Source organism: Balaenoptera musculus, chromosome 2 (genome assembly GCF_009873245.2).
Source record: "Balaenoptera musculus isolate JJ_BM4_2016_0621 chromosome 2, mBalMus1.pri.v3, whole genome shotgun sequence".
Taxonomy (NCBI): domain Eukaryota; kingdom Metazoa; phylum Chordata; class Mammalia; order Artiodactyla; family Balaenopteridae; genus Balaenoptera; species Balaenoptera musculus.
The window spans coordinates 100,518,475-100,590,563 of NC_045786.1; the positions used below are offsets into that span (position 1 = coordinate 100,518,475).

At 38.5% G+C, this 72,089-nt stretch overlaps 2 protein-coding genes and 1 pseudogene across 2 annotated transcripts; 1 reads left to right on the plus strand and 2 right to left on the minus strand.

Annotated features, from left to right (window-relative positions):
- Positions 1–6,893: 6,893 nt before the first annotated feature.
- On the minus strand, positions 6,894–9,102 carry LOC118889868 (annotated as a pseudogene).
- A 26,768-nt stretch (positions 9,103–35,870) lies between these two features.
- Positions 35,871–37,865, plus strand: LOC118891279 (olfactory receptor 1509). Its single transcript, XM_036845067.1, has one exon. It carries the CDS (start codon positions 36,850–36,852, stop codon positions 37,774–37,776), a length of 927 nt encoding a protein of 308 aa, XP_036700962.1. The 5' UTR covers positions 35,871–36,849; the 3' UTR covers positions 37,777–37,865.
- A 6,232-nt stretch (positions 37,866–44,097) lies between these two features.
- Positions 44,098–48,275, minus strand: LOC118891278 (olfactory receptor 4E1). Its single transcript, XM_036845066.1, is given in 3 exon segments — positions 44,098–44,897; positions 44,900–45,644; positions 48,143–48,275. Coding segments are annotated over 2 exon segments (933 nt in total). The 5' UTR covers positions 45,633–45,644; positions 48,143–48,275; the 3' UTR covers positions 44,098–44,697.
- Between the last annotated feature and the right edge of the window lie 23,814 nt (positions 48,276–72,089).

Genomic DNA, 72,089 nt, shown 5'->3' on the forward strand with positions numbered 1-72,089 from the left:
AAGATACCCTACCTCCCTTTTAGCAAAGCTCTGGTCCTTACCTTGCATTGAGGATTATATGATTCTTTCTTACTCCTCTGGGAGGGCCTGGTGACATGATAGAAACACTTCATACTTTTTTTTTTTTTTTTTGGCCGTGCCATGTGGCTTGCAGGATCTTAGTTCCCAGACCAGGAATCAAACTTGGGCCCCCTGCAGTGGAAGCGCAGAGTCCTAACCACTGGTCTGCCAGGGAATTCCTGAGTTTCAGTTTTATCTGGGGACTTATTAAGGACTATAGCCCAGGAGACGGCCTCTCAGGTAGCTGTGAGGAACTGCTCTGAAGAGGCAGGGGGGGAGGTCAGTAAGTCTGATTTTGGAGAAGGGGGCGGGTATGTGCAATCAAGCACACGTCCTGGTGGAGGGCTCCTGCTAGTCATGAGGCACAGATATCTCAGTTAATGATTTTGGTGCTTTTCCAAGTATGGGAAGATACAAGCAATTGGGTTCACAAAATTTTCTCCTGAAAATATCTAATTATCTGAGGGTGTTCTGCCAGTTTTCCCAGAGCACAGACTGCCTCATTCCTGAGCTCCACCCTGAAATCCTTTTGAGTTGTGTTGAAGGTCAGGGACTGCAGTGGCTAATGACTCAATCCTTGTAGAGCTGGATGGCAAGCAAGAATTTTTATTTGGCACTTTTAATATCTGATTCTCAGTCATAATGGATGCCAGCCTCGACAAAATTCTTTTGACTCAGAGTCTCTCTGATAGGAGGGGGTGAGAGATTGGGGGAGGAGAGTGATTCACTATTCCCTCCCATCTATATCAGCATACCTAAACCACAACTAATTATCTTGTCCCTTAAAGCAGCTTTGCCTCCCAACTTTACCTTCCCTGTAGAAGGCACTTTGTTCTATTAATTAGTCGGTCTTTACTTCCATTTTCCTTTTTCCTTAAAAACAAAACCAAAAATAGAGACCTGGAAAAAAACCTAAACAACCACAACAGATCGATCCTTTTATTAAAATACTTCTCATAACCTTGTCTCAAAAAATACTGTGGAGGGACTTACCCGGCGGTCCAGTGGTTAAGACTCCGTGCTCCCAAGGCAGGGGGCACGGGTTCAATCCCTGGTCAGGGAACTAAGATCCCACATGCCACAAGGCGCGGCCAAAAAATAAATAAATAAATAAATAAAATATAAATTAGTTAAAAAAATACTTCTCATAGTCTTGTCTCATAAAATACTGCGGAAATATTCTCCTTCTATTTCCACAGGTACTTCCTAATCCAGATCTTCAGCACTTCCCTCTGAAGAATTACCTCCTCTAACCCTCCTACCCCCATTTTCTCACTTCCAGGCTACCCCTTCACCACCATCTTTATGTTCTATTCCATCCTACAAACTATTTGTTAAATATCACTTGCATCAGGTCCCTTGTCTATCCCAAATCTTTCATTGGCTCTCAGATTGCTAGTACATGCAGTAATATTTCCCCTAATGCCTGAGGACTCATCCTTACCAAATAGACTTACTCTCCCTGTCTGCTGCAGGCTTTTTTTTTTTTTTTCCTGCTGCAGTTTGGCCAGGCTACCTCCTGGCCCCATAATCACTTCCATCACTGTACTTCCTCATGTCCTAGAGCCCTCCTTTCCTCCCTGACTGCTCCAGCTTCTATGGGTCTTCATCTTCGCTGGAAGGCTGCAATACTTTTAGTATTCTGCCCACAGTCTAACATGGAACATTGTTTGCTGCTTTTTAGTAATGTGTATTAGCTTTGTCACTCCAACTAAATAGTCAGAGAGGAGGTCAGGGCTTTTATGCACCTTCTATAACGCCACAGCTCTGGGCACAGCCTGAGCATACTGTAGGTTCTCATTAAACTTTCTACTTGCATGTGAGTCACCTGTGACCTTTCCTTTCTCCATAATAGCACAGCACATTGTTCATACCTTGATTATACCACTTATCAGAGTTCACCTTTTATCAAATGTAGAGCCCATACCTGTTTCTTTGGCTGCACTGGGAGTTCCTCAGGCATAGAGACCATATTGTATTCATTTTGCACTGTTCACAGCATTTAGTAGAGTGCTATAGTATGAAGAAGCTCAAAACTTTTTTCCCCAGCCTAAATACTTTTATAGAACTGAGGGAAACAATTCATATATTTGGAAGACAGATCCATTGACAAGATAATGGTAAATTTAAAAAAAAGAGATTTCTATAACAAATTAACTCTTCCATTTATAATAAAACATTTATAATTGAAGTTTTAAAAATTTATTTATTTTAAAATTTTAGGTACAAAGAACTAGTGTTTCTCTCAGCAGATAGATATTTTGGATAATCCATTCAAGGAAAATCATTTAGTCCAACTTGATGAGTCTTGTATCTGTCTTTTTTTTTTTTTTTTTAAATAAATTTATTTATTTATTTATTTATTTTTGGCTGTGTTGGGTCTTCGTTTCTGTGTGAGGGCTTTCTCCAGTTGCGGCAAGTGGGGACCACTCTTCGTCACGGTGCGCGGGCCTCTCACTATCGCGGCCTCTCTTGTTGTGGAGCACAGGCTCCAGACGCGCAGGCTCAGTAGTTGTGGCTCACGGGCCCAGCTGCTCCACGGCATGTGGGATCTTCCCAGACCAGGGCTCAAACCCTTGTGCCCTGCATTGGCAGGCAGACTCTCAACCACTGTGCCACCAGGGAAGCCCCTGTATCCTTCTTTTAGTGTTGTAAAGACTGGCTGCATTTATTGAGGCCATATTTACAGATCAGACCATTCTGGTTTGAGCAGATTTGGAAAAAGTGGGAAACACAGCTGAATTTCTGAAGGTGGTTCCGATAGAGCTGCTGGTGATCCATCTTGCTTTCAGGGGAGCAGTGAGTCAAAAACAATTGGTTTTTTGGTTTGTTTGTTTAATTTAATCAAATTCTTTAAGATCCTGCTCTGGATCTTTCTCCAGGATATAACAACAACAACAACAACAATAATAATAGCAGCTAATGCCTACCTAACATTTATGTATCCCTTACTCTATGCCATGCACTGTTCTAAGTGTTTTTGCTCATTTAATGTTTACAACAACCTTATGAGCAGGACTGGGACTAGGGGTGGGGCAAGAGAGGCATCTGGGGAACAAAATTTAAGAGACACTGACTCAGGGACACACAAGTGCACTTCCGCACCCTAGGTGCTTCTCTTGCTTCACCCTGGTCCTGGCCATGCTTATCAAGAAGGTACTAGTATATACCCCTTTTTCAGACGAGTAAACTGAGGCACCGAGAGATTAAGTAACTTGACTAAGGTCACACAAGTAGTGGCAGAACTGGGATTTGAATCCTAGAAGTCAGGCCTCAGAATTTGCTCTTAACCAGTCCCCTACACTATCTTTTTTTTTTTTTTTTTTTGAAGTATAGTTGAATTACAATGTTGTGTTAATTACTGCTGTACAGCAAAGTGACTCAGTTATAAATATATATACATTCTTTTTCATATCCTTTTCCATTATGGTTTATCATAGGATATTGAATATAGTTCCCTGTGCTATACAGTAGGACCTTGTTGCTTATCCATTCTATATTTACCAGTTTGCATCTGCTAATCCCAAACTCACAATTCAACCCCCTCCCACCCCTCTCCCCCTTGGCAACCACAAGTCTATTCTCTATGTCCCTGATTCTGTTTCTGCTTCATAGATAGGTTCATTTGTGCCATATTTTAGATTCCACATATAAGTGATATCATATGGTATTTGTCTTTCTCTTTCTGACTTCACTTAGTATGATAATCTCTAGTTGCATCCATGTTGCTGCAAATGGCATTATTTTGTTCTTTTTTATGGCTGAGTAGTATTCTGTTGTATATATGTACCACATCTTCTTTATCCATTCATCTGTTGATGGACATTTAGGTTGTTTCCATGTCTTGGCTATTGTGAATAGCTGCTATGAACATAGGAGTGCATGTATCTTTTTGAATTATAGTTTTGTCTGGATATATGTCCAGGAGTGGGATTGCTGGATCATATGGTAATTCTACTATTAGTTTTCCGAGGAACCCCTATACTGTTTTCCACAGTGGCTGCACCCACTTACATTTCCACCAATAGTGTAAGAGGGTTCCCTTTCTCCACACCCTCTCCAGCATTTGTTATTTGTAGACTTTTAATGCTGGCCATTCTGACCAGTGTTAGGTGGTACCTCACTGTAGTTTTGATTTGCATTTCTCTAATAAGTAGTGATGTTGAGCATCTTTTCATGTGCTTCTTGGCCATCTGTATGTCTTCTTTGGAGAAATGTCTATTTAGATCTTCTGCCCATTTTTTTGACTGGGTTGTTTTTTTGATATGGAGCTGCATGAGCAGTTTGTAAATTTTGGAAATTAATCCCTTGTTGGTTGCTTCATTTGCAAATATTTTCTCCCATTCTGAGGGTTGTCTTTTCATTTTGTTTATGGTTTCCTTTGCTGGAACACAGTATATTGTTTTAAAAATGAAATTTATTGAGGTATAATTTACAAACAATAAAATGCAGCCATTTTCTTTTTTTATTGAGGTATAAGTGACATACAATATTATGGTAGTTTTAGGTGTACAACATAATGATCTGACATTTGTGTACATTGCAAAATGTTCACCACAATAAGTCTAGTTAACACCTGTCACCATACAGAGTTACAGATTTTTTTCCTGTGATAAGAATTTTTAAGATTTACTCTTTTAGCAACTTTCAAATATGGAAACAGTATTATTAAGTATAGTCACCATGCTGTACATTACATCCCATGACTTATTTATTTTATAACTGGAAGTTGTACTTTTGACCCCCTTCATGCATTTTGCCCACCCTCCACCTCTGGCAGCCACCAATGTGTTCTCCATCCTCATGAAATGATCTTTTTTTCCCCTGGTAATATGCTTGCCCTGAAATATAGTTTTCTGATATTGATTAACCACATCAGCTTTTAAAACTTTTAATTATTTGGGACCCCTTCAAACAGGTACTTGCAGTTTGTTGATGAAGATTCTGATACCAGTTCTGATGTGTGTGTGTGTTTTTCCCACATCACCAAGCAATTCTAGGATGCCAGCTGGGTGTCCTATAGTTCAACTCAATTCTGACACTCTCTACCAGGTATAGCATCAGATTCCACAGGTTGAGGTCTCAGTCCCATAAGACTGCCTCCACTTCAGATGCCAATTGCAAGTCCAGGTTGTTACCTATACTTCTGACTGACTGGCTATAAATCAGGTTCCCAGATGCCCTCCTTGGGTTTGATTAGTTTGCTAGAGTGGCTCACAGGACTCAGGAAACCAGTTTACTCACTAGATTATAGGTTTACTATAAAAAGATATTACTTAGGAGCAGCCAGTTGGAAGAGATGCATACAGTGAGGTATGGGGAAAGGGTGCGGAGCTTTCATGCCCTCTCCAGGGCTCCACTCTCCCCAAATCTCCATGTGTTTACCAACTTGGAAGCTCTCTGAACCCTGTCCTTTTGGGTTTTTATGGAGGTTTCATTACATAGGCATGTTTCATTGGCCATTGGCAGTGATTCAACCTTCGGCTGCTCTCCCCTCCCTGGAGGTCAGGGGGGTGGCACTGAAAGTTCCAATCCTTTAATCACATGGTTGGCTCCCCTGGCAACCAGACCCCATCTTTAGGTACTTTCCAAAGGTCATCTCATTAATATGATGAAAGACATCTTTATGACTCTCATCACTTAGGATATTCCAAGGGTTTTAGGAGCTATGAGCCAGAAAAGGGGATGAAGACCAAATATGAATTTACTATAAATCACAGTATCACAATTGACTTTAAAAAATCAAGTTACAAAATTTTATTACAAATTAAAAATGACGTTCTTAAAAATCTCAGCTTGACCAGATATGAAACAATTAAAAAACCCTTAAAAGTGTATTGAGAAAACTGGGTTTAAAAAAAACCACATTTGTCAGTACGCAAAATATATGTCTTGTTGACCTGAAACAAATAGACTACCAGATATTTCTCCAGAAAAGATGGGTTTATTTGAGATAAGCAGAAAATTGCAATTTGGGGTCTGTAATAATGGCATCCATGTGCAAGTCTCCACAAGGTAATGGAAGGAGGTTCTTTTTTTGGCCACAGTGCACAGTTTGTGGGATCTTAGTTTCCCAACCAGGGGTCACACCTGGGACCCCAGAAGTGGAAGCGAGGAGTCCTAACCACTGGACCACAAGGGAATTCCCAGGAAAATGTTTTTTAGAGAGGAAAAGGAAGTTGGGAGGGTCCTAGGAAAGAAGAGTTTTTCTTCTTCCTATTGGGTTCTGTTAATGTCGCAGGGCCTGAGAGCTCCCCCTTCTGGTATCCCAACTCTATTTAATTGAAGTTTCCATTTACTAATATTACAGTCTTTAGGTAAAAATATTAAAAACCCCAAGCTGCATAGATAATGCAGATAGTTCTAATTATCTTGTCAATGGGCAAAAAACAAGCACTTAAGGTCTTCAGCTCCAACCTTTTTTACTGCTGGAATTCCATATTCATTCCTTCTTAAAATTATTTATTTATTTAATTTATTTTTGGCTGTGTTGGGTCTTTGTTGCTGCGCACTGGCTTTCTCTAAGTTGTGGCGAGTGGGGGCTACTCTTCGCTGCAGTGAGCAGGCTTCTCATTGTGGTGGCTTCTCTTGTTACAGAGCATGGGCTCTTAGGCTTCAGTAGTTGTGGCACGTGGGCTCAGTACTTGTGGCGCACGAGCTAAGTTGCTCTGCGGCATGTGGGATCTTCCCAGACCAGGGCTCGAACCCATGTCCCCTGCATTGGCAGGTGGATTCTTAACCCCTACACCACCAGGGAAGTCCCATATTCATTTCTTCTTGTTGGATGGCTAAACAGGATGATGATCGAGGTGGTAAACCAACCTCTACTCAGGTTAGCCCTGCTCAGCTTTAGGAACAGATGAATTTTCAGCTGCTGGAGCACCTGCTTTTGGCTCTGTGCCATGTTGTGGTTTAGGGTTTTCTGGGAATCTTCAGAGGTGACTGAAGTTGTGGTAGTACCAACCTTGAGGTGGCTGCTGACCTTGATCTCATCTCCTTGATTTTCCTTCTCCTTTTTGTTGCTGTCTTCTCTATGCTGTCTTTGGTGAGGAAGGCCCTTAAGGAATCATGATCTACAACCCCAATATATATTCTGTCTCACTGGTGTTAAAAAACAAAATTTAACTGAGTAAATTTAAAGATCAAATTGGCTTTATTCATTGATTCATGAATTGGGCAGCATCCCATCTAGCAAACAGAAAGTAGCTTCAAAGAGCTACTGAAAAGGAAAAGATTTTTATAGACAGAAGGGGGCAGGGACAAGGAAAAAAAGTGGATTACCTAATCTTTCTATGGAAGGGGTCTGTCAGGCAGATTGCCTCATTACTGCTGACCAGGAAATTCCAGACTGACCAGTTAAGATCACATTCCTGGGGGAGATTGAAACTGCAGTTTGGTTTGGTATTAAGTTTCAGTTTGGTGAGGCGGGCTTAGCACAAGTGACTCCATTTTGGATCTGATGTCTCTTTTTTAACGCTAGTCTACCTTGATCTCCTATCCCCTGGTTATCAGCACACTCCACTACTTTTTCCTGCACCAGAGGAATACTGTGGTCAATGCTCATAGGTCTCTGTGTGTAGTAGGATGAGAACTGTGGCCTGAGGTTGGGTTGGCCCTATTGGAACTGGCCTTCTGGACCACTCTCCCATCCCTCATTCTTTTCCTTATTCTTACTGTTTTGGTAATTCTGGTAATTGGTAGAAAACCCCTACCATGTGGGTAGCATCTATAATGGTTACAGTCTGCTGCATATTTACTGCTTGCACTAGAACTCCAGTAGGGCCTGTAACATTTGCTAATTCCATACCCTTTTCTCCTCAAAACATCAAACTCCACAGTGTCTCCATCTCCTACATTGCAAAATTGGATACATGTTGTATCACGTATTAGTACCTCATTCTTTTTTATTACTGAATAATATTCAATTTTACAGCTATTCTACACTTTGTTTATCTATTTGTCATTTGGTAGACATTTTGGTTGTTTCCACTTTGGGGCTTTTATGAATAACACTGCAATTAATATGCATATACAACTTTTTATGTGAATATACATTTTCAATTTTCTTGGGTATAGGAGTAGATTTGCTGGGTTATGATAGCTCTGTGCTCAGCATTTTGAGAAACTGCCAAATTGTTTTGCAAAGTACCTTACCATTTTACATTCCTGCAAGTAATGTAAGTTTCTCTAATTCCAGTTTCTCCACACCCTTTCTGACACTTGTCACTGTCTGTCTTTTTGATTTTAGTCATCCTAGTGAATGTGAAGTGGTATCTCATTGTGATTTTCATTTCCCTGAAAGCTTAATTATGTTGAAATTTTTTTTTCATGTGCTTATTGGACATATGTCAATCTTCTTTGGAGAAATGTCTAGTCAAATCCTTTGTCCATTTTTAAGCTGGGTTGTCTTTTTATTGTTGAATTGTAAGAGTTCTTTATATATTCTGGATACAAGTTATACCATTTATATTTAATATGATTATCGATGGGGTTTGGTTGAAATCTACCATTTTGCTATTTATTTCCTATTCTCATTTTTCCTATTTTCTTTTTCTTTTTTTGAGGGGATTAATTGAGTTTTTAAAAAATATTTTATTCCATCTCCACTGTTACCTAATTAGCTATACCTCTTTATTTGTAGCTGTTTCTCTAGCATTTATAGTATACATCTTTAATGTAGCACACCATCAAATAAAATACCACTGACTACATAATATAAGAATCTTTCAAACTTACATTTTCCTCCTCCCAGCCTTTTTGTTATTATTTTCATATATTTTACTCCTGCATGTTACAAACTCCACAGTGCATCATTATTATTTTTGCTCTGAGTAGTCAAAATTCTTTTAAGGAGATTTAAAAGCTAGCTGGTTACAAAACATCTTGATACTCTTTGCCTTGAGATAGGCAATCTGTGAAATGCTCTGGACATTTTTTTGGCTCTGAACTTTTACTCAAGCAGTAGAAAAAATGAAGAGGTGTTGAGTCAGATACTTCTGGAAACTAAGTTCCAGGCTGCTTACTGGGCTTTTGGGAGCCCATGGATTGATACCAATTACTTAGTATTCATGCGTGAGCTTTCACCTGTCAGTGAACTTTTTGAATCCCTGTTGTGTATTGCAAATTACCAAAGGTTTGGAGCTCTTCCATACCTGGAGTCTCCTGGCTTTATTGTCCACTTATTAAATTGCTAAGTGAATGGGACTAATAACAGGAAATTCACTGGAATGGAAAACTTTTAATAATACCCCTGAGTATTCATTGATGGCAAGTTCAGTTATAGTCATGCAATGATCACTTCAAAATCCTATGTCAGGTAGATAAAAATCACAAAGCTTTCAAGCCTAAAGCCCATCTTGTGCAGAATTCTGTGCTCTGTGATTTTACATCCTAGGCTTCTGTAACAGGGTATAAGAGGAGAAATGAATCATTAGAGGAGGTACAGGAATAGATGGTAAGTGTTTGATGTCAGTGGAAAATCTATATTAAACAAGCAAGATAGGTCTATAAACAAATGTTACTGATTATGCATTGAAGAATATTGCTTTGGCCTTTATAAGACAGTCAGAGTTTAATAGCGCTCCTGGGTTGATTGATTTGATATAATGACACAGAGTTTTCCTATCCTCTTTCTGCCTCATCTTTATAAGGTGATAATGGTTATTATTACTTATTTAAGGTGGATGTTGAGGGAAGGAGAGAGGAGATAATAAGATCTTCAAGAGAAGTTTATCTCCTGAGAGTAATAAATGAACAGTGGTCTTCGTGTGTATCTAAACTTTCCTAAACTTAAACCACATTTTCACCTCTAAAACCATTGCAAGGAAGGTAATTGTATTAGTTAGGATTCTCCAAAGAAACATAACCAATAGGACCTCTCTCTCTGTATATCTATTTATCATCTATCTTTCGATTGAAATAAATTTTATATATCTATCTATCTCTATCTCTATATATGGAGAGAGAGAGAGAGAGAGAGAGAGAGAGAGAGAAAGAGGGAGAGATTTATTTATTTTTAAGGAATTGGCTCATGAGATTGCGGGCCTGACAAATTTGAAGTCTGCAGGACAGGTCAGGCAGGCTGGAAATTCTGGCAGGAGTAAGCCTTTCAGTCTTGAGTCTAAAGACAGTCTGGAGGCCAAATTCCTTCTTCTGGGGATCTTAATCTTTTCTTTTAAGACTTTGACTGATTGTATTAGTCCTACTCACATTATAAAGGGTAATCTGCTTTACTCAAAGACTACTGATTTAAATGTTAATCACATCTAAAAACACCATCACAGCAACAGCTAGATTGTATTTGAAGGCACAACTGGGTATTATGGCCTAGCCAAGTTGACACAAAAAATTAACCATCACAATAATTAAAGGGGAAGGGACTTCCCTGGTGGCACAGTGGTTAAGAATCTGCCTGCCAATGCAGGGGACACGGGTTCGAGCCCTGGTCCAGGAAGATCCCACATGCCATGGAGCAACTAAGCCTGTGTGCCACAACTACTGAGCCCGTGTGCCTAGAACCCGTGCTCCACAACAGGAGAAGCCACTGCAGTGAGAGGCCCTCCCACTGCAACGAAGAGTAGCCCCTGCTCTCTGCAACTAGAGAAAGCCCACGCACAGCAACGAAGACCCAACGCAGCCAAAAATAAACAAATAAATAAATAATTTTAAAAAAATGATCAAAGGGGTAAAATTATTACCTACTTTCCAGATAACGAATATAAAAGTCAAGTGACTTGCCCAAGTGTACCAGAGATATGATAGATGAGTTGGTTAAAGGAGTAAAAAGAAGCAGAATCCAAATTTTTGGATATATTAACTCACAAAATAAGTCTTCACTTAATAATATTTTTAATTCAGCAGGACAATAACAGAACCTAAGACTAACTGGATTTGATTTGACACAACTCCTTAAAAACTTTTATATTTTTTCTCCAGCTTTATTGAAGTATAATTGACAGACAAAAATTATATATATTTAAGGTGACAACGTGATGATTTGCTACACATATACATTGTGACATGATTACCAAAATCAAAACACTTTTATATTTTCTTGACACAAAATTTTAAGCTTAAAGTTAGTATCAGGTCATATCTCATAAAGTATTCAATTTATTTATATTAGCTAAAGATAAATACTTTCTTTCTATAATAAATGTTTGTTGAATGAATGAATGGCCTTTGAGTAACAGATTTTGGAATGTGTTCAAATATAGTTCTAATGGTGCCCATGGTAGTTAATGATTAAAATGGAATGGCAAGTAGGCTTAGTTTTACCTTACTTGGCAGAAGAAGGCAAAAGTACTGAAAAGGACAAATGCAAAATTTACAGCGAAGGAAAGGGATTAACAAATTCAGAGACCAATATTAAAAGGGTGAAATGATTTAAATAGAAAACCAGTTACTAATGTCCAAATCAGAATGTTTTTTATTTTGTGTTTTTTAATATTTTGCTTTCTCTCTGTTTCATTTCAGAAGAAATTATGAAAGAAGTAAATGAAAGAACATTATAACAATCAGCTAAGCTCCCCTTGCATTGTTGGAGAAAACTGGTAAGTTTTACCACCTCTTTATTTTCATTGCTTGTCATGTTTTTTTTGGGTATGCACATATACAATGGTACTGAGTAAGACTCAATCACTTGTTTGATATGGTGCATAAGTGTGTGGTGTTTAGAAGTTTAATAGAAGGCCTTTTAAGTTATAAGAATTATTTAACCTCTCTTCTGTCTCAGAACTCAGTATACTTTTTCAATGCGTTTGTTGCTTCCTACTAAGGCACCTACACTCCTCCCCTCCCCACCGCCCCCTAATACACACACCCTCCAAGATTCTTCAAAATGCCTCGGATTATGACTTGTCACATTTTAGAGTTTGCCACAGTACCTGTTTCTTTTTTCTAGTTATCAAAAAAAGTCATATGATTATGGATTTGGGGATGGGGGAGGGATCAAGACAATCATTTCTCTCTGTCTTTTTGTATTTGAATCCCTAGCACAGTGCCTGCCTAGGCACTACAAGTTTATAGAATGAAAGTTGAATATGTTACAACCTTCCAAAGAAAGAATGAGTCTCTTCTACTGGCAGATGGTCATTCAGTCTTTGCTTGTTTGCCTAAGCAAGGGAGTCCTTATTACCACCAGAGAAAGCTTGTCCTTTCTGTGCACTTACAAGTTAGTGCACAGAAGTCAGCATACAAGTTAGATGTGGGCTGTTCTGGAGAAGATATGGAAGACTACAGCTGAGGCATGATAGTTCTGTTCTCCTGGGCTTCCCTACCCAGTTTCACCCTCTGGAACAGAACTCACCATGACTATATCCCTGTAATGTGTGAGGGAGTGTTGTTGAGTGCTTCCTTGGTATGCAGAGGAGGACACCACTGGTTCTTCCCTTAAACAATCCTTACCTCTAAAACCTCTGAGCAGCTTCTTTCTCAGAGGTTTCTTTTCCTGTTTTGATTGGGAACCAGATAAATCATATCATGATATACTATGAAGAATCAAATCGTTAAAAAAAACAATGCTCATTTTCTGGATTGTAGAAACTGCGTTGATATTTGCAGTTTATATATATAGTGACTTTGGGTGCCACAGCCATTGTACTTCTCCACTACCAAAGCTGGTATATCTTTAAATACACATTTATTTTAAAAGAACAAATTAGATATAAGGATTAACCAAGATGGCGGAGTAGAGGACGTGCTCTCACTCCCTCTTGCGAGAGCACCAGAATCACAACTGGCCGCTGGACAATCATTGACAGGAAGACCCTGGACTTCACCAAGGAGGATACCCCACGTCCAAGGACAGAGGAGAAGCCACAGTGAGACGGTAGGAGGGGCTCAATCAGAGTAAAATCAAATCCCATAACTGCTGGGTGGGTGACTCACAGACTGGCGAACACTTATACCACAGAAGTCCACCCACTGGAGTGAAGGTTCTGAGCCCCACGTCAGGCTTCCCAACCTGGGGGTCTGGCAACGGGAGGAGGAATTCCTAGAGAATCAGACTTTGAAGCCTAGTGGGAATTGATTGCAGGACTTTGACAGGACTGGGGGAAACAGAGACCCCACTCTTGGAGGGCACACACAAAGTAATGTGTGCATCGGGACCCAGGGGAAGGAGCAGTGACCCTGGGGGAGACTGAACCAGACCTACCTGCTGGTGTTGGGGGGTCTCCTGCAGAGGCGGGTGGTGGCTCTGTTTCACCCTGGGGATAAGGACACTGGCAGCAGAGGTTCTGGGAAGTCCTCCTTGGCGTGAGCCCTCCCAGAGTCTGCCATTAACCCCACCAAAGAGCACAGGTAGGCTCCAGTGTTGGGTTGCCTCAGGCAAAACAACCAACAGGGAGGGAACACAGCCCCACCCATCAACAGTCAAGTGGATTAAGGTTTTACTGAGCTCTGACCACCACAGCAACAGGGAGGGAACCCAGCCCCACCCATCAACAGTCAAGTGGATTAAGGTTTTACTGAGCTCTGACCGCCACAGCAACAGTCAGCTCTACCCACCACCAGAGCCTCCCATCAAGCCTCTTAGATAGCCTCAACCACCAGAGGGCAGACAGCAGAAGCAACAAAAACTACAATCCTGCAGCCTGTGGACCAAAAGCCACAGTTACAGAAAGATAGAGAAGATGAAAAGGCAGAGGGCTATGTACCAGATGAAGGAACAAGAAAAAACCCCAGAAAAACAACTAAATGAAGTGGAGATAGGCAACCTTCCAGAAAAAGAATTCAGAATAATGATAGTGAAGATGATCCAGGACCTCGGAATAAGAATGGAGGCAAAGATTGAGAAGATGCAAGAAATGATTAACAAAGACCTAGAAGAATTAAAGAACAAACAAGCAGAGATGACCAATACAATAACTGAAATGAAAACTACACTAGAAGGAATCAATAGCAGAATAACTGAGGCAGAAGAACGGATACGTGACCTGGAAGACAGAATGGTGGAATTCACTGCTGCGGAACAGACTAAAGAAAAAAGAATGAAAAGAAATGAAGACAGCCTAAGAGACCTCTGGGACAACATTAAACGCAACAACATTCGCATTATAGGGGTCCCAGAAGGAGAAGAGAGAGAGAAAGGACCAGAGAAAATATTTGAAGAGATTACAGTCGAAAACTTCCCTAACATGGGAAAGGAAATAGCGACCCAAGTCCAGGAAGCGCAGAGAGTCCCACACAGAATAAACCCAAGGAGAAACACGCCGAGACACATAGCAATCAAAGTGGCAAAAATTAAAGACAAAGAAAAATTATTGAAAGCAGCAAGGGAAAAACCACAAATAACATACAAGGGAACTTCCATAAGGTTAACAGCTGATTTCTCAGCAGAAACTCTGCAAGCCAGAAAGGAGTGGCATGATATACTTAAAGTGATGAAAGGGAAGAACCTACAACCAAGATTACTCTACCCAGCAAGGATCTCATTTAGATTTGATGGAGAAATCAAAAGCTTTACAGATAAGCAAAAGCTAAGAGAATTCAGCACCACCAAACCAGCTCTACAACAAATGCTAAAGGAACTTCTCTAAGTGGGAAACACAAGAGAAGAAAAGGACCTACAAAAACAAACCCAAAACAATTAACAAAATGGTCATAGGAACATACATATCAATAATTACCTTAAACGTGAATGGATTAAATGCCCCAACCAAAAGACATAGACTGGCTGAATGGATACAAAAACAAGACCCATATATATGCTGTCTACAAGAGACCCACTTTAGACCTAGGGACACATACAGACTGAAAGTGAGGGGATGGAAAAAGATATTCCATGCAAATGGAAATCAAAAGAAAGCTGGAGTAGCTATACTCATATCAGATAAAATAGACTTTAAAATAAAGAATGTTACAAGAGACAAGGAAGGACACTACATAATGATCCAGGGATCAATCCAAGAAGAAGATATAACAATTATAAATATATATGCACCCAAAATAGGAGCACCTCAATACATAAGGCAACTGCTAACAGCTATAAAAGACGAAATCGACAGTAACACAATAATAGTGGGGGACTTTAACACCTCACTTACACCAATGGACAGATCATCCAAAATGAAAATAAATAAGGAAACAGAAGCTTTAAATGACACAATAGACCAGATAGATTTAATTGATATATATAGGACATTCCATCCAAAAACAGCAGATTACACGTTCTTCTCAAGTGCGCACGGAACATTCTCCAGGATAGATCACATCTTGGGTCACAAATCAAGCCTCAGTAAATTTAAGAAAATTGAAATCATATCAAGCATCTTTTCTGACCACAACGCTATGAGATTAGAAATGAATTACAGGGGAAAAAACGTAAAAAAGACAAACACATGGAGGCTAAACAATACGTTACTAAATAACCAAGAGATCACTGAAGAAATCAGAGGAAATAAAAAAATACCTAGAGACAAATGACAATGAAAACACGACGACCCAAAACCTATGGGATGCAGCAAAAGCAGTTCTAAGAGGGAAGTTTATAGCTATACAAGCCTACCTAAAGAAACAAGAAAAATCTCAAGTAAACAATCTAACCTTACACCTAAAGAAACTAGAGAAAGAAGAACAAACAAAACCCAAAGTTAGCAGAAGGAAAGAAATCATAAAGATCAGAGCAGAAATAAATGAAATAGAAACAAAGAAAACAATAGCAAAGATCAATAAAACTAAAAGTTGGTTCTTTGAGAAGATAAACAAAATTGATAAGCCATTAGCCAGACTCATCAAGAAAAAGAGGGAGAGGACTCAAATCAATAAAATCAGAAATGAAAAAGGAGAAGTTACAACAGACACCGCAGAAATACAAAGCATCCTAAGAGACTACTACAAGCAACTTTATGCCAATAAAATGGACAACCTGGAAGAAATGGACAAATTCTTAGAAAGGTATAACCTTCCAAGACTGAACCAGGAAGAAACAGAAAATATGAACAGACCAATCACAAGTAATGAAATTGAAACTGTGATTAAAAATCTTCCAACAAACAAAAGTCCAGGACCAGATGGCTTCACAGGTGAATTCTATCAAACATTTAGAGAAGAGCTAACACCCATCCTTCTCAAACTCTTCCAAAAAATTGCAGAGGAAGGAACACTCCCAAACTCGTTCTATGAGGCCACCATCACCCTGATACCAAAACCAGACAAAGACACTACAAAAAAAGAAAATTACAGGCCAGTATCACTGATGAATATAGATGCAAAAATCCTCAACAAAATACTAGCAAACAGAATCCAACAACACATTAAAAGGATCATACACCACGATCAAGTGGGATTTATCCCAGGGATGCAAGGATTCTTCAATATACGCAAATCAATCAATGTGATACACCATATTAACAAAATGAAGAAGAAAAACCATATGATCATCTCAATTGATGCAGAAAAAGCTTTTGACAAAATTCAACACCCATTTATGATAAAAACTCTCCAGAAAGTGGGCATAGAGGGAACCTACCTCAACATAATAAAGGCCATATATGACAAACCCACAGCAAACATCATTCTCAATGGTGAAAAACTGAAAGCATTTCCTCTAAGATCAGGAACGAGACAAGGATGTCCACTCTCACCACTATTATTCAACATAGTTCTGGAAGTCCTAGCCACGGCAATCAGAGAAGAAAAAGAAATAAAAGGAATACAAATTGGAAAAGAAGAAGTAAAACTGTCACTGTTTGCGGATGACATGATACCATACATAGAGAATCCTAAAACTGCCACCAGAAAACTGCTAGAGCTAATTAATGAATATGGTAAAGTTGCAGGATACAAAATTAATGCACAGAAATCTCTTGCATTCCTATACACTAGTGATGAAAAATCTGAAAGAGAAATTATGGAAACACTCCCATTTACCATTGCAACAAAAAGAATAAAATACCTAGGAATAAACCTACCTAGGGAGACAAAAGACCTGTATGTAGAAAACTATAAGACACTGATGAAAGAAATTAAAGATGATACCAACAGATGGAGAGATATACCATGTTCTTGGATTGGAAGATTCAACATTGTGAAAATGAGTATACTACCCAAAGCAATCTACAGATTCAATGCAATCCCTATCAAATTACCAATGGCATTTTTTACGGAGCTAGAACAAATCATCTTAAAATTTGTATGGAGACACAAAAGACCCCGAATAGGCAAAGCAGTCTTGAGGGAAAAAAATGGAGCTGGAGGAATCAGACTCCCTGACTTCAGACTATACTACAAAGCTACAGTAATCAAGACAATATGGTACTGGCACAAAAACAGAAACATAGATCAATGGAACAAGATAGAAAGCCCAGAGATTAACCCACGCACCCATGGTCAACTAATCTATGACAAAGGAGGCAAAGATATACAATGGAGAAAAGACAGTCTCTTCAATAAGTGGTGCTGGGAAAACTGGACAGCTACATGTAAAAGAATGAAATTAGAATACTCCCTAACACCATACACAAAAATAAACTCAAAATGGATTAGAGACCTAAATATAAGACTGGACACTATAAAACTCTTAGAGGAAAACATAGGAAGAACACTCTTTGACATAAATCACAGCAAGATCTTTTTTGATCCACCTCCTAGAGTAATGGAAATAAAAACAAAAATAACAAGTGGGACCTAATGAAACTTCAAAGCTTTTGCACAGCAAAGGAAACCATAAACAAGACGAAAAGACAACCCTCAGAATGGGAGAAAATATTTGCAAATGAATCACGGACAAAGGATTAATCTCCAAAATATATAAACAGCTCATTCAGCTCAATATTAAAGAAACAAACACCCCAATCCAAAAATGGGCAGAAGACCTAAATAGACATTTCTCCAAAGAAGACATACAGACGGCCACGAAGCACATGAAAAGATGCTCAACATCACTAATTATTAGAGAAATGCAAATCAAAACTACAATGAGGTATCACCTCACTCCTGTTAGAATGGGCATCATCAGAAATCTACAAACAACAAATGCTGGAGAGGGTGTGGAGAAAAGGGAAACCTCTTGCACTGTTGGTGGGAATGTAAATTGATACAGCCACTATGGAGAACAATATGGAGGTTCCTTAAAAAACTAAAAATAGAATTACCATATGACCCAGCAATCCCACTACTGGGCATATACCCAGAGAAAACCGTAATTCAAAAAGACACATGCACCCGAATGTTCATTGCAGCACTATTTACAATAGCCAGGTCATGGAAGCAACCTAAATGCCCATCAACAGACGAATGGATAAAGAAGTTGTGGTACATATATACAATGGAATATTACTCAGCCATAAAAAGGAACGAAATTGAGTCATTTGTTGAGACGTGGATGGATCTAGAGACTGTCATACAGAGTGAAGTAAGTCAGAAAGAGAAAAACAAATATCGTATATTAATGCATGTATGTGGAACCTAGAAAAATGGTACAGATGAGCCAGTTTTCAGGGCAGAAGTTGAGACACAGATGTAGAGAATGGACATATGGACACCAAGGGGGGAAAACTGCGGTGGGGTGGGGATGGTGGTGTGCTGAATTGGGCGATTGGGATTGACATGTATACACTGATGTGTATAAAATTGATGCCTAATAAGAACCTGCAGTATAAAAAAACAAACAAACAAAACCACTAATACTAAACTTTCATTGGGTTATTTGTATGGAAATATGTTAATATAAATGTTTCAGACATTACATGAAATTTCTAAAAATCTTATATTTGTATTTGTATGGAAATATGTATGGAAATATGTTAATATAAATGTTTCAGACATTACATGAAATTTCTAAAAATCTTATATGTTCTGGTATAATGTTATAAGTAATAATCCTAGTTATTACTTTAAAATGTATATCTCAGAAATAACTAATTTTCTTGTCAACTGCATTATTATGAACTTTCATCAAATCTTTAACTGTGGTCATTTTTAAGTCTTTTGTCATTTACAGACAGTTCTGGGTGTACTCTGATGATTTTGCAAATATGTTCCTATAAAAGGGTTTCATCGTCAAGAAATTCATGGAAAAGACTCTGACAAGTACAGGTTTCTGGTAACTAACTGTACTGCTGAACTGAATGAATAAGCATTTTCAGAACTCTAATGAAAAACTGATGAACTCATAAAAGTGCTAACAAAAGATCAAGATGAAAAAAAAAATTAATTACATGGGACTGAGTGAACTGATGAGGATGAGTATAATTTTTGTGACTTTCTGTCTGAATTTAAAAAAAAAAAATCCCACAAGGACTCAGAGGCAAAGAATATACAAATCAATTTTCACTGCAAAGTAAAGGAGCTGTTACAGTGGAGGATCACTGGACTGAATGTCAATATTATGACATAGTATGAGTGTGTTTCATGTTTGGTAATTGCAATCATTGTTGCTTTTGTTGTGGTCATCCATGTACAATGCTTGGTGTCAGTCTATTTATCTCTTGTAAAAATAAAATACAGTGTGCGTGTGTGAAAAAAAAAAAAAAAAGAACAAATTAAAGGGGCACCTTTCTTTTTTAGCGCAGGAGCTGACCGTATATGTTCTATCCACACCTACAACTGGCATGTGCCCCTCTCTGTATCTACACATATATATTCATTAACATACTCATATAAGTTGTATATTAATATGCTATTTGGAAGTGCTTTATACTCCCAGTTTTGTCCTTTTTGTTTATGGTAATTTATATGACTTAATAGTTTTCCCTAATGAATATTCTCTGGGCAAAAAAACAAAAAAAAAACAAAAAAAAAAACAATGCAATATGCTGTGAAGAATAAAATCTTTAAAAAAGAAACTAAGTACAATATATTAAAAGATTTAGGAGTTAATCTAGCTCAGCTCTCTGGAGGCAACTGCTGAGTAGTAGAAAAATCTAAGGGCAGGGTAACTGGGACAGAGTTCCAATTCTGCCATGCAAAAGCAGGGCAAGCCTCAAAACATCTCTGAACTTTAGCTGCATTCCATTTTATTAGAGAAATAAAGCTGTCAAAGTTTATTGTGTCCCTATGAGCTTCTACCTGTCTCTTCTTTAGGGTTTAAGCCCCTGGCATTCAACTGACACAGGCAGTTCTCTCATACAAGATCTCTCCAAGCAAGATCGTGGCAACTCAGAGTTTTACAAATTCATTTGAAGCTAAAATGATGATAGTCTACTAGGATGGAACTCAGGTTCCTCTTGGCAAAAGGAGCATTCTCTAAGTGTGTCTTTGCCAAGACTTGAGCCTATAGTGCTGAACTAGAGATCAGGAGGAAACAGAGAAGAGGCAGAGAAAGATAGGGTTTGGAGTATCTCTGAGCAAACAGCAAAATAACTGGGCTGAAACTGGGGACTCAGGAGGTGAAGGAGACTCTGCTGCTTACGATGTTTGATCCCCGACAATTCACTATACACCTGAGAGGAGTGATTTGAAAAATGGGAAAGTTCTTACTGTCTATATTGCAGAGCTGGTGTGGGAATTGCAGAGCTCTTGGGAGAAAGGTAGAAGGACAGGCAAAGGGTAGGAAGGGACAGATTTTCATTTTCTTTTAGCCTTTTATGAAGAATATCAATATACACAATACACACCAATATAACAATACTGATGTCCAGTGAGGATTCTGGTCCTTTTAGTTCAATTGCCCCTTTGTAGATAAGACTTCTACTGTTTTCCTTAAAAATCTGAGCAATTATTTTATTTATTTATTTTTAAAGATTTTTTTGGATGCGGATCATTTTTAAAGTCTTTATTGAATTTGTTACAATATTGCTGCTGTTTTATGTTTTGGTTTTTTGGCCGCAAGGCATGTGGGAACTTAGATTCCTGACCAGGGATCAAACCCGCACACCCTGTATTGGAAGCCGAAGTCTTAACCACTGGACCGCCAGGGAAGTCCCTGAGCAATTATTTTAATGCACAGATCAACTTCTCCCCAAATTTTGAGACTTTTCATGTTCCTTACTTGCAGTGTTACTTTACAGATATTTTTTCAATTAATTCATGGAGTATTTGGCGAGTTTCTCCTTTGTGCCACATACTTTACTATGTAGAAAAATGAATGAGATATTTCCTTTCCTTCAAGATGTGCATAGTTGCACTTTCTTGCTCCTTAAAGGCCACTTTATGTTTTTTGGTTCAATCTCTGTTAAGCTGAGAGTGTAGGCTTAACAGAGAGTGTAGGCTTTGGAAAATTCAAATCCTACTTCAACCAACAGCTAACTGAGTAACCATGAGTAAATTAACTCAACCCTGTCAACATTTTGGAAAGCAGTTTGACAGCACTGTATTTTGAGTCATAACCCCTGATCTAGTAAATTCATTTCTAATAATAAATTTCTAAAAACAAATTTTAAATATTGGAGCAGTTATAATCATGCAAAAGAATTTGTTGAGCTAATATTGTTGTTCTATGTACTTTTTAAGATATTTTAGATACTTCCTTGAACAAAACAGACAAAGGTTCTTGCCCTTATGGAGTTTACATTCTAGAAGCAGGTGACAGACAATAATAAACAATAGACTAATTAAATAAGTAAAATACATAGTATGTTAGAAGGTGATGAGTGCTTTCAAAAAGTAAAAAAGTAGATCAGGGTAAAGGGGATCAGGAGTGCTGGGGATTCTGGGTGAGTTTCAGTTTTCTATAAGATCATCAGCATAAGCCTCATTGAGAAGGTAATATTTGAACAAATACATTAAGGGGGTGAGGGATTGACTATGGGATCTGGGGGAAGAGGTTCCAAGCAGAGGAAGTAACCAGCGCAAAGGCCTTCAGGTGGGAATGTGTTTAGAGTATCTGAGGAATAGGAAGGAGGTCAATATGATTGGAGCTGATTGAATGAAGGGGAGGGTGGTAGGAGATAAGGTTAGAGCCATAACGGAGAGCTGTATCATTTAGGGCCTTGTAGGATACTGTAAAGACTTCACTTTTACAAGATGTGAGATGGGGAGCCATTGGAAATCTTTGGTGGAATGACATGATCTGACCTAGATTTTAATAGGATTTCTCACGGTTATGTTGAGAATAAATTGTACTATTATTTTTAACAGTGAGAAACTAGAAACATCTTGAATGGCCACAGAGGTGGAATGTATGCAATGAAATGTCATTCAACCATATACTTATAATACTGAGAGAAAAATAGAATGTAGAATTACATGTTTGTAATGTAAAAACTGTAGAGCACAGGGAGCTAATTAGAACAAATTAAAGACAACAGTAATATGATAACAGCAATTACATTTGTTGTGGGATTATGGGTATTTTTCCCACTCCATTTTCCACTATGTGGCTTTCCTAATGAGAACATGTATATAAATATATGACATCAAGATGGGTGTGATGTCAAAGATATAGGGTGAACCAAGAGAAGTTAAAGACCAAAAGTCTTGGTTCAATGAATTATGGTTGGAAGATATTAGAGACCTAGAGAGGCAAGCGAATGAGATGGAGGCTTGGAGAGTAGAGAAAGGAAGGCATAATAGGGGCCTTGAAGGTCAGCATTTGTGTGCTGCTAATGTATATGTACTTGGAGGTTCTCAGTTCTTCAAGTCTCAAGCTCTCTGTGAAGTGGTGGTGATGACGGTGGCTGGGAGGAGTGTGAGCCAGCATCTGGTAGGCATGTCTGTACCTGGTAGTTTTTTGTGTTCTTTTTAACACTAAGTCTTGCTGGTTTCCTTGTGGGTTTCAACAACTTCTCTTTCTAATATCTCATCAAACCTTTGTTTTTCTAGGAAAGACTCTATGACAAATTATTGTTGGTGTAAGAAAGAAGTACAACCATCATGACTTCCTGGGATGAGGGAGTTTTGATGAAGGGCCTAGGCAGAATGGATGCTTTAAAAAATTTATTTCCACATTGAGCTCCTTGCTAAAAAACTACAAGTACTTTTAAAAGAAGAACTTGTTATTATATCAGAAAGAGTAGGCATTCTTCATTTCTAATTTTCTTCCGTGTTCATAGTAGAATGTGGGCATCCTATTCCCATATTATCTCTATGATTAATTTCTCAACCCTCCATTTATTAAGAAACTACTCTTTACTTGTGGTTGCCAAGGGTAGGGGGAGGGAGTGGGATGGACTAGGAGTTTGGGGTTGGTAGATGCAAACTATTACATTTAGAATGGATAAACAACAAGGTCCTACTGTATAGCACAGGGAACTATATCTAATCTCCTGGGATAAACCATAATGGAAAATAATATTAAAAAAAAGAATGTCTCTGTGTGTATAACTGAGTCACTTTGCTGTAAGCAGAGATTGCCACATGGTAAATCAACTCTACTTCAATTAAACATATAAAATAAAATCATAAAGAAACTAGTCTTTAGATCTATTAGTAGATTAAAAGATTAAATCTCTGAAGTACAAATAAAAGTTTAATTCAAGGCTTAAATTTTGATACATTCAATTGTGAGTTTAAAAATGAAGCTATTGGGCTTCCCTGGTGGCGCAGTGGTTGAGAATCTGCCTGCCAATGCAGGGGACACGGGTTCGAGCCCTGGTCTGGGAAGATCCCACATGCCGCGGAGCAACTAGGCCCGTGAGCCACAACTACTGAGCCTGTGCGTCTGGAGCCTGTGCTCCGCAACAAGAGAGGCCGCGATAGTGAGAGGCCCACGCACCGCGATGAAGAGTGGCCCCCGCTTGCTGCAACTAGAGAAAGCCCTCGCACCGAAACGAAGACCCAACACAGCCAAAAATAAATAAAATAAAATAAAATTAATTAATTAAAAAATAAATACCTAGCTCCATCATTAAAAAAAAATGAAGCTATTTTTTTCCAAAGAATTTTTTAAAAAAGCTCTACTACTAAGTCAATAAAAGAGACACTTTAACACTAATTTTTACTTGACCTCAATGATTTGAATTCAGTATTTTCTATTTAACATCCTTAGTTTGTTAGCCCTGAGTCTTTTTTCCACATTTGAAAGTCCCGATCTGCCAAATTATTCATGGATCAGTCCATCTGTGAGTTCACTGGATGACTCAAGGAATGAGTGAAATTTAATGTGTTTACAGCAAGATAGCACTGCTCAGGTGTCACTAATAACTAAGAATAACAATTCTTTGTGTGTACATTTCTTCCCTCCAGGTTTATTGGCCATTCCAATGTGCCTCACTTCTCCAAATTTTTGATTATGCTTCCTAAGCCCTCCAGATTTTTTTTCTTACCTTCAGAAGATAGAAAAGAGAGAAGAAAAAAATATAGAACAAAACAGATCAGCATGATGGTGGGCAAAGAATGGAAAGGCTGAAGAGAAGTAGAGAAAGATGTAATGGGAAGGTTGAAGGAGGTGCTATGCATCTTTTCAGAAGAATGAAATCTTAAAAAAACAGGAGAGTGTTAAATTTACTTCCAACTGGCAGTATATACTTGTGGTTAGCTTTGATTATATATGTTTTTATTTTTATGGACTTTTTAGGGCAGAGCCCCTGCCTAGCATTTCTTCAGGGGCTTCTGTAGTTCTGGAGCATGGAAGTCTTAGTCACTGCTGAACTTATTACCACCTGGGTGTTGGGATCTCATTCGCTGCTGAACACAAGTTTTGGGGATGTACTTGTAAACAAAGCAGATCTAGTTCTTACCCTCGAAGGGTTTATATTTGGAGAGGCATACAATAAACATGGATGCAAATAATTCAGATAATTTCAAGTGTTTATAAGTGCTACAAAGAAGATGGACTAGGATATTGTGTAAGTGGGCAGCGTTCTTTTAGTTATGATCGTCTGCAGGGACTCCATGAGAGGGATCATATTTGAGATCAGACCTTAAAAATGAGAAAGAGGGAGTCCTGGGAAGTCTACGGGAAGAATGTTCCTTGGGCACAGATCCTGCTGGGCATTCACTAAATATTGTTTGATTAGTGACTCCTCACTTTCTTTCATCCACTTTTTTGTCATCCTGGTTTTAGGCTGCCTAGAACATGACCTACATTTTCTCTCTTGGGGTCTTTTGGGATGGTTTTTTGCAGAGAGCTCTTAGTTATAATAAATAGAACAGACTTTTTGTGTGTGACAAGTGCCAGGCAATACGTTAAACACTTTTATAACAGTTCATGAAGTAGGTTTAGTATTTCCATTTGTACACATGAGGAAACTGAAGCCCAGAGAGGCTAAGTAATTTTTCCAAAGTCACCTAATCTCAGAGTCAAAGTCTCAGCCCATCTCTTTTTAAAACCAGAGCAAAACCACTTTTTACTAATACTGTCTAGATTTCTCTGGTGCTAAAGATGCAATAACTACCTTCTGCTGTCCCTGGGAACAGCCTAAAGACATCAAGGGGATTACTGTGGCTTTGTGAATTTCAGCCAATCCCAAGACTCAGTGCTTTCCATTAGATTTTTCTTAAGTCAAATATGCATATGAGCTTCAATTTTTTTTCAACATCTTTATTTTAGTATAATTGCTCTACAATGGTGCATTAGCTTCTGCTGTATAACAAAGTGAATCAGCCATACGTATAGACATATCCCCATATCCCCTCCCTCTTGCGTCTCCCTCTCACCCTCCTTATCCCACCCCTCTAGGTGGTCACAAAGCACCAAGCTGATCTCCCTGTGCTATGCAGCTGCTTCCCACCATTCAAATGTAGCCATCCATTCTACATTTGTATATATGTACATGCCACTATCTCACCTTGTCCCAGCCCACCCCTCCCTCTCCCCATGTCCTCAAGTCCACTCTCCATGTCTGTGTCCTTATTCCTGTCCCGCCTCTAGGTTCTTCAGAACCATTTTTTTTAGATTCCATATATATGTGTTAGCATACGGTATTTGTTTTTCTGCTTCTGACTTACTTCACTCTGTATGACAGACTCTAGGTCCATCCACCTCACTACAAATAACTCAATTTCATTTCTTTTTATGGCTGAGTAATATTCCATTGTATATATGTGCCACATCTTCTTTATCCATTCATCTGTTGATGGACACTTAGGTTGCTTCCACATCCTGGCTATTGTAAATAGTGCTACAATGAACACTGCGGTACATGACTCTTTTTGCATTATGGTTTTCTCAGGGTATACGCCAGTAGCGGGATTGCAGGGTCGGATGGTAGTTCTATTTTTAGTTTTTTAAGGAACCTCCATACTGTTCTCCATAGTGGCTGTTATCAATTTACATTCCCACCAACAGTGCAAGAGGGTTGCCTTTTCTCCACACCCGCTCCAGCATTTATTATTTGTAGACTTTTTGATGATGGCCATTCTGACTGGTGTGAGGTGATACCTCATTGTAGTTTTGATTTGCAATTTCTCTAATGATTAGTGATGTTGAGCATCCTTTCATGTGTTTGTTGGCAATCGGTATATCTTCTTTGGAGAAATGTCTATTTAGGTCTTCTGCCCATTTTTGGATTGGGTTGTTTGTTTTTCTGATATTGAGCTGCATGAGCTGCTTGTATATTTTGGAGATTAATCCTTTGTCAGTTGTTCCATTTGCAATATTTTCTCCCATTCTGAGGGTTGTCTTTTCATCTTGTTTATGGTTTCCTTTGCTGTGCAAAAGCTTTTATGTTTCATTAGGTCCCATTTGTTTATTTTTGTTTTTCTTTCCATTTCTCTAGGAGGTGGGTCAAAAAGGATCTTGCTGTGATTTATGTCATAGAGTGTTCTTCCTATGTTTTCCTCTAAGAGTTTTATAGTGTCTGGCCTTACATTTAGGTCTTTAATCCATTTTGAGTTTATTTTTGTGTATGGTGTTAGGAAGTGTTCTAATTTCATTCTTTTACATGTAGCTGTCCAGTTTTCCCAGCACCACTTATTGAAGAGGCTGTCTTTCTCCATTGTATATTACTGCCTCCTTTATCAAAGATAAGGTGACCATATGTGTGTGGGTTTATCTCTGGGCTTTCTATCCTGTCCCATTGATCTATATTGCTGCTTTTGTGCCAGTACCACACTGTCTTGATTACTGTAGCTTTGTAGTATAGTCTGAAGTCAGGGAGCCTGATTCCTCCAGCTCCATTTTTCTTTCTCAAGATTGCTTTGGCTATTTGGGGTCTTTTGTGTTTCCATACAAACTGTGAAATTTCATGTTCTTGTTCTGTGAAAAACGTCATTGGTAGTTTGATAGGGATTGCATTGAATCTGTAGATTGCTTTGGGTAGTATAGTCATTTTCACAATGTTGATTCTTCCAATCCAAGAACATGGTATATCTCTCCATCTGTTTGTATCATCTTTAATTTCTTTCATCAGTGTCTTATATTTTTCTGCATACAGGTCTTATGTCTCCTTAGATAGGTTTATTCCTAGGTATTTTATTTTTTTTGTTGCAATGGTAAATGGGAGTGTTTCCTTAATTTCTCTTTCAGATTTTTCATCATTAGTGTATAGGAATGCAAGAGATTTCTGTGCATTAATTTTGTATCCTGCTACTTTACCAAATTCATTGATTAGCTCTAGTAGTTTTCTGGTAGCATCCTTAGGATTCTCTATGTATAGTATCATGTCATCTGCAAACAGTGACAGTCTTACTTCTTCTTTTCCAATTTGGATTCCTTTTATTTCTTTTTCTTCTCTGATTTCTGTGGCTAAAACTTCCAAAACTAATTTGAATAATACTGGTGAGAGTGGGCAACCTTATCTTGTTCCTGATCTTAGTGGAAATGGTTTAGTTTTTCACCATTGAGAATGATGTTGGCTGTGGGTTTGTCATATATGGCCTTTATTATGTTGAGGTAAGTTCCCTCTATGCCTACTTTCTGGAGGGTTTTTTATCATAAATGGGTGTTGGATTTGTCGAAAGCTTTTTCTGCATCTATTGAGATGTTCTATGTTTTTTTCTCCTTCAATTTGTAAATATGATTTATCACACTGATTGATTTGTGAATATTGAAGAATCCTTGCATTCCTGGATAAACCCCACTTGACCACCATGTATGATCCTTTTAATGTGCTGTTGGATTCTGTTTGCTAGTATTTTGTTGAGGATTTTTGCATCTATGTTTATCAGTGATATTGGCCTGTAGTTTTCTTTTTTTGTGACATCTTTGTCTGGTTTTGGTATCAGGGTGATGTTGGCCTCGTAGAATGAATTTGGGAGTGTTCGTTCCTCTGCTATATTTTGGAAGAGTTTGAGAAGGATAGGTGTTAGCTCTTCTCGAAATGTTTGATAGAATTCGTGTGTGAAGTCATCTGGTCCTGGGCTTTTGTTTGTTGGAAGATTTTTAATCACAGTTTCAATTTCAGTGCTTGTGATTGGTCTGTTTATATTTTCTATTTCTTCCTGGTTCAATCTTGGAAGGTTGTGATTTTCTAAGAATTTGTCCATTTCTTCCAGGTTGTCCATTTTATTGGCATATAGTTGCTTGTAGTAATCTCTCATGATCCTTTGTATTTCTCTGCAGTGGTCAGTTGTTACTTACTTTTTTCATTTCTAATTCTATTGATATGAGTCTTCTTCCTTTTTTTCTTGATGAGTCTGGCTATATGGTTTATCAATTTGTTTATCTTTTCAAAGAACCAGCTTTTAGTTTTTATTGATCTTTGCTATCGTTTCCTTCATTTCTTTTTCATTTATTTCTGATGTGATCTTTATGATTTCTTTCCTTCTGCTAACTTTGGGTTTTTTTGTTCTTCTTTCTCTAATTGCTTTAGGTGTAACGTTAGGTTGTTTATTTGAGATGTTTCTTGTTTCTTGAGGTAGGCTTGTATTGCTATAAACTTCCCTCTTAGAACTGCTTTTGCTGCATCCCATAGATTTTGGGTCGTCGTGTTTTCATTGTCACTTGTTTCTAGGTATTTTTTGACTTTCTCTTTGATTTCTTCCGTGAACTCTTGGTTATTTAGTAGTGTATTGTTTAGCCTCCATGAGTTTGTATTTTTTACAGTTTTTTTCCTATAATTGATATCTAGTCTTATAGCGTTGTGTTCAGAAAAGACACCTGATATGATTTCAATTTTCTTAAATTTACCAAGGCTTGATTTGTGACCCAAGATATGATCTATCCTGGAGAATGTTCCATGAGCACTTGAGAAGAAAGTGTATTCTGTTGTTTTTGGATGGAATGTCCTATAAATATCAATTAAGTCCATCTTGTTTAATGTGTCATTTAAAGCTTGTGTTTCCTTATTTGTTTTCATTTTGGATGATCTGTCCTTTGGTGAAAGTGGGGTGTTAAAGTCCCCTACTATGATTGTGTTACTGTCGATTTCCCCTTTTATGGCTGTTAGCATTTGCCTTATGTATTGAGGTGCCCCTATGTTGGGTGCATAAAGATTTACAATTGTTATCTCTTCTTCTTGGTTTGATCCCTTGATCATTATGTAGTGTCCTTCTTTGTCTCTTATAGTCTTTATTTTAAAGTCTATTTTGTCTGATATGAGAATTGCTAGTCCAGCTTTCTTTTGATTTCCATTTGCATGGAATACTTTTTTCCATCCCCTCACTTTCAGTCTGTATGTGTCCTTAGGTCTGAAGTGGGTCTCTTGTAGACAGCATATATACATGTCTTGTTTTTGTATCCATTCAGCCAGTCTATGTTTTGGTTGGAGCATTTAATCCATTTACATTTAAGATAGTTATCGATATGTATGTTCCTATTACCATTTTCTTAATTGTTTTGGGTTTGCTATTGTAGGTCTTTTCCTTCTTTTGTGTTTCCTGCCTAGAGAAGTTCCTTTAGCATTTGCTGTAAAGCTGGTTTGGTGGTGCTGAATTCTCTTAGCTTTTGCTTGTCTGTTAAGGTTTTAATTTCTCTGTCAAATCTGAACGAGATCCTTGCCAGGTAGAGTAATCTTGGTTGTAGGTTTTCCCCTTTCATCACTTTAAATATGTCCTGCCACACCCTTCTGGCTTTCAGAGTTTCTGCTGAAAGATCAGCTGTTAACCTTATGGGGATTCCCTTGTATGTTATTTGTTGTTTTTCCCTTGCTGCTTTAAATATTTTTCTTTGTAGTTAATTTTTGATACTTTGATTAATATGTGTCTTGGCATGTTTTTCCTTGGATTTATCCTGTATGGGGCTCTCTGCGCTTCCTTGACTTGATTGACTATTTCCTTTCCCATATTAGTGAAGTTTTCAACTATAATCTCTGTAAATATTTTCTCAGAACCTTTCTTTTTCTCTTCTTCTTCTGGGACCCCTATAATTCGAATGTTGGTGCGTTTAATGTTGCCCCAGAGGTCTCTGAGACTGTCCTCAATTCTTTCCATTCTTTTTTCTTTATTCTGCTCTGCAGTAGTTATTTCCACTATTTTATCTTCCAGGTCACTTATCCGTTCTTCTGCCTCAGTTATTCTGCTATTGATTCCTTCTAGAGAATTTTACATTTCATTTATTGTTCAAAGTTGTTCATCATTGTTTGTTTGCTCTTTAGTTCTTCTAGGTCCTTGTTAATCATTTCTTGTATTTTCTCCATTCTGTGTCCAAGATTTTGGATCATCTTTACTATCATTACTCTGAACTCTTTTTCAGGTAGACTGCCTATTTCCTTGTCATTTGTTTCGTCTGGTGGGTTTTTACCTTGCTCCTTCATCTGCTGCATATTTCTTTGTCTTCTCATTTTCCTTAACTTACTGTGTTTGGGGTCTCCTTTTCGCAGGCTGCTGGTTCGTTGTTCCCGTTGTTTTTGGTGTCTGCTCCCAGTGGGTAAGATTGGTTTAGTGGGTTGTATAGGCTTCCTGGTGGAGGAGACTGGTGCCTGTGTTCTGGTGGATGAGGTTGGATCTTGTCTTTCTAGTGGACAGGACCGCATCCAGTTGTGTGTTTTGTGGTGTCTGTGGGCTTATTATGATTTTAGGCAGCCTCTCTGCTAATGGATGGGGTTGTGTTCCTGCATTGCTAGTTGTTTGGCATGGGGTGTCCAGCACTGGAGCTTGCTGGTCGTTGAGTGAAGCTGGGTCTTAGTGTTGCAACAGAGATGTCTGGGAGAGCTCTCGCCGACTGATATTACGTGGGGCCAGGAGGTCTCTGGTGGACCAGTGTCCTGAATTCGGCTCTCCCACCTCGGAGGCTCAGGCCTGACAGCCGGCCGGAGCACCAAGACCCTGTCAGCCACACGGCTGGGGAAGATGGGCTATGAGTTTGGTGTCCACTACTGCCCTGTTGTAGCTGTCTCAGCTGTCTCCACAGGTCACCCAGACACATTGGGTTATTCCACCATTCCTCAGAACTTGCACATGCCAGTGTGGGATTTGCAGTTGTCCTCCGGATACTCTTCATTGAAATACCTTGCATTGATGGTGGTGAGAGATATGCTAATAGTCTTGGTTCTCTTCAGTTCAGAGACTGGGACAGCCTGAGCCTTCAAGTGGCCAAGTCAGGAGCAGCTGGCCAATGGTCCCAAAGTGATAACATGTCAGATTCCAAGAAGGCTTTCTGCAGCGCCTGAGCAGTATTCCCAAGCAGCCTATCTGCTCAGCTGCAGCACCCTGACCGGGGAGCTCAGTGGGACCCTCAAGTGAGGATTTCTGCTGGCCCTAGAGCCTGACTTGCCCACACAGGCAAGGAGCTGAGGAGAGCATCTACCGGCCCCGCCTCACCAGAGGAGCAGACACCTGGAAGCTGGGCAGCCAACAGTGCAGGAGATGAGGTGGGTGGGCGGGGCTGACAGCCTCCTGAGAAAAGCCAGAACCGTGTGGAGGGTTCCCGTGCTACCGCTTAGGTGGGGGGAATTAATTCAGAGCCAAGGCTGAGGGTAGTTCCCAGCCCACCCTGCCTGGAAAGGCTGGCGTTACCCCATCTGGTCCTGCTAAGGCCTGAGCTTCAATTTTTAATGATGCTCTTCAAAGCCAGAGATTCTTCACATTCCCTGGTTTCTCTATTGATCTTTTTGACAGGAGACCTAGACATCTGCTACAACTAATCACATAGAAAAGATGCATCTAGTTCCTATTTTACAGTTCAGAAAACTGAGGTTTAGAGGGTGACGGCAAAAGGTCATAGTTATTTGAAATCACCACCGTATGTGCTCTTATGAAGAGTCTCTACCCTCTCCTTCTTAGCTGAAAGCAAAACAGCTCTTGGTTCTCTGCTACTAATGCATTGCTGACCAGGAGTTTATGAGAAAAGTCCTCTCCATCTTAAGAATATTGCTTTATAAGAAATACAACCAGGGTGTGGAGGAAAGGGAACACTCTTGCACTGTTGGTGGGAATGTAAATTGATACAGCCACTATGGAGAACAGTATGGAGGTTCCTTAAAAAAACTACAAATAGAACTACCATACGACCCAGCAATCCCACTACTGGGCATATACCCTGAGAAAACCATAGTTCAAAAAGAGTCATGTACCAAAATGTTCATTGCAGCTCTATTTACAATAGCCAGGACATGGAAGCAACCTAAATGTCCATCGACAGATGAATGGATAAAGAAGATGTGGCACATATATACAATGGAATATTACTCAGCCATCAAAAGAAATGAAATGGAGGTATTTGTAGTGAGGTGGATGGAGTTAGAGTCTGTCATACAGAGTGAAGTAAGTCAGAAAGAGAAAAACAAATACAGTATGCTAACACACATATATGGAATCTAAGGGAAAAAAAAAAAAAGGCCATGAAGAACCTAGTGGCAAGACGGAAATAAAGACACAGACCTACTAGAGAATGGACTTGAGGATATGGGGAGGGGGAGGGGTGAGAGGTGACAGGGTGAGAGAGTGTCATGGACATATATACACTACCAAATGTAAAATAGATAGCTAGTGGGAAGTAGCCGCATAGCACAGGGAGATCAGCTCGGTGCTTTGTGACCACCTAGAGGGGTGGGATAGGGAGGGTGGGAGGGAGGGAGATGCAAGAGGGAAGAGATATGGGAACATATGTATATGTATAACTGATTCACTTTGTTTTAAAGCAGAAACTAATACACCATTGTAAAGCAATTATATTTCAATAAAGTTGTTAAAAAAAAAAAAAAGAAATACAACCATATTAGGGACTTCCCTGGTAGTGCAGTGGTTAAGACTCCGAACTCTCAATGCAGGGGGCCCAGGTTTGATCCCTGGTCAGGGAACTAGATCCCACATGCATGCTGCAAGTAAGAGTCCACATACCACAACTAAAGAGCCTCCCTGCCACAATTAAGACCCGGCAAAACAAATAAATAATAAAATAAATAAATATTTTTTAAAAATTAAAAAAAAAAGGGCTTCCCTGGTGGCGCAGTGGTTAGGAATCTGCCTGCCAATGCAGGCGACACGGGTTCGTGCCCCGGTCCGGGGAGATCCCACATGCCGCGAAGCGGCTAGGCCCCTGAGCCACAAATACTGAGCCTGCGCGTCTGGAGCCCGTGCTCCGCAACGGGAGAGGCCGCGACAGTGAGAGGCCCGCGCACTGCGATGAAGAGTGGCCCCCACTCGCCGCAACTGGAGAAAGCCCTCGCACAGAAACGAAGACCCAACACAGCCAAAAATAAATAAATTAATTAATAAAAAAATTTAAAAAAAGAAAATAAAACCATATCATAAGCTTTTAGATGTGGAGAAGGAAAAATGTACTCATAATCCCATGAAGTCAGCATTTTCATTTCCTTTCTGTTTTTTCCCCCCATGCATGCTTTTAATACTTTGTTTTTAAACAAAGTAACCCATGCTTATATACAAATTTGAACAATTACAGAGTATAATATAAAAATTAATAAAATGCTACTAGTGTTCCTTTCAATTCTATACTTCCACAGGTAACCAGTGTTAAAATATGTGTGTATTCTTTAGCACATATCATCTTTCTTTTTAGGGATAAATACATACAAACAATTCATGTATATATATATGTTTGAATATGTGTAAATAAGTTCATATTCATATATATGTGTGTGTATATATATATAAAATCTTTTTTTTTTAGCATTAGCATGATATATCATTTTCCATCCTGTCACTTTTATAAATTTATTTATTTATTTTTGGCTGTGTTGGGTCTTCGTTTCTGTGCGAGGGCTTTCTCTAGTTGCGGCGAGCAGGGGCCACTCCTCATCGCGGTGCGCGGGCCTCTCACTGTCGCGGCCTCTCTTGATGCGGAGCACAGGCTCCAGATGCGCAGGCTCAGTAGCTGTGGCTCACGGGCCCAGTTGCTCCACGGCATGTGGGATCTTCCCAGACCAGGGCTCGAACCCGTGTTCCCTGCATTGGCAGGCAGATTCTCAACCACTGCACCACCAGTGAAGCCCATAAAATCTCTTTTGATTCCTTCCTTCCTTTGCTCCTTTGTTTATTCCTTCTTTCTTCCCTCCCTTCCTCCCTCCCTTCCTCCTTTCCCTTCTCTCCTGGTTCACAATATATTTATAGCACACTCTTTTCACTTAACAATATATTATTGACGTTTTTTGAAGTTAATAGTTTGCCATTTTGGCTGTATGCTGGAATCACCAAGGAGCTTTAAAAGTACTGATGGGTCCAACCTCCAGAGATTCTGAATTAATCTGGGGTGAGGCCTGAGCAGCAAAATTTATAAACACCCCCAGGTGGTTTTGAAGTGCAGCCACGTTGAGAACCACTGTTTAAGTCATTATACATAGATCCAACTCATTCTTATTAATGGCTATATAATATTCCATACTGTTGCTGTACTAAAATTTATTTACCTATTTTTCTTTTGATAAACATTCAGTTTATTTCCAGTACCTTGTTTTGCTAACATGTTTCAATAAACATATCGATATATCCTTAATTCCTGATTGCTTTATTTCTATGAAATACAGTCCTAGAAGAGGGATTCTTGGGTTACGGGTATGGGCATTTAAATTTTTAATAGGTACTGCCTGATTATTTAGCAAAAAGCTCTTAATAAAACCTACTTCCAGTAGCATTCTATACAGTGCTCAGTTCCTTACACCTTTGCCAATCTGAAGAGAGACAAAAGGTATTTGGTTGCTTGTTTTTTTTCACCTACTACTGAAGTTGAGCATCTTTTTATTCATACTTATTTGTTATTTGTATTTCTTTTTCTGTGACTTGCTTATTCATATTTTTTTGGCCATATTTAATTGTCATTTGTCTTTTCTTGTCAAATTTTAAGAGATCTTTGAACACTAGGAATATTACTCTTTTTGATCATATGTATTGCAGCATTTTCTCTAGTCTACTATATGTATTTTGATCATTTATATGGCACTATGTATATTTAAAATTTTTGAGACTGTATAAACAAATTTTATCTCATTTTTAATTCTTCGTAATATTTCAATATATTTTCTTATTGGTAATCCTTTGTTATTACCATTTCTAATGGCTGCATACAGTTCATTATATTCAAGTTATATATTATTTAAATATCATTATATATCAGGTTTGCTACATTCATTTAAGCTTCAAAAAAATATTCCATGACTGTTGTTTTAAATAATGCTCTAATTAATGTTTTCTTGCATTTAGCTTTTTCAATAGTTTGGATACTTAGGAAATTCCTACAAGTGAAATAATTAGATCAAGATATAAATATACATATTTTAAAATTTATTTATTTTTTGGCTGCATTGGGTCTTTGTTGCGGTGTGCAGGCTTCTCATTGCAGTGGCTTGTCTTTGTTGTGGAGCATGGGCTCTAGGTGTGTGGGCTTCAGTAGTTGTGGCATGCAGGCTCAGTAGTTGTGGCTTGTGGGCTCTGGAGTGCAGGCTCAGTAGTTGTGGCTCACGGGCTAAGTTGCTCCACAGCATGTGGGATCTTCCCAGACCAGGGCTCGAACCTGTGTCCCCTGCATTGGCAGGCGGATTCTTAACCGCTGCGCCACCAGGGAAGTCCCTATAAATCTTTTTTATGGTTTGTGGTAAATGTTTCCTAAACTCTGTTATAGTTTTTGGACAGCCAATCAGTATAGAAAACTACAGGTAATATAACTTTAGTGTTTATGCAATAATATCTCCTAGGGGACAAATCATATTACAGAATAAAAAAATTAGGTTTTTAAAGTCAGTTATTAGCTCCATTGTGAAGAAGGATTGGATTCTTTTGCAGGTTACCTAAGAAGGTAGGTTCAGTTCAAATAAAAATATCTTTCACATAACTACTGTGTTCCAGAAGTCATGTTAAGTGCTGCAAGGGATAAGTCATATGTGGCTATTGCTTTTCAAGAAAATTTCAATTTAATGGGGGAGCAAAACCAGATATCTTATTTTACACTTTCTTTTATAAAAAAGAAGTATGAAGGGGAAGAGATAGGATTTGATTGCATCAGTTAAGTTTTCTTAAAGGTACTGCTCTTTGAGGTAGTCTTACAGGATGAATAGTGTTTTAATAGTCAGTGATGAGGAGAGTACAGTTGATTAGAGGGTGTGTTTTCTGAGCAGAGGGAACAACATAAATACAGACAAAGATTTTGGAATGTAAGTTGGTGGAGGTAGCATGGCTGGAGCATAGTAACTTGCTTGGCTGGAGAGAAGATGCCTTACTGGAAAAATAAATGTGCAGCAGATTGTTGCAGGCTTTGAAGGTACTTTTTATTTGATAGGAAGAATGAAATAGTGAATGATCTTAGCTGGGAGTTGTATTTTGGAATATTAATTTGGTGTTACCTGTGGATTAGACTGAAATGAAAAAAGCCAGCTAACTAGTGGCTAAGGGTTTGGGCAACTTATTTATTCTTGTAGAGCCCACTTATCTGCAAGAGAGGAACAATAATGCTTATGCCATGGTGCAGTTATGGTTAAATAAGATGGTGTATATAAAGGGCATGGAATGGCTCCTGATACATACTGGGTATATTATAGCAATTGTTATTAAATTGATCTTATATTCTATATACCCTGATAATAAATAAGCAACTCAGATAGAAATGCAGAGTCACTTCAATTAGTTCCAGTCCTATAATATTAAGGCTAAATTAGCGTTCATGTTTTTCCCCCCCAAGATCCTTTGGAAACTCATTGGATGGATGCTCTAAACCAAACAAGAGTGACTCAATTTGTCTTCTTGGGACTCACTGATAACTGGGTGCTGGAAATACTATTTTTCATGGCATTCTCAGCCATGTATGTGCTAACCCTTTGGGGGAACATTCTCATCATAGTTACCATAGTCTTTACTCCACGTCTTAGTACACTCATGTATTTCTTCTTGAGCAATCTGTCCTTTATTGACATCTGCCACTCATCTGTCACTGTGCCCAAGATGCTGGAGGGTTTGCTTTTTGACAGAAAGACCATTTCCTTTGACAACTGCATTGCACAGCTCTTCTTCCTACATCTGTTTGCCTGTGCTGAGATCTTTCTGCTGACCATTATGGCCTATGATCGTTACGTAGCCATCTGTGCTCCATTACACTACCCCAATGTGATGAACATGAGGGTCTGTGTACAGTTTGTCTTTGTGCTCTGGTTGGCGGGTACTGTTCACTCACTGGTGCAGACCTTCTTGACCATTTGTCTACCTTACTGTGGCCCCAACGTTATTGATAGCTACTTCTGTGATGTTCCTCCTGTCATCAAGCTGGCCTGCACAGATACATGTCTCACAGGAATGCTGATTGTGTCCAATAGTGGAACCATTTCCCTCTTCTGTTTCCTGGCTTTGGTCGCCTCCTACACCATCATCTTGGTTTCTCTTAGAAAACAGTCAGCTGAAGGGTGCAGGAAAGCTCTGTCCACCTGCTTAGCCCACTTCGTGGTGGTTGCCCTCTTCTTTGGACCATGTATCTTCATTTACACTCAGCCAGACACCAGCTTCTCCAGTGACAAGTTGGTATCTGTCTTCTACACAGTGGTCACCCCTTTGCTGAATCCCTTCATTTACACCTTGAGGAATGAGGAAGTAAAAAGTGCTATGAAGCATCTCAGACAGAGACGAGTTTTTTCATGAAATCATGTATATTATGGGTTTGGAATTACAGATATTATTATGGTCATATCTTTAATGAGAGTAAAAGTAAGAAATCAAAATCGTTAGGTGAAATGGCATGGAGCAGGGCAGACTTCTGCACTAAAGAGAGTGACTTATTAACTACTAGTTAAATAAAGGAAAAGATCATATTGTAATATGTAAAGAAAAAGGATCTGGAAAAGTTTAAAGAAGACTTCTAGTTACACCAGTAAAAAAACACATAGACTTCAGGGCATAGTCTCAGTTTCAGGAACAGGTAAAGTTGTAAGAGAAACTACTTTTTTGATTTGTACTGTTCTTTAGGTTATTGCCTCTGGGAAGCTGTACATCACACCTGTGTTTTATACATTATAGTGGTTTTAATCCTGCTTTCAAATATAAATATTTTCAAGGTGTTTAAGACTTATCCTATTTATATTGAATTAAATTTAGTCACTTTGAAAGTGATTCTCTCATTTATTTCTACATCTATTTTGTACTTTTTGTAGTACTTTGACAAAATGAAGATGGAGATGTATTAGAACTTATTTTAAAATAAACTTTATTGAGGTAGAAATTAATTACACAAAATGTACTCATTTTATTGTACAGTTTGATAAAATTTGACAAAGGTATACCCATCTACCTCTTTAATCAAGATATAGAACATTTCCATCACCCCAAAAAGTTTCTTCAGCACCTTCCCAGAAATCACTTTATCCCCACCCAAGAACCCAAGCATCTGATTTTTTGTTGCTGTAAACTAAATTTGTCTTTCCTAGAGTTTCATATAAATTGAATCATACAGTATGTACTCTTTTATGCCTGACTTCTTTTGCTCTGCATGCTGTTTCTGAGATTAACCCATGTCTTTGTGGGTATCAGTAGTTTAATCCTTCTTATTGTTGAGTAATATTTTATTGTATGGGCATACTACAATTTGTTTATTCATTCATGTATTGATTGACATTTGGGTGTTTCTAGTTTTTTTATAATTATGAATAAGGTAGCTATAAACATTTATTTACAGGTTATTTTGGATATGTATTTTCATTTCTCTTGGGTAACTAGGAGTAGAATTATTGGATACATGGTAAGTGTATGTTTAACTTGTAAGAAACTACAAGACAGTTTTTCAAAGTCATTGTATGATTTTATACTCTCATCAGAAGTATAAGAGTTTAACATCCAACAATGGGAATTGTCAATCTTTAATTTTAAGCATTCTGGTGAGTGTGTGTGTGGTTTTATTCTTCATTTCCCTAATGATTACTGTTAAGAATCTTTTCATTTGCTTATTATCCTTTCATATATCTTGTTTTGTGATGTTCTTATTCAAATATTTGCTCATACATTATTTTTTGTCTTCTTGTCACTATGTTGTAAGAATTCTTGGTATATTCTGGATATAAGACCTTTGATGGATATATGTCTTGCCAATATTTTTATTACTCTCTGGCTTGCAGCTTTATTTTCTGAATGATATATTTTGAAGAGCAGAAATTTAAACTTTAAGTCCAATTTTTCAATTTTTTACTTTTAGATTTGATCCTTTTTGTGTCCTAAGAAATCTTTGCCTACACCAAAGTCTTGAAGATTTTCCCGTTTTTTTCTAGAAATTTTATAGTTTCAGCTTTAAATTTTAGGTCTGTGATCCATTTTAAGTTTACTTTGTTATATGGTATAAGATAAAGGTTGAGATTCATTTTTTCAATCTATTTAGTTGATCCAGCACCATTTGAAAAGACTATTTTTTCCCCATTCAGTTACCTTGACACCTTTGTTGAAAGTCAGTTGACCTTTTCTGTCAATTTATTTTTGGATTCTATATTCTGTTCCATTGACATATATGTCTATATTTAAATCAATAGCACGTTGTCTTGGTTACTTTATAGTAAATCTTGAAGTTATGTAGTGTGAGCCCTCAAACTTTCTTCTTTTTCAAAATTGTTTTGCTATTTCAAATTCTTTGTTATTTCCATGTAAATTTTTGTAAAAAGTTTGTATGGTTCTACAAAGAATAGTGCTGGAACTTAGATTAGGATTGCATTGAATCTATAGATCAGTTTGGGAAAGAATAGACCTCTTAATGATATGCAGCCTTTCAATCCATTAACATGGTATATCCCTTTATTTATTTAGGTTTTCTTTAATTTTTCTCAGCAATGTCATCTTCATTTGTAATCACACATATTAAATTAAATTTGTCCCTAAGTATTTTATGTTTGTTGATGTTATTGTTAATTTAATTTTAAATTATTTATTGGTAGTGTATAGAAATACAATTAATTTACATACAGTTGACCCTTGAACAATGTGGGTTTCAATTTCATGGGTCCACTTTTGCTGGATGTGTTAATTAGCTTGATTACGGTAATCATTTTACAATGTATACATATATCAAATTATTATATCATGTTGTACACTTTAAATATATTAAATTTTTGTCAATTAGTACTCAATAAACCTGGGAAGAAGAATGAGAAAGCAATGCAGCCCTACTGACATCTTGATTTTAGTTCAGTGAAATTTGTGTTGAACATCTGATAGAGCTGTAAGAGAATAAATTTATATTGGTTTAAGCTTCTAAGTTTGTGGTAAAGTTGTTATAGCAGCAATAAAAAAATCAATACAGATATGCTTATATGGGATTTTTTTTGCCCGATAAAGGAAGCGTATGTGCCTCTATGAAAAAAACTACAAAGCTCTGCTGAGAAAATGTGAAGAGATAAAGATGTATACATGTCGCTGTAAAAGAATAAAAAATTGTTAATATAATGAACCTTCTTAAATTGATTTATAAATTTAATTTACTCAACATAAAAATTCCACAGGACTTTTTTGGGTAAAATTTTCAATAATATTCTAAAATTTATATGAAGAAATAGGTGAAAATAGTTAAGAAGGTGCTTGGATTTATATAATTTCAGAGTGCTAATTTCCTGAATTAACTAATATCACTCTTTGGGAGACGTATAACAATTTATTGTCGAATGGGCAAGTCCAAATCAAGAAGACTCCATGGCAAATTCCTTAGGTAAAGAGAATGATGATGTATTGTGACCAAAGGGAGCATGATTAGAGGACCCTATAGATGGTCAGAGAGCTGCCATATAAAATAGTTATATCAATTTTAATGGAAATAATGGAATCAAATAGAATATGCTTAATAATAAAAATATATCTAATCTTTCTTTGATTATCTGAAAGGAATTAGAATTGATTGAGGCCTTTGGGTTATTATTCTACCAACTTCTGTTGACCTGTAGAGATAATGCTTATGAGTACTTTAGGGAATTGTGTTCCAGATAATATGAACATCCACATACACAACACTGAGTGAGTGACTCACTAACTCTGGCTGAAAGGTAAGAAATGATTGAAATGATAGAAAGTACTCAAAAGAACAAAGAATAAGAAGCAGTTTATTAAACTGGGGGATGCTCATGAAAATATCTAAACACCATTACATGCAAATTGACAAACAAATGTAGCATATCGTCAATCCCCTCCAATTTTCATATATAGCCCAAGTCAAAATCAGAGCTTTATGTATTTGTGATGAAATTAGGCCCAGATATCACTACTATACACACCTGAAAAACTTAGAAAAATGATCTAATTATCCCTCTACATTCTGGACTTTTATATGCATAGATTTTCATACTCATTAGTACCTTTTATGCAGAAGTAAATTCCTAAGGCCTTATTTGTTTATTTCTATTATGGCAATATTATTACTCTATTGCAGAGAAGACAATTGTAACCTGAGGAATTCAGCTGTCTATTACAAAGTTGCTGAACAAATTTCTATATGATAAATAATGATCCTTGCCTCCTCTTTAAAGTAAGTCAACCACAGAACCAAGAGTCAAGATACCTTCATTTTACTCTTTACTCTTCTATTTATTTAATGAACACATTTTACCTTATCCCTGAGTCTAAAAAGCTATTTCTGTGAATTGGAGAATAAATGCTTTTTTTTTTTTAACATCTTTATTGGAGTATAATTGCTTTACAATGGTGTGTTAGTTTCTGCTTTATAACAAAGTGAATCAGCTATACATATACATATATCCTCATATCTCCTCCCTCTTGCGTCTCCCTCCCACCCTCCCTATCCCACCCCTCTAGGTGGTCACAAAGCACAGAGCTGATCTCCCTGTGCTATGCAGCTGCTTCCCACTAGCTATCTATTTTACATTTGGTAGTGTATCTATGTCCATGCCACTCTCTCACTTCGTCCCAGCTTACCCTTCCCCCTCCCCATGTCCTCAAGTCCATTCTCTACATCTGCATCATTATTCCTGTCCTGCCCCTAGGTTCTTCAGAACCATTTTTATTGTTTTTTTTTTTTAAGATTCCATATATATGTGTTAGCATACAGTATTTGTTTTTCTCTTTCTGACTTACTTCACTCTGTATGACAGACTCTAGGTCCATCCACCTCACTACAAATAACTCAATTTCGTTTCTTTTTATAGCTGAGTAACATTCCATTGTAGAGAATAAATGATTTTAGCTCCCCGAAGAGCTGTGAGGATTAATGTGATTGAAGACCAGCAGTATTAGAAATTTTGCAGCAACTATTAAAAAAAAAGCAAACATGACATTGTTCCATTGTCGTTGCCATGAAACGTTGTCTTACTTACTATCACATTGCGGGTGTTCCTTTGTGTGGCTGATTCCTGCACAAGGCGGTTCCATTTGGGCTCTTTGATGGGCTATATCTCCTGACTGTCTGCCATTTCCTATAATAAAAGCATTTATTTCATACAAATTCCATAATTCTCAAATTCAGTTTAGTTATTCCACCAACCAGTCCCAATGAATGTAGTTTTATACTATGCAGAGAGTTACTTTTGGGAATGAGACTACTCTATTATTAGAATTTCTAATGGAAGTTAAATTGTTCTGCCAAGAAAACCTTACAGAATACCTTAATACCATAATAACCATACTTCTGTATAACTGAAATGACTTATATGGCTTCAATTTCCTTCTCAACACATTTCCTGGCAAAAGTACCATAAAAAATATGACATGGGTCATGTGACCCACACGTTTATTGACCACACCCTTACTGATTGCCTGGGAAATCCCACTGCATTTAAGCATGTCCTTCTCACTGATAGAGTGAGAGTGAACTACTGGGTCCCATTATGCCATGCTTTTTGTATACAGTTATGTGAGACATTGTTGCCTGGAATACCCTCTTCATATCCCGTTATCCAATCCACTCAGCATACACCACTCAGAGTACAATGTATCACAATGTTACAATGTGTGTCACCATAACTAGACTCAAGATACTGGATTATAGACCATGTTTTGCTCAACTTGGCATTTTCTCCCAGCCATTAGTGTGATATTGTTTAGTAATAAATGCTTAGTTGAATAAATTCTCTACATAATAACTAGAATAATTTCATTAAAACACAAATTGTATCATGTCTGTTCTGTGCTTCCACCATTCTGATGGCTTCCCACTGTACTGAAAAATATTCTGAACTCCTTGAGAGGACATGAAAGTAGTCTTTTTACTTCTCCAATATCATCTCTCACCATTCTCTGCCTCACAGTCAAAGCTGTAACCACACTGGTCTTTTACTTCTTGGAACAAGTCAAAGTCTTTCTGAACATAGATCTTTACACCTGTCATTTCCTCTGCCTAGAATGTTCATCACCTCTCTTTTCTCATGGTTGGCTCTTTTTCATCTTTCAGATCTTAGCTTAAATGCCATTTCCTCAAGGAGGCCCTCCTTGTCTAACCAATCTAAAGACAGTCTCTTGTATAACTCTCTAACAGCATCGTCTTTCATGGCATTTGTCATGATTTGTAATTAAAATTTGTTTATATTTTTGTTTTCTATTCTCACTAGACTCTAAGCAACATAAGTGATTATAAGTTTTATGATTATAAACCTAGTACTTAGCACATAATAGGTGCTCAGTAAATATCTGTCAAATGAATGGATAATAAGATATCCCCATTTGTTTTGTTTTTTTTTAAATTAATTAATTAATTAATTTATTTTTAATTTTTGGCTGTGTCAGGTCTTCGTTTCTGTGTGAGGGCTTTCTCTAGTTGCGGCAAGCGGGGGCCACTCTTCATCGCGGTGCGCGGGCCTCTCACTATCGCGGCCTCTCTTGTTGCGGAGCACAGGCTCCAGACGCGCAGGCTCAGTAGTTGTGGCTCACGGGCCCAGTTGCTCCGCGGCATGTGGGACCTTCCCAGACCAGGGCTCGAACCCGTTTCCCCTGCATTGGCAGGCAGATTCTCAACCACTGCACCACCAGGGAAGCCCCATTTCATTGTTTTTATGGAAGATTTTTTCCTGGACACTTGAGGATATCAGTAACTTCAGTGGTTCAAAGTCTTCTTTCTACATCACTGAAGTCATATGCAAAGTTACTTTGCCTGCCTTACCAGTGTTTGCTAAGCTATTTAGACATGCATCTGAGTGAATGATGTTGGCAAGCACTACCCAGAAATCTGAATGTTTGTTTAGGCCTTGGGTATCACCCTAAGACAAAAGCAGGGAGAGGAAGCATGATGTAATTGAAAATAACATGAGTTTGTGTTGATACATTTGGCTTAACATCCTGCCTTCATCATTTCCTAGCTGGGTGACCTGGGGCATGCTATTTGCTCTCTTTCAGCTTTGGCTTCTTCATGTGTAAACAAGCATAATACTTACCTCACAGGGTTGTTGTGAGAATTAAGTAATTGCACAGTGCCTAGAACAATTTTCAGCCTGTGGAAGATATTAAAAATCATAATTATTGCCATGATTGTCAGATATTGGATTAGAAGATAGTTTTATAAGTCATATAGTTTGATAAATGTGGTTTGTAACTTATCTTTGCAAGGCATTTCTTTGATTTGGAGCACCAAGCACCTTAAGGGCTTAGACATTTTCATTTTTTTTCTCCTCCCGCCACCCTCCCCATTAACTTGTTCAAGGTGTTCTTCATGTCTTCATTCCTAAGGGTGTAGATGATAGGGTTCAGCAGGGGTGTGATAGCGGTGAAAAACACAGACACCACCTTGTTCTCTGGGAGGCTGGTGGATGGATGGGAATAGATGAAGATGCAGTGTCCCAGAAACCGTGTGACACGGTGAGGTGGGCTGCACAGGTGGACAGGGCCTTCCGCCTGCCTTCTGAGATCTGCTGCCTCAGACTCACCAGGATGACTGCACAGGACACCACAAGGACCACAAAACAGACCACGGAGATCAGCCCACTGCTGGAGACGATGAGAATCTCAGTGACGTGGGTATCAGTGTAGGCCAGTTTGATCACCTGAGGTACATCACAGAAAAAGTTGTCAATCTCATCAGGACCACAGTAGGGCAGCTTGATGGTGAGGAAGGTCAGGGCCCCCATCCAGAGGGCCACAGCCAGCAGCACACATACTTTCCAGTTCATCACTATCATGTACTGCAGGGGTTTGCAAATGGCCACATACCGATCATAAGCCATGACAGTGAGGAGAAAGATCTCTGAGCAGGCAAAGAGGTGCAGGAAGAACATCTGAGTTGCACAGGCATCAAAGGAGATGAGTTTCTCCTCTGACCAGGTGCGTATCAGCATCCTGGGGACAGTGACAGTGGAGTGGCAGACATCGATAAAGGACAGGTTGCTGAGAAAGAAATACATGGGTGTATGGAGCTGATGGTCATAGATAATAGTTATGACAATGAGGATGTTGCCAATCATTGTCAGGACATAGAAAATGAGGAACGTGGCAAATGCAGCCATCTGCACATTCTGATTTACAGTTAAACCTCTAAGCTGAAAATATGGCACTAAATTTGTTTGATTGAGCAGGATGGCCTCTTCCATTCTCATTGTTGGACACACCTGTCAAGAATTAGAAAAAAACACTTAATATCTGCATCAATCACTTGGTCACTTAATTTCTTCTGTGTTTATGACTTTTCTCTCCATCTAGAATTTCTAGTGAAATACTTCATTTTAAAATCCCCATTAAGCATCTTAAATCATGCTGGACACACAGCAGTTGTTAAATACACACTTTTAGAATAATAGGATAGAGAAAATTGATTCACTAAGAAAGGTAAAACAATCTTGGATAAGGAGAAATCAAATAAGTTATTTCTCCCTTACTGTAGTAAAATATCAGTGCTTAACCTCAGGTTATAGATTTTTATAGGAGAAGAAATTAAGGTTCTTCTTATTCCCCAATAAGTAATTTTTCCAAGGTTACAGAATTTCTGGACTTGAACACAGTCTTCTTTATTGTCCTGTTGACTGCATTTTCACTAACTCAAACCCTTGCTTCCCTGTTTGCTCTGCCATGATACCCTGAGACTATAATTTCAATGATCTAGTTATCAGAAGGCAGAAGATTTTCACCAAGCTTCTGGCAATGTGGCTGTAGTGTTTTTTGAACAGTTCTTTAGAAGAGGCTGGATAAAACCCAGGAAAACTTAGAAAATCTGTAGCGGGTAAAGGGAGACTTGCTTCTCTTCCACCTTTGAGTTGAGGACAGACTTGCTCATTCTTAAACTGGAGGTCAAGGTCCAGGCCTAATAGCGTCACTGTCTTGACTAGATTATCCTCAGTTCTTTCTAAAGTCCAACTCTGTTGTCTGACTTACTGGACCATAGTAAAACAAAAGTAGTTGCTTTTTTAAAAATTAGCTTACCTTTGACCCAAGTATCACTAATTTTTATAAGAAACGTATATATTATATAGAGTCCCAAGATCCTAGCTCTTAAGGGAAGTTTACCTAATCTATTTTTTTTTTTTTTAATAAATAGGGAAAACAAGGCACAGAGAGGTAAAGCAACTGGCTCAAGTTCATAGAGAACTGGAGAATTGGAGTAATAACTGGGTCTAGAGCTTGGGCCTCTTGACTTCTGGTCCAGTCTTTCTCTACCACCCCTCTGACCTGAATTTTTGTGGTGACTGGCATAACTGAAGTATTAAGTAAAATGTGTCTCAGTGACCTCTCTCTTCCTCTCCTAGGTGTCCTGGGCTGGCTTGGGTGGGCATCTGTGGGGAGCCTCTCTTCTCTAGCTTGCCTTTTACGTGCCACTGCCTCGATGTACAGCCTTCCAGGGGTGGCCCACCCAAGCAAGCTGTCCTCTTGGTTTCTTGGGCACTATCATCCTACGTTACCTTCTTCCCATCACTGATGACTACAGGTTCTTTATTTTCTCCCTCAAGATTAGGCTTTCTGCCAGACAAATGAATCAACTCCACACTGGTTATGAAAAAAGGATAGAGAAAACTTTTCTCTTCTGCTCCATCACCCTTTCTTCTCAAGTATTTTCTATGCCTCATTATACTGTTCTTCTGCAGACAATGGCTTTTTTGTTGTTTATATCAGAGGGAAGTCTAATGGCAGTGTCAAATCAGAGAACTAGCAAAGCAGATCTACGGCAAAGAAGGTATTTTGGGAGGGAGAGAAGTCTTTTAGTTATCATTTAAGTTAAACTCATGGTATCTAGTGCTTGGATTAATATTTATAGTAACATCATAATGTAGCTATGGATTGATTTTACTATTTAGAAATTCTTCTTAGGGTGTTCACTTAAAGTTTTTGCTCCAGAAAACTACTTTAAATGTTTGATGATTTACATCTGTTATCTTTGTAATTTATTAAGCTCTAAAAGGATGATTACAAAAGTGAAAGCTGAAGAACTAACCAAAAATGGAGCCAGGGCTTATTTTAAAATCAATATGAAAAATTTCACCTGCACAGATAGAAAAGCGTGTGCAGACTGGGCACTAGGTCTGAAACGAAGACTGTTCCCTCATCAGAGGATATGGATATGCATTTTTTTAAACTTTTAATTAAATTAATTAATTAATTTATTTATTTATGGCTGTGTTGGGTCTTCGTTTCTGTGCGAGGGCTTTCTCTAGTTGCAGCGAACAGGGGCCACTCTTCATCGCGGTGCGCGAGCCTCTCACTATCGCGGCCTCTCTTGTTGCGGAGCACAGGCTCCAGACGCGCAGGCTCAGTAATTGTGGCTCACGGGCCCAGTTGCTCCGCGGCATGTGGGATCTTCCCAGACCAGGGCTCGAACCCGTGTCCCCTGCATTGGCAGGCAGACTCTCAACCACTGCGCCACCAGGGAAGCCTCCTGGATATACATTTCTAACTAAACTTTTTCCATCACAATAATATTTTTTCTATTTCTGTGGAGCCTCAGGAAAAAATGTTCTGAAAAATGGACATGTGTTCAACTGCAGTATAAATCTGGTGTCAGTTTATGTCAAAAATATGGTTCACACATCAAAAAATCTAGTGTCTACTGCATACATTTCAGAAAAACAGAAGAAAACAAGAGCAGAAACAATCAATCTAAAACGTCTATAAAACTCACCCTGGGTTGTTTCTGACGCTCTCAGCACCTCCGAAGAGACCTGAATTATCAGTCTGGTAGTTTGAATATCATGAGTATTATTTTCTGGTAGGAAGAACAATTTATCGAGATTGAGGAGGGTCGAGCTCGGCAGCGCGAGCCGCATGAACGAGAGAAACGTGCCCCGCGCGAGACGTCGCGCGCGCCCGGGACAGGGAGCCAATGAGAACACTGGGAGGGCTCGAGACCCGGCTCTGAGGGCGACGGCCGCGCGCCGGCTCGAAGGCGAGCGTCGCCGGGCGGGAGCGCGCGGAGCGGGGCGGGCGTGGAGTGTGCGGAGGCTGCGCGCTGCCTCTCAGAGGCCGGACGGCGCTGCGGAGAGGCGGCGTCGGCAGCGGTAACTGGAACCGCGTCGGGGGTGAGGCCCTGGGACGCCGTTGAGCTCTGCATCCAGAAACCCCAAGATGGAAGAAGAAAGGTCAGAGACATTGACTAACCTGGAAACAGGGACCTCTTTGGAACTTTGCTTTCATCCACAGTAGCTTTTAAAAGTATCGAGGGGAAGTGATTTCCTCGTCTTATTTTGCTTATTGGGAGGAACATGGCTTCAGGGATTTTATGTTTCCCTTTAGTTTTGCATGAACTCCATAGGAAAAGGAGCCCTTAAAGGGTTTGGGAGTAACAAGACGAGACTGAAGACAGACAGGCTTGTGCGCGCTCTCTGTTTTCCCTCCCCCTTCAAAGAAAAGGATTTACAGCGCAACCTTGTAACAGCTGCTGCCCAGCTTTAACCATCAAGAGAAAGTAAATAAAATTAAACCACCATTAAAAAAAAAAGAAATAATTTATTTTTAAGTTAGACAAATCAAATAACCCCATTTACCTTGATTTTTTCATAAGGAAGTTCAGAGCCCTCGAAGTTCCCTTGGGTCTTATTCACAGTTTTTGGTAATAATTCACAGCGGATATATTTGGTGGTATTTTACCAGAGGTACTTAAGCATTTCTGCAAAATCACACCTTTGTACATATGTTATTATACTGTTCAATATGTAGAGCATATAGCTCTGCACTAAGATTTTCTAGAATTGGTTCTCAGTAAACTGAGGATGTGGTGTAGGAATGATATCTGTTTTGCACTTTGTCAGGCTGTACTGATGGGTAGAAGGGATTAAAAGCCACTACCGATCACGTTTGCAGGCATGCTAGTTTACCAGGACACGTCTAACACAAAACTTGACCTAATTATTCAGAACCAGTGTAACTGAAGCATCCTGTTTCCTTTGCAGCACACTCTCTAACTGTAAATTTTGTCTTGCCAGTTTCAGATGGATTATCCCACCTTCAAGTACTGAAGGGAAATCTGTAGAGAAAGAAAGCAGCTGGGAAGGGCAGCTGCAGTGTTAGTGTTTGTCTACCTGACTTATATGGGCCTTTTGGGAACTTTTAAGCAATGACATCAGCTTGCCCTAGTCCCTAGTTAGAAAAAGTTAGTTATGTGGGAACCGAAGTTACAGGCTTTGCAATCGTCACTAAGGGCATTTAATGGGAAAGCGGGACTTCAACATATAAATCTTTAGGATGTGTTTATATGTGATTAAATGAACTACTATTTAGCGATTACTTACTATGTGCTAAGTATTAGGTGAGGGGTTTTCCTGTTTTCTTATCTAATCCATATAAAAACACATTGCTGAGGGATGGGCAATGGAGTTAAAAATTTAATCTGCTGTCTGCCAGCGAGGTCAAGTGTTTGGACTCTAGAGTCAGATTGCTTGAGTATAGATTCCAACATCCTAGGTTTGTAAATTTCGGCAAGTTATTTAACCTCTGGGCCTCATTTTTCTCATCCATTAAGCGTGAATAAAAATGGTAACTTTTTTAGAGCTCTTGAAATCTTTGCAAAACGTGTGGAGCTTAGTAAATGTGTTATTTACATTAATATAATTATGTAATATGCAATTCAAAGAAACAAATGCAAAAGCCACCACTAATTGCCAGTCAACTTTTTTTCCATCACATATTCATTACTTTAGATAACAATGAAAAATCAGAACCTCTTGCTCTAATTCCCATTTTACTTTCTCTGCTTAGATATAGGAGTTTGATAGTTTAAATTGGTAAAAGAAGAATCCAAAGGAGAGGGATGAAGGTTATTACACTTTGAATTTCAAGACTGAATAGTTTCGTGGGATGGTTAGGCTATCCAAACTAAAGTGTATGGAGCTAGAAGTAAGCTTTTAGCTGACTCTCCATGCAACAGTGTCTGGAAGACAGGATGGTAACAGAGGGAAAGTATCAGAAGTGACCAAAAATTCTTACTCCCAAGGACTTGTGGCTTTGGCTCCTTTTCCCCAGTTTTCTTGTTGGATTCATTATCACTGATCAGGGGCCAGACTTGACTATATTGGAAAACCTGGTCTTTCAGAACTTACAGATATTGCTACTTGGCTAACATGGGACTTGTACTGTCACACTGGCAATCAGGGTACACATTAGGAAGAGGGATATGCTGACCATACTAATTCTCTAAACATTTGGAATTGAGATACTTTATTACAGGCATAAGACACCAAGGGCAATATAGAAAATGATGTTCAATTGATTATAGGCCAATTACCATCACCACTGGCATTGGTAAAATGCAAGTTTGAGAAATTAATCTTTGAACAATTTCTATACATTCCCCCTTCCTCTTGTAACCCTCTCCCCTGGCCCACTACTTTCCTCTGACTGTACACAGACTGCCATATAGGTGACACTCAGGCTTCCCCTCCCTGGAAGTCCCTGATGCTCCAAAAATTGTGTGTTCCTCTTTCCTCCATAGCATAAATGAAAACAGTTGTTTAAACTTGCATAGCCCTTTAGCGTTTGAAAAACTCTTTCACCCTTACTGTTTTATTCGGTCTTCACAATACCTCTGCGAGGTAGGGAGCATTATAGAAAACTTGGTGTTAAGTGATTTTCACAGAGTTTACACGTCAGGTAAGCACCTGAACCAGGGCTTGAACTCAGGTAATCTGCTGCTGGATCCAGTACTTATTCTCTTAACTTCACTTGGATGCTGCCATTTATAGAAGAGCATAGCTTTTGATCTTAACCACCTATAGAAGATGCACACTTAAAAGTGTTGCTTGGGAGTTGCCTGGTGGCACAGTGGTTAAGAATCTGCCTGCCAATGCACGGGACACAGGTTCAAGTCCTGGTCCGGGTAGATCTCACATGCTGCGGAGCAACTAAGCCCGTGCACCACAACTACTGAGCCTGCGCTCTAGAGCCTGCGAGCCACAACTACTGAGCCCGTGCACCTAGAGCCTGTGCTCCGCAACAAGAGAAGCCACCGCAATGAGAAGCCCGCATACCGCCACGAAGAGTAGCCCCCGCTCGCCGCAACTAGGGAAAGCCTGCACGCAGCAACAAAGACCCAATGCAGCCAAAAATAAATAAATAAACAAATTAAAAAAAAAAGTGTTGCTTGTTCACTTATATGTCGAATTTGAAAAAAAACAAAAACAAAAAACCCAACCAACCAAAGGAAAAAAAAAACTCAAACAGAGAACAGATTGGTGGTTGCCATAAGGACGGGGTGGGGAGTGGGCAAAATGGGTGAAGAGGGTCAAAAGGTACAAACTTCCAGCTATAAAATAAATAAGTCATGGGGATATAATGTACAGCATGGTGACTATAGTTAATAATACTGTATTGCATATTTGAAAGTTGCCAAGAGAGTAGATCTTAAAAGTTCACCTCACAAGAAAAAAAAAAATTGTAACTATATATGGTGACGGATGTTAACTAGACTTATTGTGGTGATCATTTTGAATTATATACAAATATCAAATCATTACATTGTACACCTGAAACTAGTATAATCCTATATGTTAATTATGTCTCAATTAAAAAGTTGCTTATTAAATCATGTAGAATTTTTTCATAGGTGTAGGGAAGAGATAATTTTTTTTTTCACACACACACACTGTATTTTATTTTTACAAGACATAAATAGACTGACATGAAGCATTGTACATGGATGAACACAACAAAAGCAACAATGATTGCAATTACCAAACCTGAAACACACTCATACTATGTCATAATATTGACATTCAGTCCAGTAATCCTCCACTGTAACAGCTCCTTTACTTTGCAGTGAAAATTGATTTGTATATTCTTTGCCTCTGAGTCCTTGTGGGGATTTTTTTTTTTTTAAATTCAGACAGAAAGTCACAAAAATTGTACTCATCCTCATCAGTTCACTCAGTCCCATGTAATTAAATTTTTTTTTTCATCTTGATCTTTTGTTAGCACTTTTTTGAGTTCATCAGTTTTTCATTAGAGTTCTGAAAATGCTTATTCATTCAGTTCAGCAGTACAGTCAGTTACCAGAAACCTGTACTTGTCAGAGTCTTTTCCATGAATTTCTTGAAGATGAAACCCTTTTATAGGAACATATTTGCAAAATCATCAGAGTACACCCAGAACTGTCTGTAAATGACAAAAGACTTAAAAATGACCACAGTTAAAGATTTGATGAAAGTTCATAATAATGCAGTTGACAAGAAAATTAGTTATTTCTGAGATATACATTTTAAAGTAATAACTAGGATTATTACTTATAACATTATACCAGCACATATAAGATTTTTAGAAATTTCATGTAATGTCTGAAACATTTATATTAACATATTTCCATACATATTTCCATACAAATACAAGATTTTTAGAAATTTCATGTAATGTCTGAAACATTTATATTAACATATTTCCATACAAATAACCCAATGAAAGTTTAGTATTAGTTGTTTTGTTTGTTTGTTTTTTTATACTGCAGGTTCTTATTAGGCATCAATTTTGTACACATCAGTGTATACATGTCAATCCCAATCGCCCAATTCAGCACACCACCATCCCCACCCCACCGCAGTTTTCCCCCCTTGGTGTCCATATGTCCATTCTCTACATCTGTGTCTCCACTTCTGCCCTGCAAACCGGCTCATCGGTACCATTTTTCTAGGTTCCACATATATGCATTAATATACGATATTTGTTTTTCTCTTTCTGACTTACTTCACTCTGTATGACAGTCTCTAGATCCATCCACTTCTCAACAAATGACTCAATTTCGTTCCTTTTTATGGCTGAGTAATATTCCATTGTATATATGTACCACAACTTCTTTATCCATTCGTCTGTTGATGGGCATTTAGGTTGCTTGCATGACCTGGCTATTGTAAATAGTGCTGCAATGAACATTCGGGTGCATGTGTCTTTTTGAATTACAGTTTTCTCTGGGTATATGCCCAGTAGTGGGATTGCTGGGTCATATGGTAATTCTATTTTTAGTTTTTTAAGGAACCTCCATATTGTTCTCCATAGTGGCTGTATCAATTTACATTCCCACCAACAGTGCAAGAGGGTTCCCTTTTCTCCACACCCTCTCCAGCATTTGTTGTTTGTAGATTTTCTGATGATGCCCATTCTAACAGGAGTGAGGTGATACCTCATTGTAGTTTTGATTTGCATTTCTCTAATAATTAGTGATGTTGAGCATCTTTTCATGTGCTTCGTGGCCGTCTGTATGTCTTCTTTGGAGACATGTCTATTTAGGTCTTCTGCCCATTTTTTGGATTGGGGTGTTTGTTTCTTTAATATTGAGCTGAATGAGCTGTTTATATATTTTGGAGATTAATCCTTTGTCCGTTGATTCGTTTGCAAATATTTTCTCCCATTCTGAGGGTTGTCTTTTCGTCTTGTTTATGGATTCCTTTGCTGTGCAAAAGCTTTGAAGTTTCATTAGGTCCCATTTGTTTATTTTTGTTTTTATTTCCATTACTGTAGGAGGTGGATCAAAAAAGATCTTGCTGTGATTTATGTCAAAGAGTGTTCTTCCTATGTCTTCCTCTAAGAGTTTTATAGTGTCCAGTCTTATATTTAGGTCTCTAATCCATTTTGAGTTTATTTTTGTGTATGGTGTTAGGGAGTATTCTAATTTCATTCTTTTACATGTAGCTGTCCAGTTTTCCCAGCACCACTTATTGAAGAGACTGTCTTTTCTCCATTGTATATCTTTGCCTCCTTTGTCATAGATTAGTTGACCATAGGTGCGTGGGTTAATCTCTGGGCTTTCTATCTTGTTCCATTGATCTATGTTTCTGTTTTTGTGCCAGTACCATATTGTTTTGATTACTGTAGCTTTGTAGTATAGTCTGAAGTCAGGGAGTCTGATTCCTCCAGCTCCATTTTTTTCCCTCAAGACTGCTTTGGCTATTCGGGGTCTTTTGTGACTCCATACAAATTTTAAGATGATTTGTTCTAGCTCTGTAAAAAATGCCATTGGTAATTTGATAGGGATTGCATTGAATCTGTAGATTGCTTTGGGTAGTATACTCATTTTCACAATGTTGAATCTTCCAATCCAAGAACATGGTATATCTCTCCATCTGTTGGTATCATCTTTAATTTCTTTCATCAGTGTCTTATAGTTTTCTGCATACAGGTCTTTTGTCTCCCTAGGTAGGTTTATTCCTAGGTATTTTATTCTTTTTGTTGCAATGGTAAATGGGAGTGTTTCCATAATTTCTCTTTCAGATTTTTCATCATTAGTGTATAGGAATGCAAGAGATTTCTGTGCATTAATTTTGTATCCTGCAACTTTACCATATTCATTAATTAGCTCTAGCAGTTTTCTGGTGGCAGTTTTAGGATTCTCTATGTATAATATCATGTCATCCGCAAACAGTGACAGTTTTACTTCTTCTTTTCCAATTTGTATTCCTTTTATTTCTTTTTCTTCTCTGATTGCCATGGCTAGGACTTCCAGAACTATGTTGAATAATAGTGGTGAGAGTGGACATCCTTGTCTCGTTCCTGATCTTAGAGGAAATGCTTTCAGTTTTTCACCATTGAGAATGATGTTTGCTGTGGGTTTGTCATATATGGCCTTTATTATGTTGAGGTAGGTTCCCTCTATGCCCACTTTCTGGAGAGTTTTTATCAGAAATGGGTGTTGAATTTTGTCAAAAGCTTTTTCTGCATCTATTGAGATGATCATATGGTTTTTATTCTTCAATTTGTTAATATGGTGTATCACATTGATTGATTTGCGTATATTGAAGAATCCTTGCATCCCTGGGATAAATCCCACTTGATCGTGGTGTATGATCCTTTTAATGTGTTGTTGGATTCTGTTTGCTAGTATTTTGTTGAGGATTTTTGCATCTATATTCATCAGTGATATTGGTCTGTAATTTTCTTTTTTTGTAGTGTCTTTGTCTGGTTTTGGTATCAGGGTGATGGTGGCCTCATAGAATGAGTTTGGGAGTGTTCCTTCCTCTGCAATTTTTTGGAAGAGTTTGAGAAGGATAGGTGTTAGCTCTTCTCTAAATGTTTGATAGAATTCACCTGTGAAGCCATCTGGTCCTGGACTTTTGTTTGTTGGAAGATTTTTAATCACAGTTTCAATTTCATTACTTGTGATTGGTCTGTTCATATTTTCTGTTTCTTCCTGGTTCAGTCTTGGAAGGTTATACTTTGCTAAGAATTCGTCCATTTCTTCCAGGTTGTCCATTTTATTGGCATAGAGTCGCTTGTAGTAGTCTTTTAGGATGCTCTGTATTTCTGCGGTGTCTGTTGTAACTTCTTTTTCATTTCTAATTTTACTGATTTGAGTCCTCTCCCTCTTTTTCTTGATGAGTCTGGCTAATGGTTTATCAATTTTGTTTATCTTCTCAAAGAACCAGCTTTTAGTTTTATTGATCTTTGCTATTGTTTTCTTTATTTCTATTTTTTAGTATTCTTTGATCTTACTGATTCTTTGGTAATCTTTGACTCTCTCCTTCTTTCTGTTCTATTCTCTCCATTCCAAAAGATCAGAATGATATGGTCACTTCTGAAAGGTCACTGACTCTGTACTAAAAGCAATAAATCAGCAGGCAATAACCTAGGGTATATACAATGTCATATTTAGTATAATATGAGATTAAAATGTCCATATGAGTAATGATTCCTATGAGAAATTTACAGTATAGTGAAGTAAGATGGCATTTATTTTAGAAATTTAAGGAAACCCCTTAAAAAAAACTTTGGCATCATATTGCCCAGTAAATGCAATAGGAAATAACAGCGTGATGTGACCTTCTGTCCCAGCCTTCACACCCCTCACAGCAGAAGGGAAGGGAACCAACAGAGCTTGCATTTGTTGGAGGGGAGAATGAGACCATCATTCTCCCCTCCAACAAACTGTGCAGGAATCAGACCCCCAAGGGGAAGCTACAATTAGATCTTGTTACCTACCCACCTCCCTCTCAAAAGAGACCAGCCAGTCTAATTTCATCAAGTCCTATCTGCTGTTCATCTCAGTCTTCTCATTTTTGAAACTTTTATTCACTTTTTATCTCCTTAAGGCTTGGTACTTTCCCTAATCAAGCTCTTACCGTTCTCTGACTCTTCACTATGACCTCTGGCTAGCATTTTGCACATGGAATCCCCAGCCTCTTTTCTGCACATTACCTTCACATTCTTGCTCTATGTGCCCGTCTCCTGCAGCCCTCTTAAATAGTATGGGTTTTTTTCTCCTATGTTAGGACTCAAGTTTTGGTAGGTGTCTTTAAAAAAAAAAAAAAATTAATTAATTAATTAATTCAACAGGTGCTGATTCAGATAATTTTTCTGTCCTTTGTAAAAAGTCATTCTTTGAAGAAAATTCTATCAGACTATTCCACTTGCAACCCTTTCTTATTGTAGTTTCAATTGTCCTCTCAGCCATTCCACCTCCTTCCTCTAAGACTTTGGCATTTGCCATCATCCACATAAATGATCCATACAATACTCTTGTCTCAGTTCTTTAATCTCTTCTCCAGATAAAGGAAAACTCACAACTGTATAGATGGTCTTGAAACAGGAGGGAAGGAGGCAGGGCACAACCTTTGAAAGAATGACATAGTCCGAGGACATGACATAAACTGATTAGAACCAAATGGGTCCAAGACGGTGGACAAGTTGACTTCCACTAGACCTTGAGCCTCAGTGTCCGCTCACATCAGCAAGCTAAATGACACACCCACAGGCGCCATGACAGTTCCAAGACCGACCATAAGGATCAAAAAGTGGGTGGTGGCCCAATTCCTGGAAATCCCGCCCCTTCCTAAAATAGCTGGACTACTCCTCCTACTCCTTAGCCTATGAAGTCACCCACTCCTATAAAAACTGACAACCCTATACCCTGGTGCCTTTCTCACCTTCTGAGAGATGGCCCACACTCTGTGAAGTGTGTTTCTCTCTAAATAAATCCACTTCTTACCTATCACTGTGTCTCACTGAATTCTTTCTGCAATGACACATCAAGAACCTGAGCTTCATTAAGTCCTGAAACCAGGTGTGTTATCTCAGTTGGAAGACTGTGGGTTTTGGCCGGGTTTGAGTCCCGGCCGAGTGGGCTCAAGTCCCAATCTGGGTTTTGGCCTGGTTCAAGTCCCAATCTGAGGTGTACGTTTTCAGCCTCACCTCCAATTTATGAGCACAACTTCAAATAGGCAATTGTACTACATTTTCCATAGCCAATTTACTTGTTTAACTCTCCATGGTAATTATTTTACATTGACCCAACTCAAATCTTGCTTATTATTTCAATGAGAAATAGAAGTAATCAGAAGAGAACTTTTACCCCATACCACTGTTAAATCCATCCACTATTTGCATCTGAACCTGTAAACTGCCCACACTTGTAATAGGTATCCTGCTCTCTCTAAGGCCAACCCCTCCATTTGTACCTAGGTTCCCATCCTTTCTTGCCTCTCAAGGACTTTATTCCTGTAATTCTCTGTCTCTACATCATCAGACTTTGTCACTGTTGAATCATTCCCATCAGCAATCAAGCATACTGTAATAATTCCGGTACTGAAAAATCCTTTCTTGATTCCACAGTTCTCTCCAATCACTACCTAATTTCTCTGTTCTTTTTAAGCAAAATTCCTCAAAAGAATTACCTATACTCATTGGCTCCATTTCATCTCCTACCATTTTTTAATTGAATCTACTCCAATCTGGCTTTATGTCTCAATCACTCCACTACAATTGTGTTTATCTAGGTCACCAGTGACATTCATACTGCTCAATTCAATGGATAGTTCTTGGTTCTTATCTCACTTAACCTTTCAACATCCTGTTTTTCCTTCTACCTTCCTTGGTTGCTCCTTTTAAATCTCCTTTCCTTTCCTGGCCTCTAAACACAATGCCCCAGGGCTCAGTCCTTGGACTTTTGCTTCTCTCTGATTATGCTTTCTAAGTGAACTCATTTGAGTTCATTGTTTTAATGCCATCTTTATGCTGATAGCTCATATTTTTATCTGTTTTTATTTTGCTCCATTATGGTACAGAGTGGCCACATCAGATATTGGTGTCTAGGAAATTGCTTATGTTTAACGGGAGACCACTATGGCCTAATTATGAGTGCTGGACTAGCTCCTAGTCACACCAAGTCCTATCTGATCATACCAGGCCATTTTCTAGCTGTCAGGAACTGCTTTTCTCTTTTAGGGTCCTCCCTTTTGGCTGAGAGCAGACAAAGTCAGGGCACAAAACATTAAATCTGTGATATCCATATTGCCATCATTGTCAAAATTTTGTTCATCAGGAAGTTGTCCAGAGACTGTTTTCTGTAGTTGGACTAAGATTAACCTCTCCTGCTCTTTTTTGCATACTGAATAGTTGAATTTTTAAAAAAATTTAAAAAATTTTATTGAAGTATAGTTGATTTACACTGTTGTGTTAATTTCTTCTGTACAGTAGTACTTGAATTTTTGAACATGACAGTGCATTTGCAGTAGCATATAAGAATACAGACGGTACACACTGGTTAATGGCAGCACAGGCAATTAACAAAATGATTATTCTTGTAATAAATCCTGAGGACAGGGGCTTAGATGATTAAATTCAGGCAATAACGACATAACCAAATGACCAGTTGGTCTTTTCTAGAGAACCAGTGGCTTTTTTTTAGCCTAGTCATAAACTGTTTTACTTGACCACCTATTATTTATATAGACGCATAAGAAGTATTTGCTGTAGCATGAAGTTACCTCTGTCTAGCTAAGAGGAAATTGAGTTATGTGCTTATCCATGAAGACTCTGGCTAATGAATGTAAATTGAAACTGGGATTCCAGAGCATAAGTTGTGTTTTCATAAATGGTATTGACTTAGTGGGGCACAGACTCTATTGGGAATATAACCTTTATTCAACTCAACAAGAGTGAGACAATCATTGGTCTCATCTTAAGGTAAGTAGACTTTTTAAAGTGGAGTTAAACAATTCCTGCAAAGTTGAGGGTCTCAGTTTTATAATATTCAGAACAAACTGAGTACTATATCAAAGATAGCCCCAATATTAGTTTCCATTTCTTTTTTTTTTTTTAATTTATTTATTTATTTTTGGCTGTGTTGGGTCTTCGTTGCTGTGCGTGGGCTTTTCTCTAGCTGCGGTGAGTGGGGGCTATTCTTCGTTGCGGTGCGCAGGCTTCTCATTGTGGTGGCTTCTCTTGTTGCAGAGCATGGGCTCTAGGCGCGCAGGCTTCAGTAGTTGTGGCGCGCAGGCTTCAGTAGTTGTGGCGCGCAGGCTCAGTAGTTGTGATGCACGGGCTTAGTTGCTCCGCGGCATGTGGGATCTTCCCGGACCAGGGCTCGAACTCGTGTCCCCTGCATTGGCAGGTGGATTCTTAGCCACTGCACCACCAGGGAAGCCCTAGTTTCCATTTCTGATCGATGCGTTTTGTTGTTAGGATTACATGACTCCAGAAGAAGATTTTGTTGTCAAAATCCAATTTTTACAAGACTAAAACTTGAGATTAGTTATGTGAGAAAAACTTAAGTACCAGAGCAGATATGTAGAAGGAAATTTACTTTCTGAAGTATTTAAAGGAACAGCTATTATATTTTTGTCAGTAATATTAGGTGAGGGATTACAAATCTGGCAATCAGTTGAATCTATGATTTTGGTCTGAGAAAGACACACCAGAGAATGTTGTGTTTCCCCTAATTGGTAGAAGACCATCGACATTATGAAGATAGAGAGATCACATTGATAAACCTTTTAGTCAGGTAATAGAAGGGGTTAGAATACAATAATAAAAAAGATTAGTGATAGATCAAAGGGAAAAAAAAGGGTGAAGAGTCAGAAAATTAATCTTACTTTGTTTTCTTTGGTAGAAACTGTTTTCTTCAGCAGTTAGTACCTGTTCCCTAGTTTTGGGAAGAAGCCATTCACTTCTGCAGTCATCGGTTTCTGGAGAATTTATAAAACTCCTCAATTTGAGGTCTTCCAATTGAATGGATTTTCAGGGTCATGAGAACTGATGTGTCTTTTTTAGTCAGGAATCATGACTCCAAGGTTCAACACCTTGAGGTTTTATTGTTGTGTCAGTTAACAGTCTTTGCCAAGGGTCTCTTCACTGAGACTCCAGGACAATTTTCTCTGCTGTCTTTTCCAGAAGACTAAATCTCCAGATTGCAGATTATGCAATGGGTGTTTTGGAAATGCAGCTCGAACTTGTTGATGATAAAGCTGGAGGTATTCACATGAATGTTTTGTGATATTTAGTCATATGAACCTGTAATAGTGTAAAATCTAGGTGTAGAAGTAAGATTTTTCAAATGAATGGAGTAGCCTATTATTAGCTCATAAGAAGTTTACCTATGGGTCTCAGAATAGATCTCATTGTTTGCAGAGGAGCATTTTTTAGGGGGGGTTATCTTTGAAAAATCCTGGAGAATAAGATACATGTGAGAAGATTAAAATTGGGAAAATATCTCAAAATTCAAAAAAGTTTTAACCAGGAAGTCACAAATAATTAGCTTGATATCAATCTTTTCTGTGTTTCTATAATGGATACACTGGATGAGGATTTGTGATTATTTATCAAATAAAGTAGTGACTGCTGGCCAAGGAGACAATAAAACTGAAAAGGAGGATGTATGTTTGGAGTCAGGATTCATGCTGGAACTGAGTTCAAATCATGTATTTTGTTAGTTACAGCTTTTTCACAATAACAGTCTGGAACAGTGGCTCTCAAATTTTAGCATGCATTTGAATTACCTGGAGGACTTGTTAAAACACAAAGTTCTGATTCAGCACATCTAAGGTGGGGCCTGAGAATGTGTATGTATAACAAGTTCCCAAGTAATGCTCCTGCTAGTCTGGGGACCACACTTTAAGAATTACTGGTTTAGAAAAATTTTGTTAGAATGTAAAATTAGAGTCTCAACTTTCCCATAGCTATCTGAAAATTTTTTTGGAAGGTGTTTTGTTATAGTTGGCCTTAATTCTAGTGGAAAATGTACACGGTCCTAGACAATTTGTATGTCATAAATTAATCTCTCGTATTCCAGAGAGAGAGAGAAATTTTACTGCTCTTTCCCCATCAGTTTACTTCTGCCATATTCACAAATTCTGAAATTCTGCCAGAGGAAAACCAGGATTTTCCAGGATGAACGACCTTCCAGGATGAAGGACCTGGAAATTAGACAATGTAAAAATGATTTCCTACGAAGTTGCGAAGAGTTAGTTATAAAAAACATTTTGAAGTTTCTCCTATGAAGGGGGGATTAGACAAAGGGTTACAAGCTCAGATGTGTCAGGGGCCAGGCAGGTAATATAAATGAATCAAGAGCAGGGACTGTCACTAACCAGAGAGTAAATGCATCTTCTAAAATGAGTGGCTACTATTTAGAAAAAATTAACTGTTGCTATGTGGGTATGTAGGCCCATTACTGTTAGATTAAAAGGAAGTGGAAATCTTGAGTTGCTTGAAAAATAGCCCAATTTAAAAATATTGCTAACTGAATAAAAACTTTTAAAATCCATTATATGGGACAAGCAATATACATCTGCAGTCTCAGTTTGGCCCTTGGTCCTATAACTTGCTACCTTGGGTTTATTCAGTAGTAACAACAGAAGGGAGACATAGGACGGAGACTATAGCTAAATGTTAAAATAAAAACTAGTGCTGTAATTGGAGTGGCTTTAGAGTTAAATGCATCTGGGTCCAAGCCTTGACTCCACCATTTGCTATCAGTGTGACCTTGAGCAAATTACTTAATGTCTTTCAGCTTTAGTTTCCTCATCTGCAAACTGGGTGTAATAATAATGCCCCTATCATGGAGCTGTAGTTAGGATCAATAGTTAATGCATGTAAAATCTTGACACATATTAAGCATATATTAATCATTCAACAAACATTAGGTTTGAAAAGTTAGAAATGGAAGATGCAGAATAAAGACTTATCTGTCCATTAACTTTCTCTCTGAAATCAACTGAGTAAAATAAGGAAAATGAGAAAAAGGAAGGGGGAAAATTTCATCTGTTTTAATTAAAAAGGGAACACTTAAAATACAAAAATATACTAAGAAGAGCTAATCAGTGCATTTGAAATTGGATCAGGGTAAGGGAGGATGCCAGGAAAATATAACTGCATTACAGAGTTTGAGCAGAGTCAGCAGGGCATAGATTTCTCCATAGGGGCCACTGATTGGCTGCTCTTTTGGAACTAATTAAGAATAAGAGTCTTTCTAGCCTACTTGGCATCACAATGTAGCAGAAGAGGCAGGGTTGAATGAGGAAATTTTAAACACTATCTCTGAAACAATGCTGCCTGTGGAGGAGAATCTGAGCAGGGCAAGCAACTCTAAAGCTATTTACCTTTTTTAACTAACAAGAAGGGAAGGTCAAATCAACTTGCAATTTAACAGACACGAAATATATACTATCCATGGCTTTACTGTGAGAACAAACAAGCCTTCCTGGCATAGAACATTCTTCGGAAGCTTTTCCCACACTTTCTTCTCAAAAATAGCTTGACTAAGAAGAAATCGCCTAATTTAAGGAGAAATATTATTTAAAAAGGAATCAAGACAGGCTTTATATTAAAACACTACAATCTGAAAATGAAATTAAGAAAATTATTTCATTCTTAATAGCATAAAAATACTTGGTTAAATATTAACCAAGGAGGTAGAAGACATGTACACTGAAAACTACAAAACATTGCTGAACGGAATTAAAGTTTTCAATAAGTGTAAAGACATCTTGTGTTCATGGATTGGAAGACTTAATATTGTTAAGATGGCAATACTACTCAAAATGGTTGACAAACTCAATGAAATCTCTATCTAGAAATGAAAAAGTGGATCCTAAAATTCATATGGAATTGTAAGGAACCCAAAATGACCAAAATAATCTTGAAAAGAAAAATGAATTTGGAAGACTCACACTATCAGATTTCAACCCTTATTACAAAGCCAGAGTAATCAAACAGTGGGGTAATGGCATAAGAATAAACATGTAGGTCAATGGGATAGAATTGAGGGTCCAGACATTAGGCCATACATCTATAGTTAACTGATTTTCAGCAAAGGTACCAGAACCTTTCAATGAGGGAAACAATAGTCTCTTTTGACAAATGATACTGGGACAACTAGATATATGTATACAAAAGAATGAAGTCAGATCCTTACCTCATACCACATATAAAAATTAACTCAAAATAAATCAAAGACCTAAATGGAAAAGCTAAAACTATAACACTCTTAGAAGAAAACATAGGAGTAAATCTTCATAATCTTGGATTTGGCAATGGATTCTTAGAAGTGACACCAAAAGCACAAGAAAAAAAGAAAAAATAGATACATTGGACTTCTTCAAAATTAAAATTTTTTGTGTTTCAAAGGACACCATCAATAATGAAAAGACAACCTACAAAATGGGAGAAGTATTTGCAAGTCATATATCTGATATGGGATTTGTATCTAGAGTGTATAAAGAGCTCTTAGAACTCAACAATGAAAAGACAAGTAATCCAATTAAAATTAGGCAAAGGATCTGAATAGACATTTCTATAAAGAAGATATACAAATGGCCAATAAGCACATGAAATGATGCCCATCAAGTTTAGTCATCAGGGAAATGCATATCAAAACCACAAGGTAACACTTCATACCTACTAGGATGGCAATAATAAAAAAGACAGACAACTGGTATTGGTGAAGGTGTGGCGAAATTGGAACTCCTATACATTACTGGAGGGAATACAAAATAGTGCAGGTTTAAGAACCTCATCTTCAATTTGTAATAAAAGTTTTTAACTTGTTTTTTTTTTAAACTCAATTGTGATAATGTGATTTATAATAGAAATATATAGTTGGTTTTCATCTCCATTTCTGGCGTAAAGCTCCTAAATCCCTTGGAATTAGTGATTTAATTAGAAGTGATGAGAGTGATAATGATGCCTTTTGTTATGTTAATAAGGTGACTTTTGGACTCCACCTAAGAAAGAGAGCTAGTTGCCAGGGGAACCAGCCACTTGATTAGAGAGTTGGAACTTTCAGTTCCACCTCCCCTGACTCCCCCGGGGAGGGTAATCCCAGTAGCCATATTAGTTTTTCTACTAAATGAATCTGTGTCCACTGTCTTTGATTCCTCCATCCTAATTTTACAGCCGTATTGGAACTTTGTATTTTATTTGGAAACTTTTTTTTCTGGGGAAACTTTTTTTATTTATATATAAATAAAAAGTCACTGTTGGATCTTAATGATCATCTTATTATTATTAAGGAATCTCCCAGTAAAAAAAGAAAAAAAATATTAGGGAAGAAACGAATTTCTCCTGACCTGGGAGACTATTTAAAAAAGACAGAAAAGGAAATGAATAAAGCAACCATCTTAGGATGAGGAAAAGAAATATTTCACTCTATGGAAGTGTATTTTAAATAATCACTCATCTGAATGGAGAACATCTTTTGTTAATCAGAAGGCTTTCCAGGAAGGTGGTTATTTCCTCTGTATAGACTTCATACCCCTATGGAAATTGAATAAGGAAGAGGAATTTGAACAAAAGCAAAGGGCAAAAACTCTCTTCAGGATGTGAGAAGCTATGAAGACTGTCTCAGAGGCTGCTTGGGGATATTATTTTCCATCAGTTCCCATGTTGCCCACTAGGTGGTGGTGGTGCACATAAAAACTCTACTGTATAAACCATGAATTGCCATAAACCTTGTTTACTCTTCTTTTTCAAACAAAATCCCAAGAAAATCTGTATAAAAGCCTCAGGTAGAAGTATGAAGCCCTCAATAATAGCAGAGGGGACAGTCTCAGGCTATAAGATGAGGATAGGTACCATCCAAAAGAGATCATCTCCAAATGCAATATTGGCTCTTCCTTGACCCAGTTTCTTTTGGTTACAGAAAAATACAAGGGAGATTTTCTTTCTATACTTATTCCAGAGCTCACCTTGGATGAAAGGAGTCAAATTTTGATGAATATCATAATTTACATTGTAATTTTTGTGCCTTAAAAAAATCCATTGCTCATCTACCACAATTACTATGATTTCATGATCATTATTTTTAACATGTTATCATATCATTATAGCACATGTGATAAGTTCAGCATACCTTTTGTGTGAATCTATCACTTTAGTTTGAATGATGAAGCAGTCTCCCAACCATTGTGAGACTCCTTCTGACACCACTGATGAAGGAAGAAAGCTCTTAAATGATTAATTCATTCTTAAATGCACAACTGTGGTGACCTCTGAAAGGACACATTCCTTTTAAAGACTACCTTCTCAAAACAAAGTCATTATTATGTAGCCTCAGAACTGTAATCACTCTCCTTCAGTTCACAGATTCTGGCTGATGATGTCATGACACAGAAGAAAATGCAAAACAGGCAGCCTTAAATCAGCTTCCTGGTGAGCGTCACACTTGTGGCTGAGGCTTGAGACCAGCTGCATTTTGGCCATGGCTTTGCAGAGTGGTCTGGAAGCACTGTGGCTGGAGCTCCTCCTCATCTCTCTCTGGAAGGGTGAGTAGGCTCCTTCATCATCTGGTCTTGGAAAAGTGTATACCCTTGTTTTAAAACTTGGACTTGTTAAAAAACGGAAACAGCCAAATTCATTAATATCCACTGTACCTAAGGGGCAATCAGTAAACCAAATAGCAGTGTAAAAGTCACAACGTTCTTTTTTTATTTCCTGTAGTTGCAGAGAGCAAGGACCGAGTATTTCAGCCTTCCACTGTGGTCTCTTCGGAGGGTGCTCTGGCAGAAATCTCCTGTAATCACTCTATGTCCAATGCTTACGACTTCTTCTGGTACCTTCACGTCCCAGGATGTGCACCAAGACTCCTTGTTAAGGGCTCAAGGCCTTCTCAGCAGGCACGGTACAACATGACATGTGAGCGGTTCTCTTCATCACTGCTTATCCTCCAGGCGCAGATGGCAGATGCAGCCATTTACTACTGTGCTCTGGGGGACACAGAGGCAGGGAATCCCTGAAGAGCTGAACAGAAACAAGGAGAGATCACAGCCTTTGCAGGAGGTGGAAAAAAGATGAGCAATAACGGTTCACCCCAACACCCCCAATTCAGCATTCTCCAAGCTTTTCCATTTGGCACTATCAGAAAAAACATTTGAGTCCAGACACACTATATATTAGTAAAGGTACATAGGGAAATATGTTTTTAAGGAGTGTTTCAATAATGGTCTGTAAATCCATTTTAATAGTTTTCTTTTTTTTTTAAATTAAATTTATTTATTTAAATTTTTTAAATTAAATTTATTTATTAATTTATTTATGGCTGTGTTGGGTCTTCGTTTCTGTGCGAGGGCTTTCTCTAGTTGCGGCAAGCGGGGGCCACTCTTCATCGCGGTGCGCGGGCCTCTCACTATCGCGGCCTCTCTTGTTGCGGAGAACAGGCTCCAGACGCGCAGGCTCAGTAGTTGTGGCTCACGGACCTAGTCGCTCCGCGGCATGTGGGATCTTCCCAGACCAGGGCTCGAACCCGTGTGCCCTGCATTGGCAGGCAGATTCTCAACCACTGCGCCACCAGGGAAGCCCCTAAATAGTTTTCTTGATAATTGAAACACTTTTGATCCATTTCTTTTGAAATCTGATTGGATTATTTTTGCTTTCCCTCATGAAATGGCTGATGATGAACTTGTGATAGGAGGAAGAGTCATGTCCACTCTGCCATTTTCTTCTTGCTTTCTGTGTTTGCATTTTAAATATTATCTGCCAGCTTCACTCTCTTTGCAGGAATCTTTTCAAGACGTGTATCCATTTTATAAAGGGTACTTTAGTTAACATTGGATAATACAGTAAGCTGAAAGGGAATGAATGAGTGAGTGGCTACTGCCAACAGCCCTGAGTTTGGAAGCTCAATCCTCCCCTCAGGATATTTTACTTATTATAATCTAATATACAGGCCCCGTGGGGATGTCAGTGTCAATTGGTATATGAAATATTAGTAAAACTCAATCTCCTTCCAAATTTTTAAGCTAAAAAAAATACAACTGGAAGTTGTAATATATTCTTCCCAGATCCTCGTTACTTTGTCTTTTTACCCAGACCTGTCCCTCCCACTTTAGAAACCAAGGTCCTAGGATAGATTAGTGATTCCCAAACTTTTTAAAATCAGAAGTTTCTGGAGTTTTGTTCAGAAAAATAGATTTTTTCCTACATTCTAGATTAACTGAATCAGAGTTTTCAGGAGTGGGGTCCAGAAGTCTGTATTTTCCATAAATGTCTCCCTGGTGATTCTGTTGCTCAGTCAAATTTGATGTGGGAATCCCAGACTCTGGACTCCAGATCTTGAGGCTTTAGCCACTATTCTTTGCTTTTAGTAACTTCCAAATGTCTCCATTGTATACACATATAAATTGGTATATGTTTGTACAACTTCTTTAGGCATATTCTATTTTGGATTATTGCTTGTTTAACAGTGTATTAGTCTTATCTTTTTTAAAAAATTATTTATTTATTTATTTATTTTTGGCTGCGTTGGGTCTTCGTTGCTGCGTGCGGGCTTTCTCTAGTTGTGGCGAGCGGGGGCTACTCTTCGTCACGGTGCGCGGGCTTCTCACTGCAGTGGCCTCTCTTGTTGCAGAGCACGGGCTCTAGGTGAGCGGACTTCAGTAGTTGTGGCTCGCGGGCTCTAGAGCGCAGGCCCAGTAGCTGTGGTGCACGGGCTTAGTTGCTCCGCGGCATGTGGGATCTTCCCGGAACAGGGCTCGAACCCATGTCCTCTGCACCGGCAGGCGGATTCTTAACCACTGTGCCACCAGGGAAGCCCAGGTCTTCTCTTTTAACCAAATGAAATATTTGAAAAGACGAGTCATGTGTGCATTTTCTTCATGAGTTCTGCATGGTGCCGTGTGTATTGTTGTTGCTCCATAGACAGTGAATAAGCATGTGGCCCCCTCATTGTTTTGGCAAGCAAGAAAAGAGACAGAAAATTCCTTTTGTTCGTAGAGGAAGTTCTTTTCAGTTCACTGAGGAGTGTGTGTGTGTGTGTGTGTGCGTGTGTGTGATGTATTGAAAACCCTACCTTTTACATTGGTGTTTTGAGTCTACTGTTTAAACTGTCAATGACTAGTCTTCCTACCAGATTTTTTCCAGCTCATATGTAGAATACTAAAGACATTACTACCCAAAGGGGAAGTGGAAGAAGAATGAAATAAAAGAAGGGGAAAATGCAGTTGATGAGAGAGGAATTACAAAGAAGAGAGCTCAGTGATAGCTCAGTCTTACAGGAATCATGAAGCTTTCAGTCCGATGGTGACTTGTGAAACATTTACAGGAGAGTAAAATTCCATGTATTCCCAAATCCTGGGAGTTTGCATCTATATAGAGATTTCCATATTCTTTTTTGGAGGTTTACTTCCCATTAAAAACAAAACAAAATAAGAAATTCCTGGTTGAAAAAGCTGTTCTAAGACTCCTGAGACTCAACATGGAGAGCAGGGCTGGAGAGTTACCTAAGAGTCCAATGCAGTTGGCATGAAGCTGTCCAAGGTCTCCCTGCATCGGTCTGCTCTGTCTGCTGCTCTGTCTTTACCATCTGCATTGATGGTAAAGTTTTCTTGGGGGCAGTAGCTCAGCCAGTTCTTCAAATGTCTGAGGACCTCTTAGAGGCAATTATCTAGGGACTGCTTTGGTTAAGTGGCACACACAAGTGAGGTCAGCATTTGGTATACACTCAATAATAAGATGACCTCTAAAGTTCTACTTGGTACATTCAAGTCTATGATTGTATAATTTTATTAGGATAATGGAATTACTTTCCAATATTATAAGGTTTTTTAAAAAGGTAAATGATCAAAATTGAAATTCTCAGTGGGATTTAGTGGAAAGAATGCTTCTGAAGTCAGAAAAGTATGGGTTAAAATCTTTGTTCTATTTCTTTAGGGGTGACTTGAGTAAATTACCTAATATTCCTGAACTCCAGTGTCCTCATCTCTAAAATATTAGGAGAAATAAAATGTCAAGAAACGTAAAGGGCTTAACGTTATGCTCACAGTAGGCATTTGATGAATAATATCCTCATTAATCTCATAAATCAAAGCACATAAGCAGAATAGCTATTGAGTCTATTTTGTTCAATTCTGAAAGCTCAACTGATGCCCTAGTAATCCTTTGGGTGTGCGGCCTCTTAAAGGTTTAATTCATTTGTAGCTCTTGGATTTAATTATTAAATGGTTGAACGTAAACAAAATCTGAGTCACTTGCACTATCTAAGCATAGTTCTGCAAGCTGTGCGTTCTACATCTGTAGAGGATAGAAGTAGTAGAGATTGGGCAAGTACCAGGAAAATTTAATTACAGCACTAAAGTCTATATTAGACTCTTGTTTTTTTTTTTTTTTATAACATAGATTTATTTTATTTATTTATTTATTTAAACTTTGGGTTTTATTTATTTATTTACTTATGGCTGTGTTGGGTCTTCATTTCTGTGCCAGGGCTTTCTCTAGTTGCGGCAAGTGGGGGCCACTCTTCATCGCTGTGCGCGGGCCTTTTACTATCGCGGCCTCTCTTGTTGCGGAGCACAGGCTCCAGACACGCAGGCTCAGTAATTGTGGCTCACAGGCCTAGTCGCTCCGCGGCATGTGGGATCTTCCCAGACCAGGGCTCGAACCCATGTCCCCTGCATTGGCAGGCAGACTGTCAACCACTGCGCTACCAGGGAAGCCCCTAGACTCTTGTTTTAATTTGACTTTTTTGTCTTTCTACATCAATCAAAATGCTGTATAGATATGCCCATACATACATTTAGGATATACCCACGTTTTGCCTGATTGATAGGACAGCCATAAACCCCCAGTGTCAGGGGGCTGGATATTCTTTGTCCTCCTCACCAGGTCTATTCTCCATCCTGCTCTATGCCCAGGAGGCTGACTTCTATGCACTTGTCTTTTTTGCTTCTGGTTGGATTTGGCCCAGTGGGAGGCATTGGCAGGAGAGAGTGGTCAGCATATTTATATTCTTAGATCTTTTCTTTTTTGTGCTGAAATCCACAGGTCCTGTTGATCTACCTCATTTACAGGTCTCCCAGGCTAGGGTAATTTCTTCCTCCTCTGTCCCTTCAAGTCTAGGTGTGGTGAAGTCTTCTGACTGTTGCTGGCCTCAGGGTGCCTTACCTTCTCTTGTAGGTTTCCCCTAATCCTACCCATGTATTTAAAAATATTCCTTTCATTAAGCTTTTCCCAATCATCCTCTGGAGATGATTGCCGGTAACACTTAAGCTCTAGGCAGAGAGAGAAGAAATGTATTCTATGTTCCCATTCATCACAGGTCTCTTTGGGACTTGAAGATTAGTATTTAAAGATAACTGACATATGCCAAAGAAAGAGGGTAAAGGTTTTAACTATTAAAGTATGAGAACCTTAGCAAAGCTTTCAGAAATAGCTACCTTCCACATTTTTTTTGATTCAAAGCAAAGAGATTTTCTATCCTCTTTCCAAAATGTGTGGTTTATTTGGATATTATTTAAAGGAAAAATAAGGGAAATCAGAGAAACAACTTCTTTGTATTCATACTTATTTGTTTCCTTTACATTCACATCTATTGAATAATCAATCTGCTGCCGTTGTGGCATTTTTTAGTATAAAACTTTAGCCTGTCTTCCTCTTAAAATGAACCCATTGCCATCATCATAATACCTCAAGCTTAGTTAAACATCAATTTTTTCTTTTAATAAATTTATTTATTTATTTATTTTGGGCTGTGTTGTGTCTTCGTTGCTGCGCGCAGGCTTTCTCTAGTTGTGGCGAGTGGGGGTCACTCTTCATTGCGGTGCGTGGGCTTCTTATTGAGGTGGTTTCTCTTGCTGCAGAGCACGGGCTCTAGGCGCATGGACTTCAGTAGTTGTGGCACGCGGGCTCAGTAATTGTGGCTTGCGGGTTCTAGAGCACAGGCTCAGTAGTTGTGGCACACAGGCTTAGCTGCTCCGTGGCATGTGCGATCTTCCCAGACCAGGGCTCGAACCTGTGTCCCCTGCATTGGCAGGTGGATTCTTAACCACTGCGCCACCAGGGAAGTCCCTAACCATGAATTTTTACTCAATGTGCACTTCATCTAAAGTCTGTTTTAAGTAGCCTCTATATGTGGAAAATCTCCTATCTTTGCAAACTTTCACAGAGGTTTTTAAAAAATTTTTATTTTTTTAAATTTTTAAATTTTTAAAAATTATTAGCACCTTTATTATTTATTTATTTTATTTATTTTTTGGCTGTGTTGGGTCTTCGTTTCTGTGCGAGGGCTTCCTCTAGTTGCGGCAAGCGGGGGCCACTCTTCATCGCGGTGCGCGGGCCTCTTACTATCGTGACCTCTCTTGTTGCGGAGCACAGGCTCCAGACGCGCAGGCTCAGTAGTTGTGGCTCACGGCCCAGTTGCTTCGCGGCATGTGGAATCTTCCCAGACCAGGACTCGAACCTGTGTCCCCTGCATTAGCAGGCAGATTCTCAACCACTGTGCCACCAGGGAAACCCATTGTTTTTAATTTTAAAATCTACTGTTTAATAGGGCAAATATACCAGGAGGTGTTTATACCACCACCACCCCCCCTTTTTTTTCTCTCTCTCAAAATGTTTAAAGAGAAGGTTCAAGTTCTTTTTGTATGACTATTTAACTAGATATCATCATGGGG

Bases quoted from the DNA above. Each gene is read 5' to 3' on its own strand.
- LOC118891279 (XM_036845067.1), top strand. From the start codon at position 36,850: ATGGATGCTCTAAACCAAACAAGAGTGACTCAATTTGTCTTCTTGGGA.